Source organism: Bufo gargarizans, chromosome 2 (assembly GCF_014858855.1).
Source record: "Bufo gargarizans isolate SCDJY-AF-19 chromosome 2, ASM1485885v1, whole genome shotgun sequence".
NCBI lineage: Eukaryota > Metazoa > Chordata > Amphibia > Anura > Bufonidae > Bufo > Bufo gargarizans.
In genome coordinates, this window is record NC_058081.1 from 726,413,358 (window position 1) to 726,485,446 (window position 72,089).

Here is a 72,089-nt window from a genome sequence, read left to right on the forward strand (position 1 = left end):
CTCCTCTCCACTATGGCTCCTAGGGGGGATCCTGAGCCTAAAAGGGCGCTGATTATATGGAGGCTTTGTACTACAGAACCCATCAGGTCCCATTGCTGCCGGATGACTGGATGAATTCTACTGCAGAACCTCCATCCTGCACAGAAAAAGACTAAATCGCTGTTCTTTTACCTTCGGTGGTTTCCTCTGTGTAAAAAACACAGCGCGTTGCGTTTCCGGTGCAGGCGATGTGATCTCTGGCTACGCAGCTATCCTGCTCTTTAATATAACAGTTTTCACAGATGTGTCCATTGGTTTCATTGCTTTCTGAGGGCACTAGAGAGAAAAATACAGAGTCATCCCAAATGTTATGAAAGGGGTCCCCAATCTGGACTCACCCCTTCCTCCCTCCCCACTTGCCATATCAAGGTCCATTTTATTCTGTCTGTGTATACTATTATTTTTTTGCTTGGATTCCATGTAATGCCGCGCTTCTCCTGAGTGGGCGCTGCTGGGTAGTGTTGATTGCGAATATTCTAATTGCAAATTTTTATTGCGAAGATCGGCACTTCGAGAATTCGCGAAGATATAGAATATAGCGCTATATCTTGGTATTCGCGAAAATTCAAGATTTTTTTTCATCAGTAACCTTCCTTCTTGCTTGTGGGCCAATGAGAAGGCTGCAGTATCTTTGTCTGAGCTTAGCAACATCCCTAGCAACCAATAGGAAAGCTGCCCCTCCCCTTACTATATAAGAACCTCCCCGGCAGTCGTTTCTTTTGCAGTGACATTGCTGAGCTCTGTGCTTCCACTCATTACACTAGTTAGTTAGCTCATATATATAATGCAGATAGTGGGTTAGATAGTGATATAGTGGAGCTGACAGGTTCCAGTGCAGGGTGTTAGGTAGTGTGATAGGGATTACTGTTTCTCTGCTGTCCATACATGCTACAGACACAGTGCTGTGATGTCACAACAATACTTAGTGCACCAATCAGTAATATCTACTCAGACCTGATAAAATGTGAAGTTGCCCGTATTGCGCCAAAAATATGCGCATCATTAGTGCCGAATTTCCAATCTCAAATATATTGGAGCACAGTGCTGTAATGTAAAATTACTTCCAGTGATCAGGAGTCACGAAAGTTGCTGCCGACCATTTTCTCCAGTCTCAGGAAACTTCTAGCAGCTTGAAAAATTTAGCAAAAGTGAGCCGCGCGCAATATGCGCTTTTTACATTGCTGATTTTCTCAATCAAGAATATATTGACTGGAGATCACAAATTTGCGAATTTATGGCAAAATATTGAGAATTCGAATATTGCCGATGCTGTTCATCACTGCTGATGCAACTTGAGCTCATCACGGGAGGTTACAAAACAAAGTTAAATTTAGAAATCCAGGTGGGATAATTTCCCATAAAATAAGAAAAGGCAATAATCTAGTAGCGGTATGTGATATGACTCCGCCTCTTCATGTCCATTTATTAGTGAAACTTTTGCTCTACATTTTGATTGATTTCTGTTGAAACATCATTTTCCCCTTTCAAAAAGTTAAAGGGAGTCTGTCACCACATTTTAGCATGTTAGACCGTTAAAATAGGGTTATGTGATCCAGCCAGAACATAAAAACGGTACCTTTGTGGTAGAAAACTGACTTTTCAATTTGCCGAAAACGAAGTTATAAGATTATCTTCTGAGCCCTCTCAAGTGCCCAGGGCGGTCTCTCAATCCTCGGAGCCCCAGGCAGGCACCTCCTAAACGGCTGATAACTCTGCCCTCTGTGCGCCTCTGCCCGCCCGTTTACTCCCCTCCCCTGTCCCTTTCCACTGCGGCTGTGCGGTCCAAATCGTAGCGGGCGCATGCGCAGTAGGTATTGCGATGCCCTGCCAGGAGAGGGCATCGCATTGCGCATGCGCCCTGCTACGATTTGTACCGCACAGCCGCAGTGGAAAGGGACAGGGGAGGGGAGTAAACGGGCGGGCAGAGGCGCACGGAGGGCGGAGTTATCAGCCGTTTAGGAGGTGCCTGCCTGGGGCTCCGAGGATTGAGAGACCGCCCTGGGCACTTGAGAGGGCTCAGAAGATAATCTTATAACTTCGTTTTCGGCAAATTGAAAAGTCCTGTTTTCTACCACAAAGGTACCGTTTTTCTGTTCTGGCTGGATCACATAACCCTATTTTAACGGTCTAACATGCTAAAATGTGGTGACAGACTCCCTTTAAGTAATAAAATTCTGTCTGCTGCAGCCACCACTAGGGGGAGCTCACTGCATAAGGGGTATACAGAAGGCACCAGAGCTCCCTCTAGTGGCGGCAGGTGGTTATCATTTAACTGTGAGGTTTAAAACTTGGTATTTGTATTCAGGGGATTTGGAACTTTCTGCCAAACACGAGGACACGGGTCCATATTGAGGTAAGTGGTTTTCAGACAGCGCAGATACTTACAAGTTGGTAATGGAGGAATACAGTTGTCATAATAACAGCAGGTGGTGCTTCTGGAAATGGTCTTCTGGGCGGTGGTGATGATCCCGGCGGTGTCACACTCTGCGGAGGATCCACATCTTCTTGTGCGCTGTATATTCCTCTTGTATCCTCCTGTTACATAAATGAATGTTTCTAATCAGTAGAAATAAAGAAACATTGTAACCAAGTATCACAATGAGACTTTACTCAGGAATAGCCTTTCAATCGGACACTAAAAGGGCGGCCATGTTTGCTCTGTTCCAGTATACGTGATGGCAGTGAAGCCCCCGCTACCCCAGTATCAGTGTGTAAACTCACAGCCCGGGTATCATCAGTGTCCATAGGATACAAGATGGTGGTGGTCAGGAGAATGTAACCGCTTCTTCAGGCTTCAGCACTGGCATTGAACGCAAAGGGGACATGTCCGGCGCATGCACAGACACAGCATCTGCGTATGCTCCACATGTGTCCACTTAACCATTTACCTCCAAAACCAAAGTACTGGAAGCTAGGACCAGCCAGAGGAAGGGGACACAGGAACAGATCAACTCATCACCGACAACTTGCATCATGTGGACAAGGAACATGTCTGGTCTTCATGTTTACACTGCCGAGGGCCGTCACTATAACGGCTGGGGGGGGGGGCAGAACAATGTCATGTACGCTCGCATTGAGCAAACAAGACTGTCTATGGCATTTAATTGGTCACCCCTTTAACCTACACCGGGCTTTTTAAAGAACATAAAAAAATGTGAAAACCTTTTACTAATTAATTATTTCTAGCTAGAGATATAATCACTTGAAGTGGAAGGGCCACAGTCTGAGGCTGCACTACTGAGACCTTCTGATGATAACACGTTTGCTTCTAATTCCTATCAGCTGCAGTGTTAAAGCAGAGACGAAGGGTGAACAAGGCCCGCTACAGTAGGTGCCGGTGTAAGCTACAGTAGGTGCCGGTGTAAGCTACAGTAGGTGCCGGTGTAAGCTACAGTAGGTGCCGGTGTAAGCTATAGTAGGTGCCGGTGTAAGCTACAGTAGGTGGCGGTGTAAGCTAAAGTAGGTGCCGGTGTAAGCTACAGTAGGTGCCGGTGTAAGCTACAGTAGGTGCCGGTGTAAGCTACAGTAGGTGCCGGTGTAAGCTACAGTAGGTGCCGGTGTAGGCTACAGTAGGTGCCGGTGTAAGCTACAGTAGGTGCCGGTGTAGGCTACAGTAGGTGCCGGTGTAAGCTACAGTAGGTGCCGGTGTAAGCTACAGTAGGTGCAGGTGTAAGCTACAGTAGGTGCCGGTGTAAGCTACAATGGAAGGTACAAGAGGAAGACGAGTGGAGAAAGTGGCCACCGCTTCAGCAGGATGTGGTCAGAGCTCGCGGCAGAGCAAAAGCAGAAAAGTGCCAAATGGTTGCAGCAGGATTAGAGTAGCGGAACGGCCTCCGAGATGGCGGTCCCAGAGATGGAGATCACAGAGAGCTTGGGAGCCTGCAAGGAAGACACCGACACTTGTCAGGAAGCAGCATGGACCACAACAGGAGGCACAGGGTGCACCGACACTGTGACCGAGGAGCAAGGGGAAAAAAGAAAGCCGAGAGACAATCACAACACAACTTGATGCCACCTCCGTGTGTGCGTGACCGCGAGATCCGCATCAGCACCGGTCCCATCCAATAACAACTGTGGAAACCATCTTTAGAGGGGTTTTCCGGAATACGAATACTGACAACCTTTCCTAAAGATAGGACATCAATATCAAATCAGAGTCAAACCCCCAGCGCCCCCTCCGATCAGCTAATTACAGCAGTCGCTGGCATCGGGACTAACAGACAATATAAGGGAGGCAGACGGCGCCATTCACTGACAACTGACTGCGAAAGTTTACAGCGCCTCGGCTCCTACTCCAGTGATAAGTCATCAATAGCTGGAGACTGGAAAAATCATAATAAGCAGATGTCCCATACTACACCACACAGCAGAGCTGACAGATCCTCTATACTATACCACACAGGAGAGCTGACAGATCCTCCATACTACACCACACAGGAGAGCTGACATATCCTCTATACTACACCACACAGCAGAGCTGACAGATCCTCTATACTATACCACACAGGAGAGCTGACATATCCTCTATACTACACCACAGAGGAGAGCTGACAGATCCTCTATACTACACCACAGAGGAGAGCTGACAGATCCTCTATACTACACCACACAGGAGAGCTGACAGATCCTCTATACTACACCACACAGCAGAGCTGACAGATCCTCTATACTACACCACACAGGAGAGCTGACAGATCCTCTATACTACACCACACAGCAGAGCTGACAGATCCTCTATACTACACCACACAGCAGAGCTGACAGATCCTCTATACTACACCACACAGCAGAGCTGACAGATCCTCTATACTACACCACACAGCAGAGCTGACAGATCCTCTATACTACACCACACAGGAAAGCTGACAGATCCTCTATACTACACCACACAGCAGAGCTGACAGATCCTCTATACTACACCACACAGCAGAGCTGACAGATCCTCTATTACTACACCACACAGGAAGAGCTGACAGATCCTCTATACTACACCACACAGGAGAGCTGACAGATCCTCTATACTACACCACACAGGAGAGCTGACAGATCCTCTATACTACACCACACAGCAGAGCTGACAGATCCTCTATACTACACCACAGCAGAGAGCTGACAGATCCTCTATACTACACCACACAGGAGAGCTGACAGATCCTCTATACTACACCACACAGGAGAGCTGACAGATCCTCTATACTACACCACACAGGAGAGCTGACAGATCCTCTATACTACACCACACAGGAGAGCTGACAGATCCTCTATACTACACCACACAGGAGAGCTGACAGATCCTCTATACTACACCACACAGGAGAGCTGACAGATCCTCTATACTACACCACACAGGAGAGCTGACAGATCCTCTATACTACACCACACAGGAGAGCTGACAGATCCTCTATACTACACCACACAGGAGAGCTGACAGATCCTCTATACTAAAACACACAGCAGAGCGGACAGATCCTCTATACTACACCACACAGCAGAGCTGACAGATCCTCTATACTACACCACACAGCAGAGCTGACAGATCCTCTATACTACACCACACAGCAGAGCTGACAGATCCTCTATACTACACCACACAGGCAGAGCTGACAGATCCTCTATACTACACCACACAGGAGAGCTGACAGATCCTCTATACTACACCACACAGCAGAGCTGACAGATCCTCTATACTACACCACACAGCAGAGCTGACAGATCCTCTATACTACACCACACAGCAGAGCTGACAGATCCTCTATACTACACCACACAGCAGAGCTGACAGATCCTCTATACTACACCACACAGCAGAGCTGACAGATCCTCTATACTACACCACACAGCAGAGCTGACAGATCCTCTATACTACACCACACAGGAGAGCTGACAGATCCTCTATACTACACCACACAGGAGAGCTGACAGATCCTCTATACTACACCACACAGCAGAGCTGACAGATCCTCTATACTACACCACACAGGAGAGCTGACAGATCCTCTATACTACACCACACAGGAGAGCTGACAGATCCTCTATACTACACCACACAGGAGAGCTGACAGATCCTCTATACTACACCACACAGCAGAGCTGACAGATCCTCTATACTACACCACACAGGAGAGCTGACAGATCCTCTATACTACACCACACAGGAGAGCTGACAGATCCTCTATACTACACCACACAGGAGAGCTGACAGATCCTCTATACTACACCACACAGGAGAGCTGACAGATCCTCTATACTACACCACACAGGAGAGCTGACAGATCCTCTATACTACACCACACAGGAGAGCTGACAGATCCTCTATACTACACCACACAGGAGAGCTGACAGATCCTCTATACTACACCACACAGGAGAGCTGACAGATCCTCTATACTACACCACACATGAGAGCTGACAGATCCTCTATACTACACCACACAGGAAGAGCTGACAGATCCTCTATACTACACCACACAGGAGAGCTGACAGATCCTCTATACTACACCACACAGGAGAGCTGACAGATCCTCTATACTACACCACACAGGAGAGCTGACAGATCCTCTATACTACACCACACAGGAGAGCTGACAGATCCTCTATACTACACCACACAGCAGAGCTGACAGATCCTCTATACTACACCACACAGGAGAGCTGACAGATCCTCTATACTACACCACACAGGAGAGCTGACAGATCCTCTATACTACACCACACAGGAGAGCTGACAGATCCTCTATACTACACCACACAGGAGAGCTGACAGATCCTCTATACTACACCACACAGGAGAGCGACAGATCCTCTATACTACACCACACAGGAGAGCTGACAGATCCTCTATACTACCACACAGGAGAGCTGACAGATCCTCTATACTACACCACACAGCAGAGCTGACAGATCCTCTATACTACACCACACAGCAGAGCTGACAGATCCTCTATACTACACCACACAGGAGAGCTGACAGATCCTCTATACTACACCACACAGCAGAGCTGACAGATCCTCTATACTACACCACACAGGAGAGCTGACAGATCCTCTATACTACACCACACAGCAGAGCTGACAGATCCTCTATACTACACCACACAGGAGAGCTGACAGATCCTCTATACTACACCACACAGGCAGAGCTGACAGATCCTCTATACTACACCACACAGGCAGAGCTGACAGATCCTCTATACTACACCACACAGATCCTCTATACTACACCACACAGCAGAGCTGACAGATCCTCTATACTACACCACACAGGAGAGCTGACAGATCCTCTATACTACACCACACAGGAGAGCTGACAGATCCTCTATACTACACCACACAGGAGAGCTGACAGATCCTCTATACTACACCACACAGAGAGCTGACAGATCCTCTATACTACACACACAGCAGAGCTGACAGATCCTCTATACTACACCACACAGGAGAGCTGACAGATCCTCTATACTACACCACACAGGAGAGCTGACAGATCCTCTATACTACACCACACAGGAGAGCTGACAGATCCTCTATACTACACCACACAGGAGAGCTGACAGATCCTCTATACTACACCACACAGGAGAGCTGACAGATCCTCTATACTACACCACACAGGAGAGCTGACAGATCCTCTATACTACACCACACAGGAGAGCTGACAGATCCTCTATACTACACCACACAGGAGAGCTGACAGATCCTCTATACTAACACCACACAGGAGAGCTGACAGATCCTCTATACTACACCACACAGGAGAGCTGACAGATCCTCTATACTACACCACACAGGAGAGCTGACAGATCCTCTATACTACACCACACAGGAGAGCTGACAGATCCTCTATACTACACCACACAGGAGAGCTGACAGATCCTCTATACTACACCACACAGGAGAGCTGACAGATCCTCTATACTACACCACACAGGAGAGCTGACAGATCCTCTATACTACACCACACAGGAGAGCTGACAGATCCTCTATACTACACCACACAGGAGAGCTGACAGATCCTCTATACTACACCACACAGGAGAGCTGACAGATCCTCTATACTACACCACACAGGAGAGCTGACAGATCCTCTATACTACACCACACAGGAGAGCTGACAGATCCTCTATACTACACCACACAGGAGAGCTGACAGATCCTCTATACTACACCACACAGGAGAGCTGACAGATCCTCTATAACTACACCACACAGGAGAGCTGACAGATCCTCTATACTACACCACACAGGAGAGCTGACAGATCCTCTATACTACACCACACAGGAGAGCTGACAGATCCTCTATACTACACCACACAGGAGAGCTGACAGATCCTCTATACTACACCACACAGGAGAGCTGACAGATCCTCTATACTACACCACACAGGAGAGCTGACAGATCCTCTATACTACACCACACAGGAGAGCTGACAGATCCTCTATACTACACCACACAGGAGAGCTGACAGATCCTTCTATACTACACCACACAGGAGAGCTGACAGATCCTCTATACTACACCACACAGGAGAGCTGACAGATCCTCTATACTACACCACACAGGAGAGCTGACAGATCCTCTATACTACACCACACAGGAGAGCTGACAGATCCTCTATACTACACCACACAGCAGAGCTGACAGATCCTCTATACTACACCACAGGAGAGCTGACAGATCCTCTATACTACACCACACAGGCAGAGCTGACAGATCCTCTATACTACACCACACAGGAGAGCTGACAGATCCTCTATACTACACCACACAGGAGAGCTGACAGATCCTCTATACTATACTACACCGCACAGGAGAGCTGACAGATCCTCTATACTACACCACACAGGAGAGCTGACAGATCCTCTATACTACACCGCACAGGAGAGCTGACAGATCCTCTATACTACACCACACAGGAGAGCTGACAGATCCTCTATACTACACCACACAGGAGAGCTGACAGATCCTCTATACTACCCAGGAGAGCTGACAGATCCTCTATACTCACACACAGGAGAGCTGACAGATCCTCTATACTACACCACACAGGAGAGCTGACAGATCCTCTATACTACACCACACAGGAGAGCTGACAGAACCTCTATACTACACCACACAGGAGAGCTGACGATCCTCTATACTACACCGCACAGCATGAGCTGACAGATCCTCTATACTACACCACACAGGAGAGCTGACAGATCCTCTATACTGCACCGCACAGCAGAGCTGACAGATCCTCTATACTACACCACACAGCAGAGCTGACAGATCCTCTATTACTACACCACACAGGAGAGCTGACAGATCCTCTATACTACACCACACAGGAGAGCTGACAGATCCTCTATACTACACCACACAGGAGAGCTGACAGATCCTCTATACTACACCGCACAGGAGAGCTGACAGATCCTCTATACTACACCACACAGCAGAGCTGACAGATCCTCTATACTACACCACACAGGAGAGCTGACAGATCCTCTATACTGCACCGGACAGCAGAGCTGACAGATCCTCTATACTACACCACACAGCAGAGCTGACAGATCCTCTATACTACACCACACAGCAGAGCTGACAGATCCTCTATGTCCAATCATATATATTTTAACTTTACCTACCGTATATGGTCTGTGAAATTGTGGTCACGCAGGCATCATGCTCTGGAGCACATTTAGCATAATTTTCACATTTGTCGTCTAGATCGCCTCGACATTGCTTGCATAGCAAATAATTTTCTGAATTTAAAAGAAATTAATGTATAAGACATTTTTTTGTCACCACATCCTAGTAACTAAACTCAACCGCATGTTCTGATGTTTGCATCCTTATCTGAGCTTCTAATTATGAGAAAAAATGCTTTTCAATGTATTCAACTTAACCCCTTGGTGCAAACACAGCGTTGCTGCCCTTGCTTCTGAAGCTCCAATCATTGTCTTTGCTGTCTGACCGCACTCCTACCTGGCCCTGAAGACTTGCGGTAACACGTTCAGTGCATGCACAGTTCACGTATTGGGATGATATTTGTCTGTGCATCTGCCCAGCAATTTCCAGCCATGTGCAACGTGCCACCCCTCAGAGCCGATCGTGTCCGAGGCTAATAGGAATGCCGAGTGGTGTGGTGCCGCCTTAATACTCTTGTGTGTGTGTGTCACGGTGCTCCTACCTGAATACAGCCGACCCCCAGTGTTAGGCTCCAAAGCAGTAAAGGGGAGGGTTGTATGTGATGTAGACTAAGTCGAGACCAGAACTGGTGAAATTCCAGAATAAATTTGCATCCAGAAAATATTTGGTCTTTCTCTTGGTTTCAGCAGGTTTTGGCATAAGCTGGCAGGCACGCTTGAATATTCTCTCTGCTGTGCTAAACTCAGGCTTCAGTCTGATTACTGTACTCAGTTGCGGTTCTGGTATCTTTGGAATGTGGTGCTTTGACTTTTAACCACCTCACAATGCTCTGTCTCTTAATCTGTTAGGAATCAGGGGGCTCTATGAGCTGCTTTCCTGGTGAGTCTCCTCAATGCTCCATCTTTCTTGTCTTCTTAGCTCCACAATCAAATCTCAACTGGAATAGACTAGAACTAAACTATAGCTTCCAGCAACCCTTGCCTTTCTAGGAAGCAGAACTAGCCTACTTCTGCTCCAAGGGGGTGGAGGGGGAGAGAATGGAATGGTAAGTTCCATTCTATGTACAGATGTCTCTCTGCCAGATACACTGCCACCTTACACAGTACATGAGCATAATAACAGTTTCATAGCAATATTATCAATGCACAGTGTAGGAGGAACTGGAATAAATACACAGATTACATTATTGTTAGCCATTAGAGACAGTCGCAGGGTGTAGGAATGTTAGTGCCACTCTAGGGTACTACATACCCCCTTACTTAAAACCAAGCCACCCTCAGCTTGTGCTTAGGGTATACTCCAGTGTTCCCTTTTATACATTGTGCTGCTTTATACTACTTCCTATTACCATATACATAAACTGAAATAGCAAGTAGGGTGTCTTCTTTTCTGTTTCCCTCTCGGTATAACCAGAGAACCAAAAGACTACACAAGGCGATCATTTATTCCCCTAAAATCTGTAAGACATGATCAAAGTCGTATATGGAGCGGGTGGAGGGGGGATTTATTCTGCAATCCCACCCTTTAAATAGGGTGGCTTCATCCTGTAATCCCTTCCAGCACCAAGGTCTAATCATGCTTCATGCTTCTTCACCTTGATGACTAAGGCCTCTTTCACACGGGCGTCATTGATTTTGTCCAGATGCGTTGCGGGTGCATTGCGGCAAACCCGCAATTTCAGTCAGTTTTGTCTGCGATTGTGTTCCATTGTTCAGTTTTCTCTGCGCGAGTGAAAAGCGTTTTGCACACGCGTGATAAAAAACTGAATGTGGTACCCAGACCCGAACACTGACTTCTTCACTGGGTTAGGGGTTCTGTTGATTTTATTATTTTCCCTTCTAACATTGTTATAAGGGAAATAATAGCATTCTTAATACAGAACGCTAACTAAAATGTCCATTGAGGGGTTAAAACATAAAAAAACTAAACTCACCTAATCCACTTGATCTCACAGCCGGTATCGTCTTCTTTCTTCTTCCTGCAGGACCTGCAAAAGGACCTTCGATGACGTCATCGCGCTCACCACGTGGTTACACGCTTCCGTTACAATAATACAACCACATGCATCCACCATAAACAGATCCAGTTGTATTATGTCTTTTAGAGCCAAGACAGATCCGTAATGAACACCACTGAAAGTCAATGGGGGATGGATCCATTTTCTATTGTGTCAGAGAAAACGGATCGGTCTTGCTCTGCACCACACTGCGGACAGAAAAACGCTGCTTGCAGCGTTATTCTGTCCGCGATGGGAGCGCAACCAAACGGAACGGAATGCATTTTGTTGCACTCCGTTTCGTTCCGTTCAGTTTTGTCCCCATTGACAATGAATGGGGACAAAAATGAAGCGTTTTCATCCGCTATTGAGATCCTATGACGGATTTCAATAGCGGAACTGAAAACGCTAGCGAGAAAGTAGCCTAAACTGGTAGCTTTTCATATACTTTCCTTGAGGTAATGCACAGTGCTTTAAATCACCTAGAACTAGGAGGAAGAACCAGCCCCCCTTCCATAGTTCCAGGGAGGGTTGAATGCCTCACACAATATTGGCAGAAGGGTTACTCTTTAAGATAGTGGGACTTCTTGTGACTTTACCACTTGGTCCTCCCTGTGTAGCAACAACACATGATCCCAAAGACACAGGACATACTGGCTCCTTTGCCTCCCAAGTATGTGGAAAAAAAAGGTTAAGGGCATATGCAAATCATACAATACAATTTCTAGGCTTTCCACGCTGAAACAAGGCGAAGTGGAACCATTAGTACTTTCGAGCCCTCAGAGGCAGTCCATATGAGCAAAGAAGCAAGGATGCTAACTATCTAGCTAACCGTATTAGTTTAACCAAAGTACTGGGCTCATGAGGTAGTTCGGGGTCATAGATTAATACAGTGTCATTTTAATTTTAGTGAGAAGCTTTAAGGCTGGTAGAGTTTCCACTTAACCTGAGAAGGGGGGAGGGCATTTGGTGCTGATAGGCGCAACTTGGAGACAGTTTGTGACAAAACATGACCCTCTGGGTGAGGACCAACAAGGGCAACAAAAACAAAGCAGAAAACGGGCCAACAAGTTCTCACCCTTCAAGCGCAGTCCATGTAGTGGCTCCGATTGTACATGTTTTTTTATGATGTCAGACCAGGAATTTCTTAGAGGAGGAACCTGAAGTCCTCCTTGCTGCTTGAGCTGCTGAAAAACATAAGGGGTCTCTCCTGCCCCTTGCCAGCAACAGGTGGTTGCATTTTCCACAGCAACTGGTACTGGACAATCGTGGGCTGATATAAAAGGGCTGTATTCACCTGGGAGCCTAGGTGGAACGTAGGTGGTGGAGGCAGGCCTGGGATCAAGACCTCTGGCTGTAGCTGCCACTTTTCTTGAAATCAAAAGACTCCCTCTGCAGCCTCTTGCGAACAGCGACCCCAGAACGATGCTCCTGTATACTCCTGAGAGACCTTGGGTACCGGCGCTGGAACCATGGGCTTAGATATTAGAGTCCGGCAGCAAAGCGGCCCATAGCAGAGCCCATGGGGGTGTACTCCACTTGGTCTCCTGAATGTAGACTACCCGCTTGACTGACCTGCGGCCTAAAAACTTCTCCACCTTGGTCTCAGTGATGGCGAGAAAGCCGCTTCCCCGCTCCTCAGTGGACCAGATGACAGTCCCCATGCATTGCTCCAGTTGTGGATTGCCCGCCTCGGATTCTCCATGAACTGCATCACCCATTCTTCAATTGCTTTCTTATATTCCTAGCTGTCTTTGGCGTGGGCAACAACGTAGGCTGGGACTTCGGGATTCAGGCAGGTAGGGGGTACTGCAACTCTGGGCTGCGGAGTGGACGCTCCTGTCGCCTCCACCTCACCGGCTGGTATGGTGGACACTTCTAGGCCTCCAGGTGCCCGCTTCTCCAGGGCAGCCTGGATCTCAGTTAGGGCCTCTTTTATCTCGGGCTCATCACCCCACATCATGGAGCCCCAGTCAGGTTGCTGCTGGCGCGCCATCTTACTCCTCTAGATCTGGCTGGTTAGGGAAGAGGATCCTGGTGTGCAGAGTCTTTGCTTCCTGCGTTTAGGCTGGGTAGATCCCTCTTTTCCCGCACTGGCTGGGTTAAAAGAACATACGCCAGACATGGCCAAGATGGCTGATTAACCCCTCTTGTGCCGGCGTGCACCGTGTGGTGCAGTTTCACCGGGCCTAACAGCAATAAAGTTATGTTTCAGGGGGTATGCAAGTACTGTAGGCCTTCAATAGCAACAAGGCACAAAAGTAACATCCTGTTCGTGACGGCAAATATTGCAACTTGCTGACCCCAGGGCCGATCGAGTCCCAGGTTTATAGGAATTCCAAGTGGTGTGATGCAGCTTTAACAGTCTCTGTGTGTGTGTCAAGGTGCTCCTACCTGGTTACCGTTGCTTCCCAGGGCTAGCAATAAAGGGGATAGTTGTAGGAGGTAGAGAATAAGTTAAGTCAGGACCTAGTGAAAGTTCAACAGCTTTACTTGAATAAAATTGCACCCAGACACTCTGGGATACTACACATGTACTGTGCGTGCTCCGAACACGATACTGCAGTATTTCAGGGCGAGGTCTTAGAATGTCTACACTGCCGGGCCCTATCAGTCAAAGGATCGGGGGCAAAGCCAGCAAGGAAAATGATCGGAGCCTTTGGTGCAACTGCAATGCCCTTATTGCAACAAGGGGTAATTTGCATACACAGAAAAGCCTTATAGACCTGATTACATGTTATTGGAAGTCTCCTATAGCACGATTTTATATATATATGCAAATCCCCTGTGAAAGAGCCCAAGGGGAGTCCTAGCTGTCAGTGGAGCCCAGCACCTCCCATCATCCGCAGGTCCCCTCCAAGCTCCTCTGACGTCATTCTGAGGCCGCACTGTAATCTTGTGCATGTGTGTTTACTTTTCACGTAACCGTCCTCGCGATCTCCTGTCCCTGTGCTGCCATCAGCCGCATGGAAAGAACTGCGCATGCGCCGATTCGTTCCATGATTGCAGTGCGGCCTCAGAATGACGTCAAAGGGGTTAATAGGAGACTTGAGGATGAGGGGAGGTGCTGGGCTCCACTGACGGTTAGGACCGCCCCTTTGGCTCTTTTCACAGGTGATTTGCATTTGTATAAAATCATTTTTTTAAGCAAAACTACAGCAATCATAAGTTACATACCGCTATATTTCATATGGGAGACCGCCAATCATAAATGTGTCAGGCCACACCCTTCCTCCCTCGCCCCACCCACTTTTTGTACATAAGTAGTAAAAAGTCACACATTTTCGACACTGCTGTGGGCAACATTAGTCTGGAATGGTATTACACTCTGGACATGGGTTGGGACTTTTTTGGGGGGACTTTTTACACTTTATGCCCGTCCCAGTGAATTGATGACTTTTACAAAGGCAAAGAATGGAACAGTTTAAGGGCACTTGTCAGCTGGATCAATCCTATTAAACCTGGCACACTGGCTGTTAGGGTTGATCCTGCTGAATAAAAGGTAACCTATCTTGTGAAAATAGGTAACATTCCCGAGATTAAAAAAAATAAAATAAAGGCTTTTATTTCTGTGTGCAAATGAGGGCTTTAGTGCAGTGAAGGGCTTGGCCAGCGCTGGAAGGCTGAAGAGCTCAGATGCACCTCAGCTCCTCAGAGTCCAGTGCTGGCACTAAAGCCCTCATTTGCATTTACCTTTTTTAGGGGGGAAAAGCCGCAACCAAGTTTCACAAGACAGGCATCAGCCTTACCATGCAGTATTCTTGGTTTTATAGGGTTGATCCTGCTGATGGGTGTTCTTTAGTGACACTTTCTTTTTCGTTAATGTCAAAGGAACCACTGTATGATATAATATGGTCAATCATGGGCACCAGCTTGGCGCACAATAAATTATTTGGCCAATTATATAATGGGTTGCATTAAAAGGGACACAGATGGCTGTGATGAGAACATAGTCCTGCCACTTTACACATCACTAGTCAGACCACACATGGAGGACTGTGTACAGTTCTGGGCTCCTGTGAACAAGGCAGACATAGCAGAGCTGGAGAGGGTCCAGAGGAGGGCAACTAAAGTAATACATGGAATGGGGCAACTACAGTACCCTGAAAAATTATCAACATTAGGGTTATTCACTTTAGAAAAATGACGACTGAGGGGAGATCTAATTACTATGTATAAGTATATCAGGGGTCAGTACAGAGATCACTCCCATCATCTATTTATCCCCAGGACGGTGACTGTGACGAGGGGACATCCTCTGCTTCTGGAGGAAAGAAGGTTTGTACACAAACATAGAAGAGGATTCTTTACGGTAAGAGCAGTGAGACTATGGACTCTTTACTGTAAGAGCAGTGAGACTATGGACTCTTTACTGTAAGAGCAGTGAGACTATGGACTCTATACTGTAAGAGCGGTGAGACTATGGACTCTTTACGGTAAGAGCAGTGAGACTATGGACTCTATACTGTAAGAGCAGTGAGACTATGGACTCTTTACAGTAAGAGCAGTGAGACTATGGACTCTATACTGTAAGAGCAGTGAGACTATGGACTCTTTACTGTAAGAGCAGCGAGACTATGGGCTCTTTACGGTAAGAGCAGTGACACTATGGACTCTTTACTGTAAGAGCAGTGAGAATATGGACTCTTTACTGTAAGAGCAGTGAGACTATGGACTCTTTGCGGTAAGAGCAGTGAGACTATGGACTCTTTACAGTAAGAGCAGTGAGACTATGGACTCTATACTGTAAGAGCAGTGAAACTAAGGACTCTTTACTGTAAGAGCAGTGAGACTATGGACTCTTTACTGTAAGAGCAGTGAGACTATGGAACTCTACTGTAAGAGCGGTGAGACTATGGACTCTTTACTGTAAGAGTAGTGAGACTATGGACTCTATACTGTAAGAGCAGTGAGACTATGGACTCTTTACTGTAAGAGCAGTGAGACTATGGACTCTTTACTGTAAGAGCAGTGAGACTATGGACTCTATGGTAAGAGCAGTGAGACTGTGGATTCTTTACTGTAAGAGCAGTGAGACTATGGACTCTATACTGTAAGAGCAGTGAGACTATGGACTCTTTACTGTAAGAGCAGTGAGACTATGGACTCTTTACTGTAAGAGCAGTGAGACTATGGACTCTATACTGTAAGAGCGGTGAGACTATGGACTCTATACTGTAAGAGCAGTGAGACTATGGACTCTATACTGTAAGAGCGGTGAGACTATGGACTCTTTACTGTAAGAGCAGTGAGACTATGGACTCTTTACTGTAAGAGCAGTGAGACTATGGACTCTTTACTGTAAGAGCAGTGAGACTATGGACTCTATACTGTAAGAGCAGTGAGACTATGGACTCTATACTGTAAGAGCAGTGAGACTATGGACTCTGTACTGTAAGAGCAGTGAGACTATGGACTCTTCACTGTAAGAGCAGTGAGACTATGGACTCTTTACGGTAAGAGCAGTGAGACTATGGACTCTTTACTGCAAGAGCAGTGAGACTATGGAGTCTTTACGGTAAGAGCAGTGAGACTATGGATTCTACTGTAAGAGCAGTGAGACTATGGACTCTATACTGTAAGAGCAGTGAGACTATGGACTCTTTACTGTAAGAGCAGTGAGACTATGGACTCTTTACTGTAAGAGCAGTGAGACTATGGACTCTTTACTGTAAGAGCAGTGAGACTATGGACTCTATACTGTAAGAGCGGTGAGACTATGGACTCTATACTGTAAGAGCAGTGAGACTATGGACTCTATACTGTAAGAGCGGTGAGACTATGGACTCTTTACTGTAAGAGCAGTGAGAATATGGACTCTTTACTGTAGCAGTGAGACTATGGACTCTTTACTGTAAGAGCAGTGAGACTATGGACTCTATACTGTAAGAGCAGTGAGACTATGGACTCTATACTGTAAGAGCAGTGAGACTATGGACTCTATACTGTAAGAGCAGTGAGACTATGGACTCTGTACTGTAAGAGCAGTGAGACTATGGACTCTTCACTGTAAGAGCAGTGAGACTATGGACTCTTTACGGTAAGAGCAGTGAGACTATGGACTCTTTACTACAAGAGCAGTGAGACTATGGAGTCTTTACGGTAAGAGCAGTGAGACTATGGATTCTACTGTAAGAGCAGTGAGACTATGGACTCTTTACTGTAAATGCAGTGAGACTATGGACTCTTTACTGTAAGAGCAGTGAGACTATGGACTCTTTACTGTAAGAGCAGTGAGACTATGGACTCTATACTGTAAGAGCGGTGAGACTATGGACTCTTTACTGTAAGAGCAGTGAGACTATGGACTCTTTACTGTAAGAGCAGTGAGACTATGGACTCTATACTGTAAGAGCAGTGAGACTATGGACTCTATACTGTAAGAGCAGTGAGACTATGGACTCTGTACTGTAAGAGCAGTGAGACTATGGACTCTTCACTGTAAGAGCAGTGAGACTATGGACTCTTTACGGTAAGAGCAGTGAGACTATGGACTCTTTACTACAAGAGCAGTGAGACTATGGAGTCTTTACGGTAAGAGCAGTGAGACTATGGATTCTACTGTAAGAGCAGTGAGACTATGGACTCTTTACTGTAAATGCAGTGAGACTATGGACTCTTTACTGTAAGAGCAGTGAGACTATGGACTCTTTACTGTAAGAGCAGTGAGACTATGGACTCTATACTGTAAGAGCAGTGAGACTATGGACTCTATACTGTAAGAGCAGTGAGACTATGGACTCTGTACTGTAAGAGCAGTGAGACTATGGACTCTTCACTGTAAGAGCAGTGAGACTATGGACTCTTTACGGTAAGAGCAGTGAGACTATGGACTCTTTACTGCAAGAGCAGTGAGACTATGGAGTCTTTACGGTAAGAGCAGTGAGACTATGGATTCTACTGTAAGAGCAGTGAGACTATGGACTCTATACTGTAAGAGCAGTGAGACTATGGACTCTTTACTGTAAGAGCAGTGAGACTATGGACTATTTACTGTAAGAGCAGTGAGACTATGGACTCTATACTGTAAGAGCAGTGAGACTATGGACTCTTTACAGTAAGAGCAGTGAGACTATGGGCTCTTTACAGTAAGAGCAGTGAGACTATGGACTCTTTACTGTAAGAGCAGTGAGACTATGGACTCTTTACGGTAAGAGCAGTGAGACTATGGGCTCTTTACTGTAAGAGCAGTGAGACTATGGAACTCTCTGCCTGAGGAGGTGGTGATGGTGAGTACAATAAAGGAGTTCAGGAGGGGCCTGGATGTATTTCTGGAGCGTAATAATATTACAGGCTATAGCTACTAGAGAGGGGTCGTTGATCCAGGGAGTTATTCTGATTAGAGTCGGGAAGGATTTTTCCCCCCTAAAGTGAGGAAAATTGGCTTCTACCTCACAGTTTTTTTTTGCCTTCCTCTGGACCAACTTGCAGGATAAGAGGCCGAACTGGATGGACAAATGTCTTTTTTCATCCTTATAAACTATGTTACTATGTTACTATGTATGTTACTGCCTGCAGTATCATGGTGCTGTATGACAGCACACTGCGTTCTTTGAGTATTGCAGTAGTATTTATCCGGGTGCTTTATTGCACCATAGAAGTACATGTGTGCGGATAGGTCTCTGTGAATCTCCCTTTTACAAAATCCTGCGTGTGCCCCTAAACGACATAACCAGTTATTACGACAAATACAATAAAGCAAACTCACCCACTGGCAGAGAACTTGTGCTGCTCGCCTTTGTGCAGTTTTTAATTATCACTGGTTCGGGTTTAGCGCGATATATTTCACCAATTAAGAGACGTAAAGCACAATACCAAGGAGACGCGCAGCCGGTTATGGACTCCTTTCGATTCAAAACTGATAGAAAAGAAAATAGAAACTAATGTATTCATTATAATAGACGTCACCATGGAGACAAAAGGTTACAAAGTATCAATATAGTATTTACAGCGTGTGAACTTAAAGCACTGTGTCTCGTCTCCGCTGCATTTCATGGCGTGGCGCGGCTGATCTTTACACCCCGAGAAGGTGGAACAGGCCGGGCAGACCAGTCCGTTATTTGTTACATTTTCTGGTGGCACTAAAAACAAAAAGAGGAAAATTTTAGTCACAAAAGCTGTAAAAATAAATAAATAAATATTACCATACAGCACTGCACCACATACGGTAGTTCTAAAAGTAGAGAATGAAGAGAAGTAACCAGTCACAACCAGGACCTTCACTGAGTTTATAGATTCGGGCTGACGTACCAGAGAATCTCCATTAGATTACATGGGTCCATTGTCACGTAGTGATGTTGGAGGGAACACCACAACGACAACAGGAGGGAAGGGAAAAGGAAACTAGTCCTTAAAGCTAGGGAAAGAGAAACGGTGACCACCTATGGATACCCTAATCCTAGCCCTGACTGCTATCCATATGAACGGAACTTGAGGGTAGGAAGGTTCATATACTGGAACCTAAGACCCTGGAGACCCTGAATAGCCCTGGAGTAGTGTCTGGGCATGAGACGGCCTGTTCCTTCCAATATGAAAGAACCAGCGTCTCCCTGAGGCCTAGTAACAAAAGTCAGAGGGAAAACAACAAAATATAAAAGAGAAGTAACACTTAACTTCAGATGTAAATGGATGAGCAGGAACTCAGAAGAGGACCACACACCAGCACTACCAGGGGCATAGATAATGGCTCACGGGCCCTGGTGCAAGAGTTCAGCTTGGGGCCCCCCTTCCCTCAGTGCTTTGTGGCCAGGGGCAGGAAGCACAAGGCATTCAAAAATTGAAACGGCACCCCCTTGAGCCAGAGGTGTAACTAGCATGCACTTTCTATAATACCGGTGTCTTCGTATGCACCACAAGGGTCTTTGGGCCCCCTAAGTCTCCTGGGCCCGGTAGCGACTGCTACCTCTGCACCCCCTATAGCTACGCCCCTGAGCACTACCAATACCAAACTGAAGCTATCAACCGCATAGCTGGATGGGTGAAGCCAGACTAAATAGAGGAGTTGTAATGACCACTAAGCTACACCTGAGACAAGAGGTGGGGTCATACCAGCAACAACACTGAAAACAAGTGATACCAAAGAGGCTGTCAGATCACGTCACGTGCAGCCAGTCTCTTAGACTTTCTGACACCTGTCACGTTAGAAACCGTGACAACCATGTTCTGACATTTTTAAAATGGAACGCACACAGAGAAGAAAAACAATAGTGTGAATAATCCCCAAATTATAAGCTCCATACAGTATCACGCTACTGGAAACCATACCACCCTGCTAGCAGGATGCAATACTACCACCCCCATACAGTGCACAGGTAATATACCGTACAATGTCTGCCTAGCAGTGCCGGCCCTGTCCTCAAGCCTTGCTTTGCTTTTCTCCCACTTCTTATTTGCTTTATGGCTAGAGAAGGACGGTTCCTAGTATAATCTTCAAATGTTTTCTGATGCCTGAGTGGAAGCGACCTGGTCTGTAGAATAGTTTATCTGGGATATCAGTCCTTATCCAGAGTCTGTTTGCCCCTGAGGGGTGTATGTGGTTCCCCACCCAAGGATGGTGAAAGGAAACAGGCGTCCACATTCTGGCTGCTGTCTCTTTTAGCTGGACATCAAGGAAGACAGATGTTGCGTCTTTATCGGCTGCGGCACTGCCTCTCACAATCTGCAGAGGTTTTACGGGTATCTCCTACCTCACAATACACTACTCACACTTCGCACTGGCGTTTACAGGCTCATCAGGAAGCACAATAAGTGCACTCTTTACACATCTCTCACTAGTGGTCTTTTCTATACAGAATGGACTTCTCGACAAGTCTTAGGCCCCTTTCACACAAGCGAGTTTTCCGCGTGTGTACAATGCGTGACGTGAACGCATAGCACCCGCACTGAATCCTGACCCATTCATTTCAATGTGTTTTTTTCACACATCAGTTCTGCGTTACGTATAAAACGTAGCATGTTCTATATTCTGCGTTTTTCACGCAGCCCTGGTCCCTTAGGCCCCTTGCAGACGAGCATGTCCGGATTAGGTCCGAATGCGTTGCATCTGCGATCATGGATAATCGTGCAAGGGTTAAAAAAAATAATAATTAACTCACCTTATCCACTTCACGCAGCCGGCATCGTCTTCTTTCTTCTTCTTCTTCTATCAGGACCTGTCAAAGGACCTTTGATGACATCAGCGCAGGTCCTGCACAATTAAGATAGAATCTTCTATTTTCATTCACCAGGACCTGCTCTGACGTCACTGCGCTCACCACGTGGTGAGCGCGATTATGTCATCAATGGTCCTTTGGCAGGTCCTGAAAGAAGAAGAAAGAAGACATGCCGGCTGCGCGAACAAGCGGATGAGGTGAGGTTTTTTTTTGTTTTTTTTACCCCTCATGCCACATCTTAGTAAGTATTCTGTATTAAGAATGCTATTATTTTCCCTTATAATATTTTCCCTTATTTTCCCTTATAACCATGTTATAAGGGAAAATAATACAGTACATTGATTTTAATGGGGTTGCTCATCCCTATCATCTCCTAGCAACCATGTGTGAAAATCGCACCTCATCCGCAATAGCTTGCGGATGCTTGCTATTTTCACGCATCCCCATTTATTTCTGTGAGGCATGCGTTGCGTGAAAAACACAGAATATATAGAGCATGCTGTGATTTTCACACAACGCACAAGTTATGCGCGAAAATCAACGCTCATCCGAACAGCCCCATTGATGTGAATGGGTCCGGATTCACCCGCACGGAATTCTCGAAGGGGCCATAGAAGTGAATGGTGCTTCAGTGAAAAATGCAAGTGCGTTTTTTACTGATGGTTGCTAAGAGATGTTGTCTGTAAACCCTCAGTTTTTTATCGCGCGGGTGAAAAACGCATCAAAATGCATTTCACCCACGTGGAAAAAAACGGAACAACTGAACGCAATCGCAGACAAAACTAACTGAACCTGCTTGCAAAATGGTGCGATTTTCATTGAATGCACCCTGAACGCATCCGGAGCCAATCCGTCACGCTCGTGTGAAAGGGGCCTAAGGGTGCCTCAGGGCACAGTGGCTAAGGGTGGGTTCATATCATGTTTTTCCCATCCTCTTAACGCATACAAATAAAGTATACGTTAAAGGGATGCCTCAGACTGATGCCATACAGTGCCATCCGTTCCGTTGTAAAAAAAACATTTAAGTTTTTTTTTTACTGGACTCTGCAGGATACAAGAATGCGGTGTGCTATGTTTTTTGCATCCTTTTTTTTTTTTAATGTATACGTCAAACGGATGTTTCTTCTTATAAGGAGCGGTTACATAGTTACATAGTTAATACGGTTGAAAAAAGACATAAGTCCTTCAAGTTCCACCAAGGGATAGGAGAGGATGTGAATCCCAGAAAGGAAGAAAGACTCCGATTTCTGCACATTTTCATAAGCATTAATGTCATTTACTTTCAAAAATTCATTGAAACCCTTTCTACTGTTCCTGCTGTGACCACGTCCTGAGGTGTCTATTCCACAGAGCCACAGTTCTTACAGTAAAGAAGCTTTGATGCTTCTGGAGACTGAACTTTTTATTCTCCAGTCGGAGGCAGCGCCCCCTTGTCTTTTGAGGGCATTTTACATTAAACAGTTTTTCTCTGTATTTTTTGTATGGCCCATTTATATATTTGTACAGGTTAATCATGCCCCCCCTTAGACGTCTCTTCTCAAGACTCTCTAATAAGGCCCCTTATTAGTTTAGTCGCTCTTCTCTGTACTCTCTTCAGCTCCAGGGCATCCTTTCTATGGACTGGTGCCCAGAACTGGACTGTGTATTCCAGATGAGGCCGCACCAAAGCTTTGTAAAGTGGTGAGATTACATCCCTGCCCCGCGAGTCCATGCCTCCTTTAACTCTTTCTCTACCAGCGCCGTACATGTACGGCATTGGAGCGATAGGCAAACATGGCGCCAGCTCGCATTTGCAGCGGGCGTCATGGCCGGCAGGTCGCGGTAACAAAAGCCTTTAGATGCCATGATTAATTGAGATTATAGCATTGGAATGCGCAAAAGTGTTACCGACATCCCCTGTGGCCAATGTGGATGCCAGTAATTGGTTTAAATGCGCTCAGCCTCGATGAAGAGGCTGAGAACATTCAAACTGCAAGGTGGCCAGCCAACGTAAGAAATTAGCAATTCTCTGTAATAAGTCCAGTTCAAAAATAAAAATAAAAAAATGCATTTTATATGCTCATATTTGAGCTTCAAAATCATTGTAAAAAAAAAAAAAAGTAAAAGTTTAAATCACTTCCCTCTCCGTATAATAAAAAAAGAAATACCTAAATAACAAAAAATATAAACATCATGGGTATTATCACAATCAAAAACACCCGTACTAATTAAATATAAAAATATTTTCCAATATGGCAATTGGCATAACGGAAAAAATTGTCAAAATTGTCAATTTGCCATTTTTTCCTTACTTTTCTTACCCAATTTTTTTTTCACAAAATGTGATAAAAAAGTCAGACACTCTCCAAAATGGTATCAATAAAAACTACTGATTGTGCTGCAAATAAATGACCCCCACACAGCTCAGTAGATACAATTATAAAAAAGTTATGGGGATCAGAATATGATGATGTAAAAAAAAAAATTTTTTTTCATAGTTTACATTTATTTTTACACTATTAAGACATAAAATGCCTATACATATTGGGTATCGTAATCTGTGATGCCTCCCCCCTCCTCCTGCTATAAGATCGCTGTGACGCCACCCCCTCCTCCTGCTGTAATATCGCTGTGATGCCTCCCCCCTCCTCCTGCTGTAAGATCGCTGTGACGCCTCCCCCCTCCTCCTACTGTAACATCGCTGTGACGCCTCCCGCTCTCCCTCCCTCCCCCCTCCTCCTGCTGTAACATCGCAATGGAGGGGGGAGGCGTCACAGCGATCTTACAGCAGGAGGAGGGGGGAGGCGTCACAGAAGATTATGAGGCGGGGCTGAGGTCGGGAAAGGCGGAGCTGGGCACGAACGGCGGCGGGTGCGGGCGGCAGCTTGGAGCCATTTACATCCCCTTGGGCACCTTATTTTTATGAATGACAGATTAGTAATAGCGTATTCTAAGCAAAATGAGCCTACAGATTACATTTATAAGACCACATTAGGAATGGTTAAAGCTCCCTGAAAATAACCATATTTTTATCTGGAGGGGGTGAAACCTGGTGACAGAATCCCTTTAATAGTGGAATTAGAAAGTACAACTTGTCCCGCAAAAAATAAGCCCTCATACAGCTATGTGAACATAAAGACAGGGAAGAAAAATGAAATCTCAAAAAAAACAACAACTCCAGTATCCAGTAGGGTTTAATGCTGACTGACCACCCCTCTGTCCAGACTACTACTCACCTCACTACATCCACAGCCACCCCTCTGTCCAGACTACTACTCATCTCACTGCATCCACAGCCGCCCCTCTGTCCAGGATACTACTCATCTCACTGCATCCACAGCCACCCCTCTGTCCAGACTACTATTACCTCACTACATCCACAGCTGCCCCTCTGTCCAGGCTTCTACTCACCTCACTACATCCACAGCCACCCCTCTGTCCAGGCTACTACTCACCTCACTACATCCACAGCTGCCCCTCTGTCCAGGCTACTACTCACCTCACTACATCCACAGCCGCCCCTCTGTCCAGGCTTCTACTCACCTCACTACATCCACAGCCACCCCTCTGTCCAGGCTTCTACTCACCTCACTACATCCACAGCCACCCCTCTGTCCAGGCTACTACTCACCTCACTACATCCACAGCCACCCCTCTGTCCAGACTACTATTACCTCACTACATCCACAGCCGCCCCTCTGTCGAGGCTTCTACTCACCTCACTACATCCACAGCCGCCCCTCTGTCCAGGCTTCTACTCACCTCACTACATCCACAGCCGCCCCTCTGTCCAGGCTTCTACTCACCTCACTACATCCACAGCCGTCCCTCTGTCCAGGCTTCTACTCACCTCACTACATCCACAGCCACCCCTCTGTCCAGGCTACTAATCACCTCACTACATCCACAGCTGCCCCTCTGTCCAGGCAACTACTCACCTTACTACATCCACAGCCGCCCCTCTGTCCAGGCTTCTACTCACCTCACTACATCCACAGCTGCCCCTCTGTCCAGGCTACTACTCACCTCACTACATCCACTACATGCACAGCCACCCCTCTGTCCAGGCTACTACTTACCTCACTACATCCACAGCCGTCCCTCTGTCCAGGCTTCTACTCACCTCACTACATCCACAGCCGTCCCTCTGTCCAGGTTTCTACTCACCTCATTACATCCATTACATGTGCTGAATCACGCAGAGCAAAAGCATTTTCTGGAGTTTCGGTGACGAACCAAGCTCTCCTTAGGGTTGCCAGGCGGACGCTTCCACCTAGCAGTGAGCCTGATAACGTCCCAGCACTGATAGGCGGGCTTTAGCGCTGTTCTATCCTGTAAAACGGCTAGGGCAGCGCTAAAGCCGGCCCATCAGTGCCGGTGATGTCATCGGGCTCACTGCTGGGTGGAAGCCTCAACCTGGCAGTGTGTTATTGTAAATAAAAGATCCCTTGCCCTGTCCTATCCATCGCAGGGCAAGGGAGAGCATTGGAGCATGAAATGTTCCGATTCTCTTGACAGGGGGGCTGCCTGGGTGAAATTTTAGCTGTTTATACTTGCTACCTGCAGGAATACATTTTTTTGTGTAATTATTCAATGTTGATTTAAAGCTCTTCCATGTTAGTGTTGAGCGCGAATATTCGAATATCGATTTTTTTTCGCGAATATTTCGAATATAGTGATATAAATTCGATATTTCGAATATTCTTTTTTTTTTTTCCCACTTCCCAAAAGTTGTTCTTACCTGTCCTTAGGATTCCTGGCTTCCTGGCTGCTCCAGTCAGTGCCCGTTGCCGCTTCTGCCGACTTCCATGCTCATGGAGCGTCACCATCACCATGGGAACGTCTCCAAATACTAGAATGTACTGTCGGATTTGAGAATTACGTTGAAATCGCAATTCGATTATTTCAAGTTATAATAATCGAATTTCGATTTTAACTTAAAGGGACACTGACAGGCCCAATAACCATAATTAGCTGTACATATCCATGCACAGGTCTTCTAATGTGCATTTAAAACATATAAGTGTCCCCCCTGTCCACATTATGAATACTGCAAACTCGTGTTTTATAACCTGAAGTAATCCCTGTTCTTTCTGCCCAAGGGGCGGGGTTTCAGCTTCTCTGGGCACAAGAGAAGCTGAAACCCCGCCCCTTGGGCAGAAAGAACAGGGATTACTTCAGGTTATAAAACACGAGTTTGCAGTATTCATAATGTGGACAGGGGGGATACTTATATGTTTTAAATGCACATTAGAAGACCTGTGCATGGATATGTACAGCTAATTATGGTTATTGGGACTGTCAGTGTCCCTTTAAGTTAAAATCGAAATTCGATTATTATAACTTGAAATAATCGAATTGCGATTTCAACGTAATTCTCAAATCCGACAGTACATTCTAGTATTTGGAGACGTTCCCATGGTGATGGGGACGCTCCATGAGCATGGAAGTCAAGTTCGATTTTTATAACTTGAATTAATCGCATTGCTATTTCAATAGGAGAGTAGCCTTTAAGGTAAAATCGAAATTCGATTATTATAACTTGAATTAATCGCATTGCTATTTCAATAGGAGAGTAGCCTTTAAGTTACAATCGCAATACGAGATTATTTAAATCGCATATTAATCGCGATAACAAGAATAATGACGAATATTCGATTTCGACGAATATAAAACGAATATTCTATCGAATATGGCACCTGCCGCTCATCACTATTCCATGTATCCTCAGTATTATTATGTGACCTTTTTAAAATTCAGTGTATTTGCTCTCCCAGCCAGAGTTAGCTTTTTATATTTCAGGGGTAATACTAATATATTGTGGTCACTATTACCTAGTGTTATTCGAACAGTAACATTTCTAACAAGCTCTGCCCCATTAGAAATTACCCGATCCAACAGAGCATCGCCCCTAGTGTGATCTTCTACAAACTGTCCCATAAAGTGGTTCTGCAGCAAGTTGAGGGATCTTCTCCCCTTTGCAGTTGAGGCAGAACCATGATCCTAATAAATGTCAGGGAAGTTCACCTCTCCCATTATGACCACTGTGCCAGCCTCTGCCAGCTGCTCTATTTGGTTATACAATAGAATTTCTGTCTCCTCTGTGATGTTAGGGGGTCTATAGATTACACCAAGTATAATTTTTTCCGTGTTTATATCCCTTTGCAATTTCACCCATAAGGTTTCAACATCCACAATTGCTTCTTTCACACTCTCCTTTATATCACTCCTCACATAGAGGCACACGCCACCGCCTTTTCTATTAACCCTGTCTTTCCTAAATAATGTAAAACCCTGAATATTTACAGCCCAGTCATGTGAACAGTCCAGCCATGTGTCACCGCCAGATCTCTGAGAAGTTCTGATAGACGTTCTTCAGTACCTCCTGCATGATGTTTTGGTTTCACTTTGACATCTCTTCTCCCTCTCCCAGGTGTCATCTATTAGCAGTGATTGTCTCCCTTTATATCATCTCCCATACTGCCTCACTTTGCGGTTTATACAACTTCCTGGACGGTGCTCACTGCCAGATGCTGCAACTGCTGGCTCTTCAGATAAGTCTGTTACTCTATTTGTGGTTTCCTGTTGGCTTGATCCTGGGTGACCCTGACTCCCTCCGTATTAAGTGTAGGGAGTCAGGTGTCATACAGTCAAGGCACGATGGCATGCAATTATCTATCATAGAGATTTTTGCATGGGCTGAGAAGTCAGGGAGAGCTATAGGACTTTAATAGGGCTCACCCTTTTGTTCCTTAGTTTTGGGATCAAGTCAGTTGGATCTTTATTTGTTACTTCTTGTTTTCTGCAACACCATCCGTGACACCATGTCTCAGATACACCAACTGCATATATGTGTGCCTCTAGTACCATAGACTCCTGTAAAGTGAATATCTGGGATTTTTTGGGTACCTTGGTTGATATTGTTGGTATGTAACTGGTCCATGTTACCAGCAGCCTTATTTTTTCATTGGTGTAAAGTTCTGCCCAGTCTTCTCCCTAATTTGATTACTAACCCCAACCCCGACTAAATCCCCTCTGTCCCCTCCTATATCCCACTCTCTATCTACACTATCTACCCCCTTATTAGTATGACCTGCTTCCCTCCACCCAGATTCTAGTTTAAAAGCTCCTCCAGCCGTCTAACCATTTTTTCCCCCAGAGCAGCTGCACTCTTCCCATTAAGTTGAAGCCAGTCCCTTCTGTAGAGCCTGTAGCTGACAGAGAAGTCGGTCCAGTTCTCCATAAACCCAAACCTTTCCTTCTTGCACCAGCTTCTGAGCCACTTATTTAACTCCCTAATCTCCCGTTGTCTCTCTGGTGACACTCTTGGCACTGGTGGTATTTCTAAAAACATTTGGAGGTCCTGGACTTGAGCTTCTCTACTAGTTCCCTAAAATTATTTTCAATGACCTTCTATCTCCCCCTGACTTTGTCATTGGTACCAATATGGACCATGACAGCCGGGTCTTCCCCAGCCCCACCCAGCAATCTATCTATCTGATCTGTAATATGCAGATCCCAAACACCCGGAGGACAACACACTGCATTCATGGTTTCGGATGACCCTGTCTGTCTGCCTAATAATAGAGTCCCCTACCACCAGCATCTGTCTGATCTTTGCTGCACTCCTTTTTCCATCTTTCCTACAGCAGTCATCCTCCTGGGTTCTAGGACCAGGTCCCTGCTGCAGTGTTGCTGGCCTTGGGCTTTCGTCCCTAAAATCAGCCAAACAGGCATATTTACAAGGGCGTTCCAACTCATGACTAGCCTCCTGGCACCTCTACCCCTACTGACTCCATAGTCCTAATCTTCTCCTCCTCCACCCATCTCCATTTCACTGACCGCAGCCAGTGCCTGCACAGTTAGGTCTAAGCCTCTCTCCAGGTCAACACAATGCTCCTGCATGTTGCAAGTTGCCTATTTAGATCCAGAATTTGGGGTTGCAAATATGCAACATGCATCTAGTGCTAACGTCTTCACCCTCAAATGGTTCTTCAAGGCATGGACACACTGCAGAGGACACACACTTAGTAGCATGGTCCATGGAACGTCACCCGCGATGCTAGGGAGGCTCATCCCCATCCCAGCCTACCATTGGCTGCTTCCCCCCGACACCAGATGTTTTCATCGGCGCACGGGGAGAAGCAGGAGCAGCGCAGGGAGCGGGGTAGTATATTACCTGTGAGGGGCTCGGCACATGAGGTATTACTTTCTGTTTCAATAAAATTTGGGTGCATTTTGGATTTTTTCATAAATAAAGGTGAAATATATTGACTCAAATTTATTTCAGAAAGGCTTGGATTAGAAAAACTGTTCCAAAGTTATTACCACAAGTGACACATGTCAGATTTGCAAAAAATGGCCTGGGCAGGCGGGTGAAAACTGGCCCTGAGTAGAAGGGGTAAAACAATGCTTATACCAGACTGCAAGCACTTAACTCACAAGGACCTTTGCTGCAAACTATATGCAACTATTTTCTAACACTCAAACAGCCCACAGAATCACACTTTAAACCCCACTTAGTACAGCAAGCTCAACACTTATTTTCAACCATTTTACAAGCTGTAACCCCTTAAGGACTTTGCCACTTTTCACCTTAAGGACCAGACAATTTTTTGCAAATCGGACATGTGTCACTTTATGTGGTAATAACTTTAAAATGCTTTTACTTATCCAGGCCATTCTGAGACTGTTTTCTCATCACATATTGTACTTCATGATAGTGGTAAAAGTGAGTCAAAAAAATTCATTTTTATGTATAAAAAAAATACCAAATTCACCAAAAATTTGGAAAAGATAGTAATAATTCAAAAAATAGTTATTACTTTTCATTCCCCTTATGTCTACTTCATGTTTGGATTATTTTGTGAATGTAATTTTATTTTTTGGGGATGTTACAAGGCTTAGAAATTTAGAAGCAAATCTTAAAATTTTTCAGAAAATTTCTAAAACCCATTTTTTAAGGACCAGTTCAGGTCTGAAGTCACTTTGTGGGGCGTACATAATAGAAACCACCCAAAAATGACCCCATTTTAGAATCTACACCTCTCACGGTTTTCAAAACTGATTTTGCAAACTTTTTTAACCCTTTAGGTGTTCCACAATAATTAATGGAAACAAAGCAAGGGTTAACAGCCAAACAAAACTCAATATTTATTGCCCTGATTCTGTAGTTTACAGCCAAACAAAACTCAATATTTATTGCCCTGATTCTGTAGTTTACAGAAACACCCCATATGTGGTCGTAAACTGCTGTATGGCCACACGGCAGAGTGCAGAAGGAAAGGAACGCCATATGGTTTTTGGAAGGCAGATTTTGCTGGACTGTTTTTTTGACACCATGTCCCATTTGAATCCCCCTGATGCACCCCTAGAGTAGAAACTCCAAAAAAGTGACCCATTTTGGAAAAGAAAACCCTCAAGGTATTCAAAACCGATTTTACAAACTTTGGTAACCCTTTAGATGTTCCACAAGAGTTAATGAAATATGGAGATTTCTGAATTTCTATTTTTTTGCAATTTATTTTTATTTTAATTCATTATTTCCAGTAGCAAAGCAAGGGTTAACAGCCAAACACAACTCAATATTTATTATCCTGATTCTGTAGTTTACAGAAACACCCCATATGTGGTCGTAAACTGCTGTATGGGCACTCGGCAGGGCGCAGAAGGAAATGAACGCCATATGGTTTTTGGATTGCAGATTTCACCTGAATAATTTGAAGCTGCCGTGTCACATTTGAAGACCCCCTAAAGCACCCCTTGAGTAGAAAATCCAAAAAAGCCCCCATTTTGGAAACAAGGTGGCAGTTTTGTTGGTACTATTTTAGGGTACATATGATTTTTGGTTGCACTATATTACAGTTTTTTTGATGTAAGGTGACAAAAAATTGCTTTTGACACAGTTTTTATAAATAAAAATGACGGTGTTCACCGGAGGGGTTAGATCATGTGATATTTTTATAGAGAAGGTTGTTACGGATGCAGCGATACCTACTATGAAACCAAAAAAATCATGTTTTAGTGTCTCCATTGTATGAGAGCTATAGAATTAATTTATTTTTTGAGCGATTGTCTTAGGTAAGGGCTTATTTTTCGTGGGATGAAGTTAGATTGGTACTATTTTGGGGGGGCATACTCCTTTTTGATCGCTTGGTGTTGCACTTTTAGTGATGTAAGATGACCAAAAAATTGCTTTTTTATCACAGTTTTTATTTTATTTTTTTGACGGTGTTCACCTGAGGGGTTTGGTCATGTTATATCTTTATAGATCCGGCCAATATGGACACGGCGATACCTAATATGTCTCCTTTTTTTTTTTTACAATTTTTTTAACTTTATTTTGGGAAAAGGACGCTTTTTTTTTTTTTCCTTTTTTCCTTGAAACTTTAAAAAAAAAATCGGAAAACTTTATTTTTTATAAGCTTTTTTTTTTTTACTTTATTATTTGTCCCACTCTGGGACTTTCACATTACAGGGTCTGATACCTGTTTCAATGCAGCACAATACATCTGTATTGTGCTGTATTGAACTGTTAGTGTCTTACACTGTAAGATGCTAACAGTTGCCTAGGAGACCCAGCCTGGAGGCTGGGCCTCTTAGGCCTCTGTACATGCCAGGCCCCAAGCCTTGGAATGGCTTTGGGCTGCCATGGCAACCATAAAGTCCCCGCCAAAGCAGCGCGGGGACCCGGTGGATGAGGTCAGCGCTGACCGCGGCATATGAGGGGTTAATCAGTAACAGCCGAATCTCTGCTGCTGATTGCGGCACAGCATGTGGGGGAGAGGAAGGACCACAGGACGAGAATGCTCGTCCTGGGGCACTGAGTACCAGCCCTTTACAACGAGCAGTCTCGTCCTGGGTCCTTAACGTGTTAAAACTGTCTGACAACTGTGTGACAACTTGCTACATGTTCTCCAAAGGTGGTCACCTAAACAGAAGTTGCTTTCTAAGCAACCTAAACTTCCACATCATGCAGAATAACCTAAAAGAAAAGTGGAAAAGAAATTGCACAAACTCAAGTTCTCTAGAATGAGGTTCCATGTTTCCATGTTTCTCCCAGTGCCCATTGGTGCTTGGGAGAATTTTGCACAGAGCATACTCCATGCTATCCCAATGTCTATCGCACTGATACCGCGCCGATCCCAGGGATCAGTGCAGGTCTTAGCCATCAGACCCCACCAATTAACCACCTACACTGACTGGAATATCCCTATAAAGAGGTTTTATACCGCTAGTGAATGATGGCACATCACACAGCATCAGTGAACAAAGTCATTAAGGTTTACCCATAATACCTACATTCCGGAAGTGGCGCCCTGCAGTTATTTGAGGAGCAGCAAGAGGTGCTGAATGTCATTTTATGTGATGGTGAGGAGATTCTGCCACTCTGACCACAAGCTCGGTAATCCCAACATTGTCTTTTGGTGTAATGCTGATCAAATCGATTCTCAACTGAGAATTAGAAAAATAAGAACAAATTAATATCTGTTCCACAAATTATATGCAAAAAAAATTAGACCAGCACATCCAAAGTCACAGGTGCACATCCATAAAGCTACATACAAAAAGCAAACAAAATTTGGCAGCACACTGTTATATATGCAAATAATTGAACTAGGGATTAGGGATTATTCTGGATTACAGTGGTACTATACCGACTATACATGAAAAATGGAAGCTCTTTGCACACATTTTTGATCAAACGTGTGTCGGACCCATCTACCAACATCAAGGTGGCTTCTGCAGATGGGTACCTAATACTAATAGAACTTCCTCTCCTGGGCAGAAGCCACTTTGACGTCCGTAGATGGGTCCGACACATGTTTGATCACAAACGTGCGCAAAGAGCTTCCATTTTTCATGTATAGTAGGTATAGTACCACTGTAATCCAGAAAAATCCCTAATGCCTAGTTCTATTATTTCCAAATAATATATGTGCAGATATTAGGAAAGTAGTTTCCAAAATAAAATCGCTAAAATCGCTAATGTCAAAATATGAGAATATGTAGTTGTATGTGTTCCCTGCTTTATAGTGCACCAGTGTGCAAATAATAACATACAGTGCCTAAATAACACTGCAATATGGTGTCTGAACAACGCTTCCATTGGGTGTCCAAATAACACTGGTATACGGTGCCTGAATAACACTGCTATAAGGTGTCCAAATAACACTGGTATACGGTGCCTGAATAACACTGCTATAAGGTGTCCAAAGAACACTGGTATACAGTGCCTAAATAACACGGCTATAAATTGTCCAAAAAACACTGGCATACAGTGCCTGAATAACACTGCTATAAGGTGTCCAAATAACACTGGCATACAGTGCCTGAATAACACTGCTATAAGGTGTCCAAATAACACTGGCATACAGTGCCTGAATAATACTGCTATAAGGTGTCCAAATTACACTGGCATACAGTGCCTGAATAATACTGCTATAAGATGTCCAAATAGCACTAGCATACAGTGCCTGAATAACACTGCTATAAGATGTCCAAATAACAGTGGTATACGGTGCCTGAATAACACTGCCAATAGATGCTTAAATAACTCTGCCATTAGGTCCCTAAATAACACTGTTATAAGGTTCACATATCTCACTACCATAAGGTGCCCAAACAAAACTGCCATAAGGTGCATAAGGTGCAAAAATAGCACTGCAAGATTGTGTCTAACACTACCATACCACTGTCATAAGGTGCTCAAATAACACTGTTATAAGGTGAGTTTCCTAGATAACACTGCTATAAGGTCCAGAACTAACATTGTTTTAAGGTGCCCAAATAACACTGGTATACTGTGCCTGAATAACACTGATGATATGATGATATGTATATATTATTCACTGCCTATAGAGAAGCACCTCTTTAAAGAGTCACATATGATGTAGGCAGTATTCTTGTTAGAATAAACTCCATTACAAAATGGTGATGGTAACCAGATGTTTACATTAGTTCACATTCCAAAGTAGGACCCATTGCGCAGAAGCCAGGGTGCTATCTCCTCTCTCTTATTTCTTCTTCCTTTTTGACCAATGAAACAATGTTTTAAGCCTCAGTGAGGACTGCCCTCTTCTGAAGATGCATATACGCTTACCCCATGTAATAAAAGTTAGAGATTGCTTTGACCAACTTCTGTGTCAGTGTCCAGTCTCTCAACCACGCGTGGATATTAACCCCCTGGGGGTACATTGATTTAGAACACCAGAGTGTATCTTAAATGCCCTAATTTAGGGCGGTTTCAACAAATGGCACCCCAGATGGGACCCCAAGGTGAAGGGAGCATAAACAGCCGACACACAAGAGGCCCCAGGACTTGACGAACGGCAGAGAGGAGATGGCCGGCTTTAATAGAACGGTAAGAATACTCTTACCTGCCTTTCTGCCATTTAGTTCATCACTTCATGTTGGCCTAGTCTGCTGTGAGGTGGTACCCATGTAAGTATAGCAGTTGGCTAATATGCTGAAAGCCTGGGGTCCATAGAACCATAATCTGAATTGAAAGATCACTCTGGTGTGTATATGTTTTGTGTGTGTCTGTGATTTATGTGAGGAGTGAGTTGAGCACAGACGGTAAGACCACAGACAAAGGGAGGGGACAGTAACCTCCTGGTTGGGAAGGGGGCGCTGTAGCGCTGAGGTGTGGGACAAAGTAAACTCAGGCTGACCTGGCAGGGAGACGCGTGGAGCCGTATGATCTTCAGATCCTTGAGATAAGGAAAGACTGCGGAGATATTCTCCACCTGACCTGACCTCAGGAAGACGGTAGAGCCGTATGAGCCTTAGATCCTTTTGATAAGGGAAGACTGCGGTGATATTCTCTACCTGACCCCAGGAAGACGCGACGGAGCCCGCCTGACCCCTGGTCTTGGGGAAGACGTGCGGGGAGTCCCAGCTGACTAGTCAGACATGATAGTCAGATTTGAGCCAACCAGAGGGGAGGGTGAATCCTTTGTCTGCGGAGGAAAGGGTTAAACGTGCTGATCACTCCTCTGTTTTGTGTGTGTGTCAGTCTGAAATACTGTTGTTGATATGGATCAGTCCCAGTATTATGAAGAAGGAGAAAATACAGCCCCTAGCTAGTAGCGAGGGAAGAGGGAGATTATAGGATGTGATATTAAGAATTGAAGGTTAAAATGTGAAAAAGAATGTTAGAGAAGTATGGCCCCGGACAGAGGTCGCCCGGCTGGCAACAGGGAAGAAGATCTGTAAGAAACTGTGAAGTTAGAGCTTACAGACTGTGGATGTCAGAACTCCCGTGATGTTGAGGGGGGGGGGGGGGTTCTAATGAGTGAGAAAACAGAGCAGTGTCAGGATGTTAATTGATGGCATTAGCAAGAAAGAAAGTGCCCCAGTGTCTGCAATCAGAAAGGCGCTTGTGTTAAATGTTCCGAAATGAACTGGTTAAGTTTTGTTGCCCTAATGATATAAAATGGTCAGTAAATGGATAAGTGTATTGAAGGAAAAGAGAAGTTGGTTGAAGAATAATAATGGGCTGGTGCATACTGACTTATGGTTTAAAGTGTCCATGGAAGTAACTGTAAATATGTAGCATTTCTTATTACAAGATGGAGGATTTTGAATCCTATAGAGAACAAAGAAGTTGCCATGTGGCATCCCTCCCCCCACCTCATCTGCTGTAAATTCCAATGAGTAAAAGTTTGAGGAATATTTAGGTTGAGAGTCCTGTGATGGATTGCATTACTTCCCCTGCCTGAACATTCCTGAGATAAGAGAGGCAAGGCATCATGCAGAGTAAGTGATGTTATATGTGTAATATTATTATAGAAGTAAAATAAAAATTGTTCAATAATCTTCTTCCTTCTTTCCCAAGCAGGGTACTGTGGGAATCCAGCTTTTAACAAAATGACTGTATGATTATAACATGTATATTGTCTTACAGCGACAGACCATCAGTAATTCTGTGTGTGGTGTGGCTATCTGTTTCCAGGAAAGCTGTGTTTGTCTGTGCTGCAAGTTTTGGGATGAAACAATGTGGGTTGGAAGACATAAATGATTCAGTGGAATGTGAATGGGTGTGCCTTTGAGTTGTAATTGAGGCGAATATGTGTGAAGACTGATTATGAGCTGTTAATGAAAATGAGTACATGGAAAGATGAATGCGTGTGGAGTACGATATTTTTAAAAAATAATAATATGCGCATTGAGTATTTTATTTTAGTTTTCTTGGAAGTTTTTGGTTTTTATTGGTGCCAACTGCATTGATCAAGCTGTACATTTTTATTTATTTATTTATTTTATTTTTTAAATTGAAGTCAATGAAAAGTTTCTTATGGGCCCTTTGTGTGTTCATGTCTGTATTGTCAGATCTGTTTGTTTCAATGTTTGAAGTTACGTGTTACATGTTAAGTGTTGTTCTAAACATCAGAGCTCTGTTCTAATGGACAGCTGGCAGATTACTGACTGACAAAAGGAGGACCGCAGCATCCGACTGAAAGGGGTGGACTTAGATGACTCATAGCGGAGGGAGGAGGATAGGGGTGGACGTTACAGACAACGACAGCCCTCGTGCCCATCCCCTAGTTATAAGACACTCCCATGGAAGATGAGAAGTCCTGTTTTCCAGTCTATTAATTCTGCGATAGGAAAAGTTGGATACTTCTGTAAACCAAAATGCAGAGTAACATCAAGCGGCATTGGGTGGTTCAGTGGTGCCAACTATAGGTAGTGTTCCTTTGGCATTGCTTCAGCCCTGATGTCAAACGCCTCATTGAAGTGATGGAAAAGTAAGTCTACCACCCTATGGTGGGCCTGCAGAGTCTGTGGGACCCAGATCCCAGAAGACAGAGTGTTGTGCTGTGTGTGTGGTACTCCTGGTCCACACCACACGGGAGGATTGTAATCTATGTTGTCCATGCCCGGATCACTGTCCGTCCCCACAGACACCCATGTTTTTTTGTCATAAGGAAAACACAAAGACAGTAAAGGGGGGGAGTTAGATCAAGATTAGGAAACAGGAAATCCAGTATCGGCTCTACTTTTAAACATTTTTAGCAGATTCAGTGTGGCCCAATGATATCCCTCACTCTGGGTGATAAAGAAGTAGTCCCGTTTTTAATTGATACTGGAGCAGCCAAGACAGTTGTGCACAGCAAACATGGCCCACCCCTGATTTACTCTCCAAGGACACCAGTCTTTGGGTAGAAGCGGATGGGAAAGTAGTACGCTCCCTTTTTTCAACAGAAACCATCCATATTAGATTTGCCCCTAACCAAGATGTGCTTGCCCATTTTCTGGTCAGTGGTAACGCCCCTTGTTGCCTCCTAGATGCAGATTTGTTTGCAAAAGTACATGCTGGTATCTCACATCAGGAGGACGGCACTGTGAAGCTTACAGGTGCCCTCAACGACCAGGAACTTTGTTGGCCATTAGTGATAAAATTCCCTGGTCCATGTTTGTATCAGTACTCCCAGAAGCTGAGAAAAGCAAAACCACTCACCATTGGATGGTACATGACCTACATGCCGTTAATGAAGCCACAGTTTCTAACACCCACATCGTGCCCAATACACACACCTTGTTGGCTCAGGTTCCCATTACCCCTGCTCACTCCACTGTGATTGATTTGTCCTTTAGTCCCTACCGCTTCACAGATGAGGTGGTAGATGCTTTTTATGCCTAGAGCTGGCAATTTTGTGTTCCCCCACACTGAGCCTATCAGATTATTACATTTAGATTGTATTGTTCTGAAGTGAGTGGCCATGACTCAGCAATCCTCACCCAACTGCATGGCCAGCAATAATGCCCCGTAGCATATTATTCAGTCAGACTTGATCCCGTGGCCAGAGGTGCCTCTTACTGCATCAGAGCTGTAGTGGTTGTACTAGCTATGCTTGATGAAAGCTCTGAGATAGTTCTGAACCACAAAGTGATGGTGATATTACATCTATCCTGATGAACTTGCAATCCAAATGATTGTTTTGTTGCCCGTTATTTGAGAATGCAGTGTTCCATTTTGTTGCCTGACAATGTTGCTCTCCAAAGGTGTAATACTTTGGACCCAGCCACCCTGTTGCCTCTGGACCAAGGGGGAGGGAAGAGTTAGGGCACCGCACTTTAAAACTTTTAAACTTTTCTTCCAGATTCAAAGGAAGAGGCTCCTGACTGTTTGCAGATGATGTCACAAGAGGTAGTGGGATTTGGTAAATCAGCCATTAGGTAATCTAGATCATGTGCTCTTTGTGGGTGGATTGAGGTATGGCCAGGATGGCAGGTACTACACAGGTTGGGCAGTGGTGATTAAACGTGAACTACCACACACGTCTGCTCAAGAAGTGGAGTTAAAAGACTCTGAAGATGGCTTGCAGATATGCAGATGGAAAAACAGCCAACATTTACACTGATTCCAGGTGTGCTTTGGGATAGCCCATGACTATGGGCCAATATGGAAAGCCAGAGACTCCTTGATCGCTTCAGGTAAACCCATCGAAAATGGGGAAGCAGTGAGGTCTCTGATGGAAGCCCTCTTGTCACTAACATGAGGGGTGATGATAGCAACGAAAGGCCACTGTAAACAGATGCAGAGGAGGCAAAGGGGAAAGCCACGGCAGATCAGGCGGCAAAAATGGCTGCCAAATTAACTAAGCAGACCCCTGTCTTAAGTGGCATCAGTTCAGGTCCCTGAAATAACTCCTCCTGTCTCCTGAAAGTTCTTAAGACCTTACAGAACCAGATGGGGAAGGAGGAAAGGTACTGGTGGATGGAAAAGGGGGAACTACAAATAAGAAGGGAAACTTTACCTTCCCAGGTCCCTCTACTCCACGATGGCACAGGCAACCCATGGAGTGATGCACCAGACAAAAACTGCTATGTGTGATTTAGTACGTAGCATATGGTACGCCCCAGAGTTCAGCACTGTAACAGTCAGACATACTCAAGGATAAATGGTTTGTGCCCAGAACAACGTGGGCAAGGTGGGTAAGGTACCCAAGAAACACGTCTTGCTTTTTGTATCTGTTTCAACGTTTGCAGACTACCTTCAAATACCCAAGTTGGGCATGTATGAGTATGTATTGATATGTGATGACTTGTTTTCAGGATGGCCAAAACCGTACCCAAAGAAGTAAAGAAGATTATGGCCGAAGTTGTGTGCAAGTATGGGGTACCTTAGATCATTGAAAGTGACACAGGTGTTCACTTCACAGGTGAAGTGATGCAGGAGATGATGAAGGTTTTGGGTGTAGGACAGGCCTTACATGCTTCGTACCATCCACAAAGCAGCAGTAGAGTAGGGAAAAGGAACTGAATAGGACACTAAGTTAAAGATTAAAAGCCTTAATAGAGTGCCTGCTGGTAGCCCTCTTTTAGTAAGGTATACTCCTAACCGTGAGACAGGCCTTTGTCCCTATAAAGTCCTTTTTGGGTCAGCCCCTAGAATAGGATTTTATTTCCCACAGCAGCTTCAGATGCAACATGGTTGTCTGACAGATTATGTGATCAGTTTTGTATAAGCATTTGACTAAAGTACATTTTCGAGTTTTTGCTTCACTTCCAGGTTTTAATAAAGTACCAGGAACCCACCCATTTGGGTCTGGAGATTGGGTGGTAGAAAAAGACACGTTAGAAAAGTCCTAAAACCCTGGTTTGATGGTCCATTCCGAGTGTTGTTGACCACATGCACAGTGAAGCTCAAAGACAAGGATAATTGGATTGATTTCAAGGAAGTGTTAAGACTGGTTTTCCCTTGTGTGACTGTTGATCATGACTCAATAGAATATGGAAAAATTGTATGAAAACTTCGGTCCAGTCAAATCAGGGATTTGTTCGCTAGGAATGGCTTGTCATGGAAGCTGGTGAAGAGGAGGGGCGGAGCATTGGGACAGATGTTTAGGTTTAGGGAGAGAATGAAATTCAAGGGGGGACTGTTAAAGATGTGTGAATTTTATTCTATATTTTGTATATCTAGGATTGTAATGAGTTAACTTTTTTTACTTCCAAGTGCCCCCCCCCTCTTTGTTTCAAGATTGGAGAAGAGAGGGGGGGGCAAAGGGCTGTGCTGTGAGAGGTGTCTGTTTTCTCATCCTTGTACAGGCGTCTCAACAAAGGAGCTATAAAGAGAGTGAAGGAGTGCAAAAGCCAATTATATGGCTCGATGATATGTATATATTATTCACTGCCTATAGAGAAGCACCTCTTTGAAGTGTCACATATGATGTAGGCAGTATTCTTGTTAGAATAAACTCCATGACAAAATGGCGATGGTAACCAGATGTTTACATTAGTTCACATTCCAAAGTAGGACCCAGTGCGCAGAAGCCAGGGTGCTATCTCCTCTCTCTTATTTCTTCTTCCTTTTTGACCAATGAAACAATGTTTTAAGCCTCAGTGAGGACTGCCCTCTTCTGAAGATGTATATACGCTTACCCCATGTAATAAAAGTTAGAGATTGCTTTGACCAACTTCTGTGTCAGTGTCCAGTCTCTCAACCACGCGTGGATATTAACCCCCTGGGGGTACATTGATTTGGAACACCAAAGTGTATCTTAAATGCCCTAATTTAGGGCGGTTTCAACAACTGATTAATATTACCATAACACTGCCATAATGTGCCTTTCCCAGATAACATTGCTATAAGGCCCCTAACTAACTCTGCATTAAGGTGCCCAAAAAACACTGTCATAAGGTGCCAAAGTAAATCTGGCCTAAGGTGCCTGATAGGGATGAGCGAACTCGAACTGTATAGTTCGGGTTCGTACCGAATTTTGGGGTGTCCGTGACACGGACCCGAACCCGGACATTTTCGTAAAAAGTCCGGGTTCGGGTTCGGTGTTCGTCGCTTTCTTGGCGCTTTTGTGACGCTTTCTTGGCGCTTTTTGAAAGGCTGCAAAGCAGCCAATCAACAAGCGTCATACTACTTGCCCCAAGAGGCCATCACAGCCATGCCTACTATTGGCATGACTGTGATTGGCCAGAGCACCATGTGACCCAGCCTCTATTTAAGCTGGAGTCACATAGCGCCGCCCGTCACTCTGCTCTGATTAGCGTAGGGAGAGGTTGCGGCTGCGACAGTAGGGCGAGATTAGGCAGATTAACTCCTCCAAAGTACTTGATTATTGATCGATCTGCAGCTGTGGATCATTGAGCTGCTGATACTCAATTGCTCACTGTTTTTAGGCTGCCCAGACCGTTTGTCAGTCACATTTTTCTGGGGTGATCGGCGGCCATTTTGTGTCTTGTGGTGCGCCAGCACAAGCTGCGACCAAGTGCATTTAACCCTCAATGGTGTGGTTGTTTTTTGGCTAAAGCCTACATCAGGGTGAAGCTATCACACCAAGTGCATTTAACCAGCAATAGTCTGTTTATTTTTTGGCCATATACTACATCAGGGGCAAGCTGCGCCCGTCACCAAGTGCATTTAACCCTCAGTAGTGTGGTTGGTCAAGCTATCACACCAAGTGCATTTAACCAGCAATAGTCTGTTCATTTTTTGGCCATATACTAAATCAGGGGCAAGCTGCGCCCGTCACCAAGTGCATTTAACCCTCAGTAGTGTGGTTGGTCAAGCTGTGACACCAAGTGCATTTAACCAGCAATAGTCTGTTCATTTTTTGGCCATATACTACATCAGGGGCAAGCTGCGCCCGTCACCAAGTGCATTTAACCAGCAATAGTGTGGTTATTTTTTGGCCATATCCCAGTCTAATTCTGTCACTAAATCCATACCGGTCACCCAGCGCCTAAATACTAGGCCTCAAATTTATATCCCGCTAAATCTGTCATTACCGCTGTACTGTTGTGGCTGGGCAAGTTATTTAGTGTCCGTCAAAGCACATTTTTTGTTCAGGGTTGAAATACAATTCCCAATTTAGCAATTTCATAATTTAGTGGTTTCTGCTATATCAGAGCTATTTGAAATCTATCCCTAAAAGGGTATATAATATTCAAGGTGCACATAGGGTCATTCAGAATAACTTTACACACACCCGCTACTGTGCATTTCCAAGTCCAATTCTGTTAGTAAATCCATACCGGTCACCCAGCGCCTAAATACTAGGCCTCAAATTTATATCCCGCTGAATTTGAATACAATACATTGGGCCAAATAATATTTTTGTTGTTGTGGTGAACCATAACAATGAGAAAAACATCTAGTAAGGGACGCGGACGTGGACATGGTCGTGGTGATGTTAGTGGACCCTCTGGTGCTGGGAGAGGACGTGGCCGTTCTGCCACATCCACACGTCCTAGTGTACCAACTACCTCAGGTCCCAGTAGCCGCCAGAATTTACAGCGATATATGGTGGGGCCCAATGCCGTTCTAAGGATGGTAAGGCCTGAGCAGGTACAGGCATTAGTCAATTGGGTGGCCGACAGTGGATCCAGCACGTTCACATTATCTCCCACCCATTCTTCTGCAGAAAGCGCACAGATGGCGCCTGAAAACCAACCCCATCAGTCTGTCACATCACCCCCATGCATACCAGGGAAACTGTCTCAGCCTCAAGTTATGCAGCAGTCTCTTATGCTGTTTGAAGACTCCGCTGGCAGGGTTTCCCAAGGGCATCCACCTAGCCCTTCCCCAGCGGTGAAAGACATAGAATGCACTGACGCACAACCACTTATGTTTCCTGATGATGAGGACATGGGAATACCACCTCAGCATGTCTCTGATGATGACGAAACACAGGTGCCAACTGCTGCGTCTTTCTGCAGTGTGCAGACTGAACAGGAGGTCAGGGAGGAAGACTGCGTGGAAGACGATGCAGGGGACGATGAGGTCCTAGACCCCACATGGAATGAAGGTCGTGCCACTGACTTTCACAGTTCGGAGGAAGAGGCAGTGGTGAGACCGAGCCAACAGCGTAGCAAAAGAGGGAGCAGTGGGCAAAAGCAGAACACCCGCCGCCAAGAGACTCCGCCTGCTACTGACCGCCGCCATCTAGGACCGAGCACCCCAAAGGCAGCTTCAAGGAGTTCCCTGGCATGGCACTTCTTCAAACAATGTGCTGACGACAAGACCCGAGTGGTTTGCACGCTGTGCCATCAGAGCCTGAAGCGAGGCATTAACGTTCTGAACCTTAGCACAACCTGCATGACCAGGCACCTGCATGCAAAGCATGAACTGCAGTGGAGTAAACACCTTAAAACCAAGGAAGTCACTCAGGCTCCCCCTGCTACCTCTTCTGCTGCTGCCGCCTCGGCCTCTTCTGCTGCTGCCACCTCGGCCTCTTCTGCTGCTGCCGCCTCGGCCTCTTCCTCCGCCTCTGGAGGAACGTTGGCACCTGCCGCCCAGCAAACAGAGGATGTACCACCAACACCACCACCTCCGTCACCAAGCATCTCAACCATGTCACACGGCAGCGTTCAGCTCTCCATCTCACAAACATTTGAGAGAAAGCATAAATTCCCACCTAGCCACCCTCGATCCCTGGCCCTGAATGCCAGCATTTCTAAACTACTGGCCTATGAAATGCTGTCATTTAGGCTGGTGGACACAGACAGCTTCAAACAGCTCATGTCGCTTGCTGTCCCACAGTATGTTGTTCCCAGCCGCCACTACTTCTCCAAGAGAGCCGTGCCTTCCCTGCACAACCAAGTATCCGATAAAATCAAGTGTGCACTGCGCAACGCCATCTGTAGCAAGGTCCACCTAACCACAGATACGTGGACCAGTAAGCACGGCCAGGGACGCTATATCTCCCTAACTGCACACTGGGTAAATGTAGTGGCAGCTGGACCCCAGGCGGAGAGCTGTTTGGCGCACGTCCTTCCGCCGCCAAGGATCGCAGGGCAACATTCTTTGCCTCCTGTTGCCACCTCCTCCTTCTCGGCTTCCTCCTCCTCTTCTTCCACCTGCTCATCCAGTCAGCCACACACCTTCACCACCAACTTCAGCACAGCCCGGGGTAAACGTCAGCAGGCCATTCTGAAACTCATATGTTTGGGGGACAGGCCCCACACCGCACAGGAGTTGTGGCGGGGTATAGAACAACAGACCGACGAGTGGTTGCTGCCGGTGAGCCTCAAGCCCGGCCTGGTGGTGTGTGATAATGGGCGAAATCTCGTTGCAGCTCTGGGACTAGCCAATTTGACGCACATCCCTTGCTTGGCGCATGTGCTGAATTTGGTGGTGCAGAAGTTCATACACAACTACCCCGACATGTCAGAGCTGCTGCATAAAGTGCGGGCCGTCTGTTCGCGCTTCCGGCGTTCACATCCTGCCGCTGCTCGCCTGTCTGCGCTACAGCGTAACTTCGGCCTTCCCGCTCACCGCCTCATATGCGACGTGCCCACCAGGTGGAACTCCACCTTGCACATGCTGGACAGACTGTGCGAGCAGCAGCAGGCCATAGTGGAGTTTCAGCTGCAGCACGCACGGGTCAGTCGCACTACAGAACAGCACCACTTCACCACCAATGACTGGGCCTCCATGCGAGACCTGTGTGCCCTGTTGCGCTGTTTCGAGTACTCCACCAACATGGCCAGTGGCGATGACGCCGTTATCAGCGTTACAATACCACTTCTATGTCTCCTTGAGAAAACACTTAGGGCGATGATGGAAGAGGAGGTGGCCCAGGAGGAGGAGGATGAGGAGGAGGAAGAGGGGTCATTTTTAGCACTTTCAGGCCAGTCTCTTCGAAGTGACTCAGAGGGAGGTTTTTGGCAACAGCAGAGGCCAGGTACAAATGTGGCCAGACAGGGCCCACTACTGGAGGACGAGGAGGACGAGGATGAGGAGGAGGTGGAGGAGGATGAGGATGAAGCATGGTCACAGCGGAGTGGCACCCAACACAGCTCGGGCCCATCACTGGTGCGTGGCTGGGGGGAAAGGCAGGACGATGACGATACGCCTCCCACAGAGGACAGCTTGTCCTTACCCCTGGGCAGCCTGGCACACATGAGCGACTACATGCTGCAGTGCATGCGCAACGACAGCAGAGTTGCCCACATTTTAACCTGTGCGGACTACTGGGTTGCCACCCTGCTGGATCCACGCTACAAAGACAATGTGCCCACCTTACTTCCTGCACTGGAGCGTGATAGGAAGATGCGCGAGTACAAGCGCACGTTGGTAGACGCGCTACTGAGAGCATTCCCAAATGTCACAGGGGAACAAGTGGAAGCCCAAGGCCAAGGCAGAGGAGGAGCAGGAGGTCACCAAGGCAGCTGTGTCAATGCCAGCTCCTTTGAGGGCAGGGTTAGCATGGCAGAGATGTGGAAAACTTTTGTCAACACGCCACAGCTAACTGCACCACCACCTGATACGCAACGTGTTAGCAGGAGGCAACATTTCACTAACATGGTGGAACAGTACGTGTGCACACCCCTCCACGTACTGACTGATGGTTCGGCCCCATTCAACTTCTGGGTCTCTAAATTGTCCACGTGGCCAGAGCTAGCCTTTTATGCCTTGGAGGTGCTGGCCTGCCCGGCGGCCAGCGTTCTGTCTGAACGTGTATTCAGCACGGCAGGGGGCGTCATTACAGACAAACGCAGCCGCCTGTCTACAGCCAATGTGGACAAGCTGACGTTCATAAAAATGAACCAGGCATGGATCCCACAGGACCTGTCCGTCCCTTGTCCAGATTAGACATTAACTACCTCCCCTTAACCATATATTATTGGACTCCAGGGCACTTCCTCATTCAATCCTATTTTTATTTTCATTTTACCATTATATTGCGGGGCAACCCAAAGTTGAATGAACCTCTCCTCTGTCTGGGTGCCGGGGCCTAAATATATGCCAATGGACTGTTCCAATGTTGGGTGACATGAAGCCTGATTCTCTGCTATGACATGCAGACTGATTCTCTGCTGACATGAAGCCAGATTGTCTGTTACGGGACCTCCCTCCTCTGCCTGGGTGCTGGGCCTAAATATATGCCAATGGACTGTTGCAGTGGTGGCTGACGTGAAGCCTCATTCTCTGCTATGACATGCAGAATGATTCTCTGCTGACATGAAGCCAGATTGTCTGTTACGGGACCTCTCTCCTCTGCCTGGGTGCTGGGCCTAAATTTATGAAAATGGACTCTTACAGTGGTGGGTGACGTGAAGCCTGATTCTCTGCTATGATATGAAGACTGATTCTCTGCTGACATGAAGCCAGATTGTCTGTTACGGGACCTCTCTCCTCTGCCTGGGTGCTGGGCCTAAATATATGCCAATGGACTGTTGCAGTGGTGGGTGACGTGAAGCCTGATTCTCTGCTATGACATGCAGACTAATTCTCTGCTGACATGAAGCCAGATTCTCTGTTACGGGACCTCTCTCCTCTGCCTGGGTTCCGGGGCCTAAATATCTGAGAATGGACTGTTCCAGTGGTGGGTGACGGGAAGCCAGATTCTCTGCTATGGGACCTCTCTCCAATTGATTTTGGTTAATTTTTATTTATTTAATTTTTATTTTAATTCATTTCCCTATCCACATTTGTTTGCAGGGGATTTACCTACATGATGCTGCCTTTTGCAGCCCTCTAGCCCTTTCCTGGGCTGTTTTACAGCCTTTTTAGTGCCGAAAAGTTCGGGTCCCCATTGACTTCAATGGGGTTCGGGTTCGGGACGAAGTTCGGATCGGGTTCGGATCCCGAACCCGAACATTTTCGGGAAGTTCGGCCGAACTTCTCGAACCCGAACATCCAGGTGTTCGCTCAACTCTAGTGCCTGAATAACACTGCAAAGAGGTGTCCAAAGAACATGGAGGCACATTTATTAAGACCGGTTTTAGATGCCAGTCTTAATAAGCCCCTGCGCTAGCGGAGGATCCGCCGACGTAATGAAGCGCAAGTTCTAAATGTAAGACTGCTTCCGAACCTCCCAGGTGTCTTACATTTAGACCTTTTTCTATGCCTGGCGCGAGCGGGGCGAAATCGTAAAATGCAGGGTAACTAGCTGTTGCTCCACAATTTAGGTGCATTTCTGAATGATAAATGACCCCCGTGGAGCCCAAATGATATTTCCATGTGGTGCTAAAGAAACACTGAAAAATGATGAATAAATAAGACTGTCATAAGGTGGCTAAATAACAATGACATATACAGTACAGACAATAAAGGACCTCATGTAGCGGCATCCTGTCCTTCTGTAGGTACATGGATCAAGTGTCGGATTGTCGGTGCAAGAATCATGGCCCTTTAGGAGTGTCAAAGGTCACACCCCACTAATGTGCCCTGTGGGCGACCTCTCTAATGTTACATCATTTTACTTTTCTGAAACAGACCACCCCTGTAATGCTGAACTTTTGAAAAAGTTGTCACAGACGTATTGTCCGTACTACAATGAAATTAAAGAGACCAGTTCTGGATTAAGTCAATATGGCTTCTCATCATCAATCACCTGCAGTGTCGGGGGTGGCCCTCTGAGACATTGGCATTGTACCGTACTCACCAAATATTGTTTTCCTATGCAGAGTGAGGCACTCCTGGTCTGGAAGACACAGTAAGCTTTGCCCCTTACAGTCGGTTGGTGTCTCAGCAGACGCGTAACAGGTTTCACATGTAAGACAGTAACCTAAAGAACATGGAATAAAACTGTATAAAATTACAGACAGAACATATATATATATATATATGTAACACCCCAGAGTTGTGTTACTACATGCCTCTACCCTGCTATTATCTGTTAAAAGCCTTTACATTGTCATCTGATGTAATTTATATTATGTCTTTCACAACTGTGCATCTAAAGCCATGTTAAATATAATTGTTAGTTGTAATTTTCCAGGTTCACCAGCAGGTGGCAGCAACGCATTGGCCAGGTACTAGTTACAGTTTAGTATATCTAGGCTGGAATGGATTATTCGAGCTTACCTCCTCCTCTGTGGAGGTGTGGACCTTTCCAACATCCTGCAGCATGGGTGGAGAAGGAAGTTAGAGTCAGTGTAGCCTCCCTTCTGCTAGGGGTAGGGTGTGTGTGTGTGTGTGTGTGTAAAGATCTTGTCTCGGCTGAGACCTGATCATATCCCCAGTCTGAGCACCTTCAGTCTCAACTGGATGGAGAAGCAGAAAACTACAATCTCCAGAGTTCCAGGAAGAAAGTATCCCCTTAGAAACTATCTGTGAGTTAAGTTCAGAGACCTAGGAGAAGCCATTCCTCCTCAGCTAGTCTGTCCCCACAAAGCAGAAGTTATAGAAAAGTGAAGAAAATTAATTCCTGCCACAATGAAAGAGCTACCAAGCAGACGACTTATCCTGCAAGCTCTAAATAGAAAAGCAGGAGTATTTATTCCTGCCAATACTTGTTAAAACCTGCTGGGACCAGAGACCAAAGTGGTATACTGCTTGGATACAAGTTATATTCAGTAAATAAATGTTTGAACTTTACCTAAAGGTCTGAACATCATTTCTGCTTTAAAATCCCTCTATTACTCCTGCTATCACTACACTCAAATTTATTGCAAGTGAGCCAGGAGCCAGGAGTTCAGCTGTACCCAGGTAGGAGACACCGTTGAGACAATTACCACTACCCAATAGAGACATTATAGGATATTACACCACTCTGGCAATCCTAACCTGGGATGTGCGTTATAACACCTTGGAAGGGCCCTGGGATAGTACCCTGCACACACTGAAATTGGCGTCACGTTCATATACAGAACATTTTCCACCTGACCCAGCCACTGCATTAAAGTGGAGTCAGCGTACCCGTTCCTGGTCAATGCATATACAACATATAAAATCTAGTGCAGCTCCTCCTCTGACCCATCGGCTCATGGACTCCACAAGACCTCACAGATGTCATGTGGAATCAGATCCTTTAAATTGCTCGGTGTGGCCTCCAGAGATCCCATCGATGATGATCAGATTGAGAACTTGGAATCTCAATCTCTTTGTCATGTTCCTCATTCCTGGACAGTCTTTGCAGTGTGGACGAGGCACTTTCCTGATGAGAGAGGTCACTGCCATTAAGTGGCACTGCTGCCGTTTAGGGGGCACTTGTCTCTACAGTTGTAAGGTAGGTGGTACTTGTCACAGCCACAAGATACCAGGACCCCAGGTTTCAATTAGCATATTGCCCAGAACACCACACTCCCTCCACCAGCTTGTCTTCTTCCTATATTACACCTGATGCCATCTCTTCTCCAGATAAGTGATGTACACGCACCCAGTCATCCACATGATGTAAAGTGTGAGGGGGCATAACTGCTGTGAAGCGGCACAAAGATGGGCATAACTACTGTGAAGGGGCACAGAGGAGAGCATAATTACTGTGATGGGCACAAAGGTGGGCATAACTACTGTAATGGGGCACAAAATTGGGCATAACTACAGTGAGGGGTCCACAAGTTGGGCCTATCAACTGTGTGGTAGCACTAAGGGGAAATGCCCTAAATTACCCTTGTTATACATTGGGATGGCTCGATCTTGCAGGGCCAGCACAGAGCCCCCTTGTAGGTATTTGCCAGGTACAGTCACCATCCCTTCTTTATGTGATTAAGGGACATCACGCCGACCTCAGCGACACCCTGGATGAGGTAGGACCATTTGGTTCTTTCGTTTATTGCAAGGAGTATTGGTACCGCCGTGCACCCTATGATAGTTTGGAAAGTGTAGTTATGCATTGGGCGGAGTTAGAGAAGTGAAAAATTTGCGGCGGCGGGGTGGGGGGAGGGTTCTGGTGGGGGTGAAAATTCTGAATCCTTGCCCCCGGTGTAAGAAAGCCTAGCTACACCTCTTCAGTTGTCCTACATTTATTTCCACCCTCCTGCTCATACAGAGAATCTGTGGATCTGCTCTGTAAATATAAAAACTAGGGTTTTTATATGTACATACATAGCTTGTATTTAGAGGTTCAACCTAAATGTTCTGCACCCAACCTGTTCTAGTGCCCCCATCTACGACATGTCTTCTTCTGTAACATGGATGCACCCTCTATAGCTATATGGTGTACTGGGCAGTGTGCACTGTGGCTGCAGATTGCGCACCTCCTATAGATACAGTGGCTCCAAACAGGTACTGGATTGGTAGCAGTCATAATCCCTGCTTGCCCCATGGATAAAATACCTTGACCATAGTCCCTGAAAGGGCATGTGGAGGTCTTGCAAGGGGGCATTGAACCCACTCTACTAGCTAGGGTTTTTATGGTCTCCTACTCATGGCCAGTGAATGACTTCTTCACTCTGTAGCTTCTCCAGTGATAGCACATGGTCATCTCAGCAGCCCGATTGGAGTCGGGAAGGATTTTTTTCCCCCTATAATGAGGAAAATTGGCTTCTACCTCACAGGGTTTTTCTTTTCCCTCTGAATTAACTTGCAGGATAACCGGCTGAACTAGATGGACTGAGGGCTTTTTTCACCCTTGCAAACTGTGTCACCTGAAGTTTTTGGGATCAGCTCAGTTAGAGGAACCCCTTTATAGTCCAGACACCCCCTTAAGTCAGCCTTGAAAAAAAAAATAGGAATGGAGTAGAATTTACCTGAAGCCATCAGTACGACCGAAATGCAGAGGAGCAGTAGGAGTCTCATGGTGACTCTTCTCCTGATGAGTGTCAGCTTCTCACTGACTGCCCTGCAGTAAGACACCTGGCAGGGCTCCTTGGGGAGGCAGGAGCAGGGCACAGGTGACAAGAAGTCGGTGATGTTTGACGCCTATTAGTCTGATGTCCCCTGAGTATGAAAGAGTCGCAGCAGTGATGCAAATAATCACCTCAATCTTTTGCCACCAGCAGCACCATAAATGCATTGGGTCAGCCTGTAAGGGGGTGCCCCGATGAGAACCGTCAGAGCACTGACCTACCTCCTCCAGCACACAGAATTCTCCATTGTATGCTTTGCCATATTATGGTATGTGAAGTCTAATATACCGTACTATGCAGACATTGTATTGGATGTGTAATGTACCGCGATTCTGCCAGTATATATCTGTGTTATTGAATTCTGTTATAGGTTCCGTCAACAGGACTAATTTTTCCATCATGTATAACGGGACCAAACTGAACCATTATGTGCCGCCATGTAATAGGATGGAGCAAAACTGAATGCCTCTTAAAGGCTTTCACTTTGCATTCCTAGAATTCTGTTATATTCCAACTCTGTTATAATGGAATTTATAACGGAATTCAATAACGCCAATGCGAACCTGCTGTAACCATCCTCAATGGGAGACTATGCTCATTGCTTCAAACTGAGTAAACCACTGTCCGTGTGTCCAGTCACTGCCCCATCCTTTACAGTATAATGGTCATAAGGAACACCTGTAGGCTTTTGACCCTCTTACATCTGGCGTAGTCGGCAGGATACAAACTCATGCATAAAGTAGACTGGGGAACATGGAAAAAGACACCAACATTTCAACAATTTCACCCCTGGTTTTCTTTTAAATGAGTCTTGCTATGTTGAATGTTCCTAAATACAAGGTGCAGGACATGCTCTTTGCAGTCTGGGTGGAGAGATTGAAGGTGAAGCTCAGCTGTATTAGGTGCCCATGCTACAGAAAGCCCACCTCACCCTAAGTTTACTAGAGAGACATGTGACGAGCTGGACCAATGAGGTTCATTAGATGAGGGTTCCTCACCTCCAGTCCTCAGGGCCCACCTGACAGTCAGGTTTTCAGGATTTCCTTAGTATTGAGTAGTGTTGAGCGCAATTATTCGAAAAGCAAATTTTTATCTCGAATATCGCATTTCGAGAATTCGAGAATATTTCGAATATAGTGCTATATATTGTTTTTTTTAGAATATTCGTTATTTTTTCCAGTCTTCCTTTCTAAAGTCATGATTTCTCCCTGCTTAAATTGCTTTTGGGCCAATCATGTGTTTGGATAGAAAAAATTACAAATATTCTAAAAACAAATATATAGCGCTATATTCTATAGTGCTATATATTAGTTTTAGACCCACGCCTGTATTGATCGCATAATATTCGCATATTAAGCGATCATTACCTTGCAGATTTTCAATAAAAAAAAAGAATGTAGAATATAACGAATATTCGAATTCGCGAATATTCAATGAATATTCTACAAAATATTCGCAAAATATCGCTAATTCGAATATTGCCCCTCAAAAAACATATGTACACCAAAATAGTACCAATAAAACTGTCACCTCATCCCGTAGTTTACAAAATGGGTTAACTTTTCGGAAGTTTCTATTCTAGGGGTGATTAAGGGGGTCTTTAAATGTGCCATGGTACTTAAGAACCAGTCCAGCAAAATCTGCCCTCCAAAAACCATATGGCATTCCTTTCCCTCTGCACCCTGCCGAGGGCCCGTACAGCAGTTTACGACCACATATGGGGTGTTTCTGTAAACTTCTGTAAACGGGGTAATAAATGTTGAGTTTAGTTTGGCTGGTAAACCTTGCTAGATAAAAATGGAAAATCTACAAAAAATTTGAAATTTCACCTCCATTTTCCTTTCATTCTTGTGGAACACCTAAAGGGTTAACAAAGTTTATAAAATCAGTTTTGAATAACTTGAAGGGTTTCTAAAATGGGGTGATTTATGGGAGGTTTCTACTATGTAAGCCCCAGAAAGTGATTTCATAACTGAACTGGTCCTTAAAAGAGTGGGTTTTGGAAATTTTCTTTAAAATTTTAAGAATTGCTTCTAAAATTCTAAGCCTTCTAACGGCCTAAAAAAATAAAGTGAGGTTTACAAAATTATTCCAACAGGAAGTAGACATCTCGAAAATGTACAGTAACAACTATTTTATGAGGTATCACAATCTGCTTTAAAAGCAAAAACATTCAAATTTCAAAAATGGTGAATTTTTTCCACATTTTCTGTAAATTTGGGAATTTTTTATAAATAAAGGTGAAACATATTGACTCAAATTTACCACTAACATAAATTACAATTTGTCACGAGAAAACAATCTCAGAATCGCTTTAGTTATTTGTTTTTCCACCTTGATTTATAGATAAGTAATTCCATTAAGCCTTGATTCTCTAATTGGAGTGAAAAAGAGCTGTAATACTACAGCTATTTCATACTTACAGTTACTGATACAGTCCAGTATGTCCAACAGACAGGTGCCAGGGCCTTCAAAGGAAACGGGCGGTGGCAAAAATGCTTCTGGAGCTGGCAGAAGTAGCAGCAGAAGAAGGGGCGGTAGCAGCAGTCACAGCAACAGGCCAGAGCGGCCAGTGTCATCCAGTGGTTGTGTTTTGACCAGCAACCCAGCTGCCCTTGAATTGTTGACTCAGTCTTCAGCATCACCTGAAGTGATGTCAGGAACCCACATCCAGAAGTCAGTGGGTTCCTCAGACACCACACTTAGTTGGCATGGGCCAGGAACAAGCTCTGTGCCACCACCTGTCCTGAACCTCCCTCTTTCTTTTTCTGCTCCTTTTGCTCGGGAAGTTTTGTATGCTGCCAGTTCTGCTCTACTTTTCAGCGAGGACAAGCTTATTGAGGACAGTCAGTAGCTACTGCCCAGCCAAGATTTGGAGGAGAGATCTATTGCTTCGGCGGGAGGCGCACAAGTAGCAACTATGAGAGTCCCATGGGAGCAGTTGTTGTGAGCGGACAGGGATGCGGCCATGAGACTGATGAAGGTGACATCAGTAACATGCAGACAGTAGTGGATGATGATGTAGCAGATCACAAGTGGGAGCCAGGTGAAGAGAAGGCTTCATTATCATTATCAGGGGGTGAGGGTGCCAGCAGGGTGCAAGCGTGGCCATGAATCAGCAGGGTTGCGGCAGTGTGAGATCTGAAGACAAACATACCAGAGTAGACCGTCTGCTACTCTGGAGCCTATCTGTCCAGAAACAGCTAGTTGTATACGCAGGGCCGTCTTTACCAAGGGGCAAAAGGGGCAGCTGCCCCGGGGACCAGTTGCTCCTGGGGGGCCCAAGGCAGCTGCCTCTTGAGCCCTGCTAGCTACTGCCCCGGGTGTCAAGCTGTCAGCTACTGTGCTAAAGTGGTGATCTAGGACCTTAATGACATCATCACCATGTGACCAGTTACCTAGCAATTACTGGTCACATGGCTATGAGGTCATCACAGGTCCTATCAGGAGTGTTGCAGAAGTTAACTGTGGAGCTTTTTTGTGTGAAGATTACATCAGAAAAAGGTGACGGGGCTGTTATGCTAATATACTGTAAACTACTGTATAGTGGGGTGCTGTATACTGTGGGGGGCTGTATACTGTGTGGGACTGTATACTGTGTGGTGGGCTGTATACTGTGTGGGGCTGTATACTGTGGGGGGCCTGTATACTGTGGGGGGCCTGTATACTGTAGGGGGGCTGTATACTGTGGGGGGAGGGCTGTAAACTGTGGGGGGCCTTTATACTGTGGGGGGGCCTGGATACTCTGTGGTGGGCTGTATACTGTGTGGGACTGTATACTGTGTGGTGGGCTGTATACTGTGTGGGACTGTATACTGTGTGGTGGGCTGTATACTGTGTGTGGGGCTGTATACTGTGTGGTGGTCTGTATACTGTGTGGTGGGCTGTATACTGTGTGGGACTGTATACTGTGTGGGGGCCTGTATACTGTGTGGTGGGCTGTATACTGTGTGGGGGCCTGTATATTGTGTGGTGGCCTTATACTGTGGGGTGGGCTATATACTGTGTGGGACTGTATACTGTGTGGTGGACTGTATACTGTGTGGGACTGTATACTGTGTGGTGGGCCGTATACTGTGTGGGGGCCTGTATACTGTGGGGGCTGTATACTGTGTGGTGGGCTGTATACTGTGTGGGGCTGTATACTGTGGGGGGCTTGTATACTGTAGGGGGGTTGTATACTGTGGGGGTCTGTAAACTGTGGGGGGCCTTTATACTGTGGGGGACCTGTATACTGTGTGGTGGGCTGTATACTGTGTTGGACTGTATACTGTGTGGGGGCCTGTATACTGTGTGGGGGCTGTATAGTGTGGGGGGGGGGCTGTATAGTGTGGGGGGCCTGTATAATGTGGGGGGCTGTATATTGTGGAGTGCTATACTGCTGTATTGTATACTGTGGGTGCTGTATGCTGTGGGTGCGGTATAGTGTGAAGTGCTATACTGCTGTACTGTATAGTGTGGGGGGCTGTATCGTGTATATTTGGGGTGCTGTATACTGTGAGGTGTTGTATACTGTGGGGTGCTGTATACTGTGGGCTGCTATACTGCTCTACTATATACTGTGGGGTACTGTATAGTATGGGGTGCTATACTGCATACTGTGTGGTGCTGTATACTATAGGGTGCTATACTGCATACTGTGTGGTGCTGTATACTATAGGGTGCTATACTGCATACTGTGGGGTGCTGTATACTATAGGGTGCTATACTGCATACTGTGGGGTGCTGTATACTATAGGGTGCTATACTGCATACTGTGTGGTGCTGTATACTATAGGGTGCTGTACTGCATACGGTTGGGTGCACTGTAACACTAGGGTGAGCCGAGCCCTGGTCTCCTTCCTGCAGAGCGGTGCCCACTTCCAGCCTGAGCCCAGCTGCCCAGAGCACTGATCCTGAGCCTCTGGAGTCTTCAGAACTGGAAGTATTTACAGTCATTCACTGGACTCTACCAGGTGTGTGGATTTTTTGTGTGTGTGTTGTGGTGGAGGCGTGATTGCCTGCTAGGGTGTGGGAAGGCGGGATCCAGGGGGCCCAATCAATATTAAAGACGGCCCTGGGTATACGGCTTCATAGAGGCAGCGACAGGCAGTCAGCATGGAGTGGTGGGGGGGAAATGATATACTCGCCTGTGTGGGAATTTTTCATTATAGGGCTTCTGTCACCCCACTAAACCTTTTTTTTTTTTGGCTTACTTATAATCCCTACACTGCGATTTATGCCTAAATCTAATTAATGATTTTGGTCCTGTAGATTTTATTTAAAACTTGCTTTTAAAATATGCAAATTACCTTGCTACCAGCAAGTAGGGCGGCTACTTGCTGGTAGCAGCCGCATCCTCCGATCCTAAAGACGCCCCCTCCGAATATTGATTGACAGGGCCAGGGAACGGAATCGTTCTCTGCTGGCCCTGCCTGTTTGCATTCAAAATCTGGCGCCTGTGCTCGCTCGGCCGCTCCATCCTCAATGCGGCCGAGCGAGCGAGCTCATCAGAGCCGGTTAGGCTCATCAACGTGTACGCGCCCCCTGACAAGGGTGAGCGACTGGAGCTCTTCCAGGCCCTCCGACTGCAACTCGCCAGGCAGTCAGTGGGCAACTCTCGGGCAGTCAGGCAGTGTGGGCACTCTATGGTCCCTTGCTTCTTCTCCGATCACAGGGCCATTCAGGTCCAGTGCACCCTAGGCACCGGGTTCTCCCCCGGCCGAGGGTCATGGAAACTGAACTGTGCCCTGCTGAATCGCGAGGATGTGCTTGCGGAACTTAGGGAGGTCTACATAGCCTGGAGGAATGTCAAATGCTTGTTCAAACAGAGTAGTGACTGGAGGGAGTATGTTAAAGTCCAGTTTCATTGTTTCTTTCAGGCCAAGCAACAACACCAGGCGTATGAGAAGAAGAGGGCCTTCAGAGCGCTGCAGCGTGAGCTGCGGTCCCTGCAAGACCTTCACCGGTGCGGCTGGAGCGTTAGACAGGAGCTGGAGGGGGCCAAAAAGAGCTTGAAAAGGCACTTTGAGGAGGAATCCAAGCTAATCGTCTTCCGTTCCAAAGTGGAAAACCTGGATAGGGATGAGAAGTGTAACTCGTTCTTTTTCAGGAAACTCCACGCCGGCCACACGCCCCTGAACGAACTTCGAGACAAAGACAGCAACATGTGTTCGGGGAAGGAGGAAGTAATGGGACTCGTCACAGACTACTACAGCGACCTCTACTCCCTGAGAAACACCGACCAGAAAGCCGCCGATAAATTCCTGTCAGGTATCACTAACCATCTTGATCCGGCAGGTGCGGAGGCCATGGATGACCCTCTGACCGGGGGGGAGGTGCTCTCTGCCGCTAGATCCTTCAGACCCGGCAGGACCCCGGGCAGTGACGGCCTCTCAGCGGAGCTCTATGTAGCGCTGGGGGACCTGATCTGTCCGGACCTGTTGGAACTCTATGAGGAGATGGTGGTGGAGGGTACAATGCCCCCATCCTTGAGGGAAGGAATGATCACGATCCTGTATAAGCGGAAGGGGGAGAGATGTGACCTGAAAAACTGGCGTCCCATCTCTCTCCTGAACGTGGACTACAAGATCCTCGCCAAGGTACTGGCCAACCGGCTGAAAGTCGTCATCGGCGGAATCGTCCAACCGGACCAGACCTGCGGCATCCCAGGCCGCAGGATCGCAGACAGCCTCGCTCTTGTGAGAAACACGGTGCACTACATCCAGGACCGCCGTGTTCATGCTGCCCTGGTCAGCCTGGACCAGGAGAAGGCATTCGACCGGGTCTCTCACGAGTTTATGGGCAAGGCGCTGCGCAGGCTAGGTCTAGGCAGGAGGTTCTGTTCGTTTGTTGACCTAATGTACCTTGATATTTGCAGCACGGTGAACGGTTGGAAGACTGACCTCTTACCTGTCCTCTCTGGGGTCAGGCAAGGCTGCCCTCTTTCACCTCTCCTTTTTGTTTGTGTTATAGAATCCTTCGCGGAGGCTATCCGGCAGAATGGGGAGATCAGAGGGATCACCGCACCAGGACCTGGACACTACGAGGTCAAGTGCTCGTTGTACATGGACGACGTGACCGTCTTCTGCGCTGATTGGCGTTCGGTGACTGCACTCGTCCAGACCTGCGAGGAGTTCGGACAAGCTTCAGGGGCCAAAGTCAACTGCGGCAAGTCAGAAGCCATGCTCTTCGGGGGCTGGCAACTGGCCTCTTCTGCCCCCTTCCCATTTACCACCAAATCGGGCTTCATCAAAATTCTGGGAGTCTTGTTCGGGAAGGAAGGCGCAGCCCTCAAGTCTTGGGAAGAACGCTTGGCCAAGGTGAATCAAAGAATTGGACTGTGGAGCCTTAGACACCTCACGATCGAAGGGAAAGCACTCGTACTGCGCAATGAAGTTCTGCCCGTGCTACAGTACACCGCACAGGCATGGCCCCCTCTTGCCACCGTTTCCAGGGCCATCACCAGGACAGTGTTTCGCTTCATCTGGGCATCTAAGATGGACAGAGTGAAACGAGCCATCATGTACAAAGAGCCCCGCAAGGGCGGAAAGGGCATACCGGACCTCCCCACTTTACTGCGGATCGCCTTTGTCTGTGACAGCGTTCGTCGGACTCTGAGAACTGCTAACGGCTCTGCGGGCAAGGCTATGTCTCGCTTTTTCCTCCTGCCCTCTGGAGGGGTCTGGGCTGGGACAAGTGGGACAGCTCCATCCCTTACAACTGGCACGCACCCTGGTTCTACGGGGACGTCGTCAGATTTGTGAGGGAACACCAGCTGGAGGGCCTCAAACCCGACTTGTGGAAGCCAAAAACTATCCACAAACTCATCAGAGCAAAGGACATGGTGGAGTCAATTCCAGGGATCCAGGACGACACCGTAGAGACAGTTTGGACTAATGTGTCGTCAAACAGGTTGACCAACGGGCATAAGAACTTGTCATGGATGTCCATTCAGGGCGGACTGCCCATCCGGTCATTCATGCATGCCTGCAATCTGTGCAAAACCAGGTACTGCCCCAGGTGCCCTTTCGTGGAGGAAACATCTTTTCACCTGTTTTGGGAGTGCCCCTTTGCACAGCGCCTGTTGGACGCCCTGGAACATGAACTCAAAGACTCTGTACCCAGGAACAGCCTGCAATGCACTTCGGTGCTGTATGGACTATTTCCTGGGATTCATACTGTTGGAGCCATCCAGGAGGCCTGGCGCCTTATGAACTGTTTTAAGGACGCTATTTGGTTTGCTAAGAACCGGCTCATCCTCAGGAGGGAGAACAAGTCCGTCCTGGACTGCCGCAGACTTATCCATAGTCTGTTGTGGGACTACAACATCTCGGACGTTGACAAAGAAGAAGAGGACTAAATCCCTCTCCCCCCGTTTGTATTTGTAATCTCAATAAAGCTTTGGGCATGTGATTCCCCCTCCTTCCCACTTCCTCTTCCCTCATCACTGTCTAAATGCTTTGTTGGAAGGTTTTGTGATTGAATAGGTATGCTAGTGTAGCATTCATTGCGATGTATAGTGTAGGTTAGCCTGTACTTTACATAACAATGCCATGCTCGCAAAGACGAATACGTGTAATTTATTATGTACTGATTCGTGGCCTGTGCTGCGACACAGTACTAACGTATGTATGATGACTGATTGTAATAAAGGTGTTTCAATCAAAAAATTAGACTGTCATTGTAAGGTATGCTGCTACCGGTCTTATTTTTTGTTTCAAGACTCCTTTTATCAGCAGTGCCATGGGACCGCGATGGGATCGAACTTCGCACCGCCATACGCAAACACGTATATGGCGTACTTTGAGTGCCAGTTTGTTTACTCTAATCCATTATCTCAACCACGTTGTATATTTTGGCGTCGTTTTATCGATGATATTATTTGTGTATGGCGAGGTGACGTTCAATCCCTTACGGAATTCACCACATATTTAAATTCCATCTGGAATGAGCTGAAATTCATGGTACATCAAGATTCGGATAGGATTTCCTTTTTGGATGCATGGGTGATAAAGGGCAAAGACGGTAAAATACGGACAAGCCTACTGATAGAAATAGTTTATTGTCCTTTTCTAGTAGTCATCCAGCATCTATCAAGGAATCAATCCCGTATTCTCAATATCAGAGATTGTCAGTAACAAAGACATGGGTCAAAAAAGAAGAGACGATATGACTGATAAATTTAGAGAGCGAGGCTACCCCCTTGAATTACTGAAGGCACAGCGAGACAAAAGTGAGAACACACAGCTAGATAGAATTAGGAAAGAGACAAGGGTTCCTCTAGCGATTAAGTATCATCCATGGTCCCAACGCCTGAGAGCCATTGCTAATCACCATTGGCATATATTATCCAAGTCCTACCCACAGATAGGTGAGTTTCAGAGGCCGCCTATGATATGTTATAATTTATAAACGGGCGGATAATATTAGGGATAAAATAGCTTGGGCTGATGTGGGAAGTAATAAAATAGAAAGAGGACAGAGTACCTTGTCCGCGCCTAGACGGGGCACGTTTCCCTGTCTTAACTGTGTGAATTGTTCTAGTGTCATCAAGGGTCCATGTTTCTCCCCTCCCCACTCCGGTGAGAGGATTCCAATAAGGGGCACGTTCACCTGTGATAGTAGATTTGTGGTTTACATTCTCAAGTGTCCATGTGGATTGTTATATGTGGGGGAAACCTCGATGAGAATGAAGGACAGACTAAAGCACAAGTCTACTATCAGAAAAGGGAACCTATTGCTCCCAATACCCTTTCATTTTCACGAACAAAAACAGAATATTTCGCAGTTACGGTATCAGATCATTGAGGGAGTGTCGTTACCCCGTCGTGGGGGCGACAGAAATAAATTGTTATTGAAAAGAGAGGCCTACTGGATCCATCGTTTAGGGGCCTCAATCGTGAATACAATGTGTCCTGCTTCCTATGAGGAACACTGCCTATAGGAATTGTTACAAATGTATTTTCCCTTTTTCCCCAGCGGGATTAATTACCGAATATTGGATTGCATTTGATTATAAAAAAATCAATGATATGGTTATTATTAAGGGGGAGGAGCTTCTCTGATGACGTCAGTTTCCCTGTATTTCATTTGTGTATATAAAGTCTGTAAGCAAGATGTTTGTTTGTAGTCATTCGTGCTGAAACGCGTCACTATGCAACTATAATATGTGACCAGTAAATTGCTTCCTTGGTTAAAATTCCAGCGAAGTGGAACCTGTTACCTCAAAAACGCATATAAAACCGCCAGCATAACCTTATAGTATCCCCCAGTCTGTTCATAATTATATGTTTGATCCGGTAATCTGATGCTCAATAGCTTAAAAAAACGATATTTTAAGCGCCATCAGCGCTATCTTGACGGTCAGCTTCAAGTCAAGGTAAGCACGTCCCCTAACCATCCCCTCTCTTGTTTGATTGACAGCCAGAAGTATCGCGCATGCGCGGTGTGCTCCTTGGTAAGGCGCGAACCCGTCTCCAGCCGGCCGCTGTTAGCCGGCTTTCAACGGCGCGCCGCGCATGCATGAGACTTCTGCGATCCCGGCCGCACTTCGGCAGTCAGTCATACAAGAGAGAGGACGGTTAGGGGACGTGCTTACCTTGACTTGAAGCAAGGAAGCCGCTGCCACCTTGACTTGAAGCTGACCTTCAAGATAGCGCTGATGGCGCTTAAAATATCGTTTTTTTAAGCTATTGAGCATCAGATTACCGGATCAAACATATGATTATGAACAGACTGGGGGATACGATAAGGTTATGCTGGCGGTTTTATATGCGTTTTTGAGGTAACAGGTCCCCCTTAAACTTACCGCACTATTAGTTTCCTGGGCGCAGTTATTTTTCAGGGCCCTGTATGGCAATAATTATTGAAGGGGAGCTATCTGTGTGGTACCAGTATTTTTCAGGGGGATTATCAGTTTCTGCAGTATAGTATTGGGAAGCACAGCGGGCACAGTATTGGGGGGGGCAGGATGGGGTGTTCAGAAGGTGGGAGAAGGATGGAAAAGTAGGAAACTAAGATGTCTGTTTGTCAAACTCTGCAGCGAGAAGAGATAGCTGAAGGAAATCATCATGGTGGTCTGGTCTGAATGGAGAAGATGAGAAAAGAAGATCTACATCAAAGGTCACATCACTGGATATAAGAGGTATGGGGCGCTGCATTACCCTGCATGTTTTGTAGCGCTGTATGTAATGTTTTCCAAGTATGTCTTTAACAGTAGGGCTGGAGGGAAGAGGTTAGGTTGAGAATTTGGCACGGGGGATGCCTTTTCAATTTTTGCCTCAGGAAGGGTAAGGCCTAGGTGCACCCCTGCCCCTTGACACAGAGCACTGAAGGAAGAGGGGCCACAGCTGAACTCTTGCACAGGTCCCATGAATCTTTAGCTACGCCCCTGCTATCACTACCAAAAAAAGGATGCAAAGTTGCAGGATCTCTGAGACGAAGCAGAATTGAATTAGCTTTTTAAGCCACACTGTAAGTCCCTGACTTAAAAGGGAATTCCTATTTTATTTTCTGATTTCAAACACCAGAACATAGATTTCAGCCTCAAAATGTGTGAACCTGTCAAGAATCTCACTTCTTGTAGGTATGTCCAGTGAACCAGTCTTGTTTTAACATAATAACATCGTTTAAATGGCCGAAAAAAGACAGTTCGGCCTGTTATCCTGCAAGTTGATCCAGAGGAAGGAAAAAAATTGGGGGAAAAATTCCTTCCCGACTCTAATCAGGCATCAGAATTACTCCCTGGATCAGCGACCCCTCTCTAGTAGCTATAGCCTGTAATATTATTACGCTCCAGAAATACATCCAGGCCCCTCCTGAATTCCTGTATTGTACTCACCATCACCACCTCCCCAGGCAGAGCGTTCCATAGTCTCACTGCTCTTACCGTAAAGAGTCCAGAGTCTCACTGCTCTTACTGTAAAGAGTCCATAGTCTCACTGCTCTTACCGTAAAGAGTCCATAGTCTCACAGCTCTTACAGTACAGAGTCCATAGTCTCACTGCTCTTACAGTAAAGAGTCCATAGTCTCACTGCTCTTACAGTATAGAGTCCATAGTCTCACTGCTCTTACAGTATAGAGTCCATAGTCTCACTGCTCTTACCGTAAAGAGTCCATAGTCTCACTGCTCTCACCGTAAAGAGTCCATAGTCTCACTACTCTTACAGTAAAGAGTTTATAGTCTCACTGCTCTTACAGTAAAGAGTCCATAGCCTCACTGCTCTTACAGTAAAGAGTCCATAGTCTCATTGCTCTTACAGTAAAGAGTCCATAGGAGTCCATAGTCTCACTGCTCTTACCGTAATGAGTCCATAGTCTTACTGCTCTTATTGTAAATAGTCCATAGTCTCACTGCTCTTACCGTAAAGAGTCCAAAGTCTCACTATTCTTACCGTAAAGAGTTCATAGTCTCTCTGCTCTTACAGTAAAGAATCCATAGTCTCACTGCTCTTACAGTAGAGTCCATAGTCTCACTGCTCTTACAGTATAGAGTCCCATAGTCTCACTGTTCTTACCGTAAAGAGTTCATAGTCTCACTGCTCTTACAGTAAGAGTCTATAGTCTCACTGTCTTTACAGTAAAGAATCCATAGTCTCACTGCTCTTACAGTAAGAGTCTATAGTCTCACTGTCTTTACAGTAAAGAATCCATAGTCTCACTGGTCTTACAGTAAAGAGTCCATAGTCTCTTTGCTCTTACAGTAAAGAATCCTATAGTCTCACTGCTCTTACAGAAAAGAGTCCATAGTCTCACTGTTCTTACAGTAAAGAGTCCATAGTCTCACTGCTCTCACAGTAAAGAGTCCATAGTCTCACTGCTCTTACAGTATAGAGTCCCATAGTCTCACCGTAAAGAGTCCATAGTCTCACTGCTCTTACAGTATAGAGTCCCATAGTCTCACTGCTCTCACAGTAAAGAGTCCATAGTCTCACTGCTCTTACAGTATAGAGTCCATAGTCTCACTGCTCTTACAGTAAAGAGTCCATAGTCTCACTGCTTTTACAGTAAAGAGTCCATAGTCTCTCTACTCTTACAGTAAAGAGTTCATAGTCTCACTGCTCTCACCATAAAGAGTCCATAGTCTCACTGCTCTTACAGTGAATAGTCCATAGTCTCATTGCTCTTACAGTAAAGAGTCTATAGGAGTCCATAGTCTCACTGCTCTTACCGTAAAGAGTCCATAGTCTCACTGCTCTCACCATAAAGAGTCCATAGTCTCACTGCTCTTACAGTGAATAGTCCATAGTCTCATTGCTCTTACAGTAAAGAGTCTATAGGAGTCCATAGTCTCACTGCTCTTACCGTAAAGAGTCCATAGTCTCACTGCTCTTACCGTAAAGAGTCCATAGTCTCACTGCTCTTACTGTAAATAATCCATAGTCTCACTGCTCTTACCGTAAAGAGTCCATAGTCTCACTGCTCTTACAGTAAATAGTCCATAGTCTTACTGCTCTTACCGTAAAGAGTCCATTGTCTCACTGCTCTTACCGTAAAGAGTCCATAGTCTCACTGCTCTTACAGTAAAGAGTCCATAGTCTCACTGCTCTTACCGTAAAGAATCCTCTTCTATGTTTGTGTACAAACCTTCTTTCCTTTAGCCGCAGAGGATGTCCCCTTGTCACAGTCACAGTCCTGGGGGTAAATAGATGATGGGAGTGATCCTTGTACTGACCCCTGATATAGTTATACATAGTAATTAGATCTCCCCTCAGTCATCTTTTTTCTAAAGTGAATAACCCTAATTTTGATAATCTTTCTGGGTATTGTAGTTCCCCCATTCCAGTTATTACTTTAGTTGCCCTCCTCTGAACCCTCTCCAGCTCTGCTATGTCTGCCTTGTTCACAGGAGCCCAGAACTGTACACAGTCCTCCATGTGTGGTCTGACTAGCGATTTGTAAAGTGGTAGGACTATGTTCTCATCACCAGAATATATGCCTCTATGCCCCTTGTGATGCAACCCATTATCTTATTGGCCTTGGCAGCAGCTGCCTGACACTGGTTTCTACAGCTTAGTTTGCTGTTCACCAAAATTCCTAGGTCCTTTTCCATGTCAGTGTTACCCAGTGTTTTACCATTTAGTATGTACGGGTGACTTGCATTATTCCTTCCCATGTGCATAACCTTACATTTGTCAGTGTTAAACCTCATCTGCCACTTATCTGCCCAAGCCTGCAATCTATCCAGATCCCTCTGTAGCAGCATACTGTCCTCTGTAATATATATACAGTATACTGTCCTCTGTAGTATATATATATATATATACATATATACAGTATACTGTCCTCTGTAGAATATATACAGTATATTGTCTTCTGTAGTATATACACAGTGTACTGTCCTCTGTAGTATGTATATATATATACACACAGTGTACTGTCCTCTGTAGTATATACACAGTATACTGTCCTCTGTAGTATATATACAGTATGCTGTCCTCTGTAGTATATACACAGTATACTGTCCTCTGTAGTATATATACAGCATACTGTCCTCTGTAGTATATATACAGTATATTGTCTTCTGTAGTATATACACAGTGTACTGTCCTCTGTAGTATGTCTATATATATATACACACAGTGTACTGTCCTCTGTAGTATATACACAGTATACTGTCCTCTGTAGTATATATAAAGTATACTGTCCTCTGTAGTATATACACAGTATACTGTGTACAAATATATTTGCTCTACATTTGCCATGCGCCAATCCTGTGGAACACTCCCTGTCATTATAGAGTCCTTAAATATCAGAAATAAGGGTCTGGCTATGACATTACTTAATTATCTTAGGATACAGGGGCGTATGCCATCTGGTCCTGGCGATTTGTCTATTTTAATCTTTTTAAGACGCCGCTGTACTTCTTCCTTGGTCAGACAGGGCACTTTTAGTTTTTTTTTCACATGTCCGCAAAATGGGTCCTCATCCGTTCCACAATTTTGCGGAACAGGTACGGACCTATTCATTTTCAATGGGGCTGAAATGTGCTGTCCACATCTGCATTTGCAGATCCGCACTTCCGTTCTGCAAAAAAATAGAACATTTCCTATTCTTGTCTACAATTGCGGGCAAGAAAAGGCATTTTCTATGAGAGTGCCGGCGATGTGCAGTCCGCAAAATGCGGAACGCACATTGCCGGTGTCCGTGTTTTGCGGCTCCGCAAAACACATATGGACGTGGGAATGGACCCTTAATGGGGAATTTACTTTTACATTCTGCATGTCATCTGACAGTTTATTTTCTTCAGTGAATACAGTATACATATATACAGTATACTGTCCTCTGTAGAATATATACAGTATATTGTCTTCTGTAGTATATACACAGTGTACTGTCCTCTGTAGTATGTATATATATATATATATATATATATATATACACACAGTGTACTGTCCTCTGTAGTATATACACAGTATACTGTCCTCTGTAGTATATATACAGTATGCTGTCCTCTGTAGTATATACACAGTATACTGTCCTCTGTAGTATATATACAGCATACTGTCCTCTGTAGTATATATACAGTATATTGTCTTCTGTAGTATATACACAGTGTACTGTCCTCTGTAGTATGTCTATATATATATACACACAGTGTACTGTCCTCTGTAGTATATACACAGTATACTGTCCTCTGTAGTATATATAAAGTATACTGTCCTCTGTAGTATATACACAGTATACTGTGCTCTTCAGTATTAATTACTTTACACAGTTTAGTGTCATCTGCAAAAATTTATATTTTACTATGCAAGCCTTCTACAAGATTATTCATAAGTATATTGAAGAGAATAGGGCCCAATACTGACCCCTGAGGTGCTCCACTAGTGACAGTGACCCAATCTGAGTGTGTACCACTAATAACCACCCTCTGTTTTCTATCCCTCAGCCAGTTACTTACCCACATACAGATGTTTTCACCCAGTCCGAGCATTCTCATTTTATATACTAACCTTTTATGTGGTACAGTGTCAGATGCTTTGGAGAAGTCCAGATACACGACATCCATTGATTCGCCGCTGTCAAGACTAGGACTTACCTCCTCATAGAAACTGATTAAATTTACCCACGACAGATGTTAAACTTACCGGCCTATAGTTTCCAGGCTCTGTTTTTGGACCCTTTTTAAATATTTGCTCTACATTTGCCATGCGCCAATCCTGTGGAACACTCCCTGTCATTATAGAGTCCTTAAATATCAGAAATAAGGGTCTGGCTATGACATTACTTAATTATCTTAGGATACAGGGGTGTATGCCATCTGGTCCTGGCGATTTGTCTATTTTAATCTTTTTAAGACGCCGCTGTACTTCTTCCTTGGTCAGACAGGGCACTTTTAGTTTTTTTTTCACATGTCCGCAAAATGGGTCCTCATCCGTTCCACAATTTTGCGGAACAGGTACGGACCTATTCATTTTCAATGGGGCTGGAATGTGCTGTCCACATCTGCATTTGCAGATCCGCACTTCCGTTCTGCAAAAAAATAGAACATTTCCTATTCTTGTCTACAATTGCGGGCAAGAAAAGGCATTTTCTATGAGAGTGCCGGCGATGTGCAGTCCGCAAAATGCGGAACGCACATTGCCGGTGTCCGTGTTTTGCGGCTCCGCAAAACACATATGGACGTGGGAATGGACCCTTAATGGGGAATTTACTTTTACATTCTGCATGTCATCTGACAGTTTATTTTCTTCAGTGAATACAGTGAAGAAAAAATATTTAATAGCTTTGCTTTCTCCCCGTCGCTCTCTGCGACTCAGCCCTCATCACTCTGTAGAGGCCGACACCTTCAGATTTATACTTTTTACCATTTACTGTATATAATTGAAGAACATTTTATGGTTAGTTTTGCGGTCTATAGTTTGGTGGCTTTTGTTTTTTACATGTTCTATTTTTTTCCTTATAGTTTTTCAGTGCTTCCGTGCTACCCTCCTGTTTTAGTGATTTAAATGCTTTCTTTTTGTCATTTATTGCTTTCTTTACAGTTCTGTTTATCCACATTGGTTTCTTTTTGTTCCTTAACCTTTTATTCCCATACGGTATGTACCTCTCACAATGAGATTTTAGGATGCTTTTAAAAATATTTCATTTTGTGGCTGTATTTTTATTTGTGAGGACTTTGTCCCATTTAGTTTGGCCTATGGCCTCTCTTCGCTAAATTTAGCTTTTTTGAAGTTTGGTATTTTTGTTCCTCCCTGTAGAAACGCTCTTTTGAATGATAATTGGAAGGTTATTACTTTCTGGTCACTATTTCCCAGGTGTCCCCCGACCTGCACGTCTGTTGTTCTGTCAGGTCTATTGGTTAGTACTAAGTCCAGTATGGCCGTCCCTCTAGTCGGGCCCTGAACCAGTTGGGAAAGGTAATTGTCTTTGGTTATTGCTAAGAACCTGTTTCCTTTATGAGATGTACAGCTCTCAGTTTCCCAGTCTATATCTGCGGAGTTCCCCCATAATAACCACCTCATTATGATTTGCCGCCTCGTCTATCTCGTTCAGTAGTAGATTTTCTGTGGACTCCGGTATATTAGGTGGTTTATAGTAAACTCCTATTAGTAATGTATTGTTGTTTTTAGCTCCATGTATCTCTACCCACTGTGACTCCACATGTCCATGTCCCTCACTTATATCTTCTCGGACTGTGGGCTTTAGACAGGACTTTACATAAAGGAGAACCCCTCCTCCCTCTCCGGTTTTGAAGATCCTTTCTAAACAGACTGTAACCCTGTATATTAACCGCCCAGTCATAGCTATCACCCAGCCGTGTCTCAGTTATTCCCACTGTCATAGCTATCATCCAGCCGTGTCTCAGTTATTACCACTGTCATAGCTATCATCCAGCCGTGTCTCAGTTATTCCCCCTGTCATAGCTATCATCCAGCCGTGTCTCAGTTATTCCCACTGTCATAGCTATCATCCAGCCATGTCTCAGTTATTCCCACTGTCATAGCTATCATCCAGCCGTGTCTCAGTTATTCCCACTGTCATAGCCATCATCCAGCCGTGTCTCAGTTATTCCCACTGTCATAGCCATCATCCAGCCGTGTCTCAGTTATTCCCACTGTCATAGCTATCATCCAGCCATGTCTCAGTTATTCCCGCTGTCATAGCTATCATCCAGCCATGTCTCAGTTATTCCCACTGTCATAGCCATCACCCAGCCGTGCCTCAGTTATTCCCACTGTCATAGCCATCATCCAGCCGTGTCTCAGTTATTCCCACTGTCATAGCTATCATCCAGCCATGTCTCAGTTATTCCCACTGTCATAGCTATCATCCAGTCGTGTCTCAGTTATTACCACTTTCATAGCTATCATCCAGCCGTGTCTCAGTTATTACCACTGTCATAGCTATCATCCAGCCATGTCTCAGTTATTCCCACTGTCATAGCTATCATCCAGCCGTGTCTCAGTTATTCCCACTGTCATAGCTATCATCCAGCCATGTCTCAGTTATTCCCACTGTCATAGCTATCATCCAGCCGTGTCTCAGTTATTCCCACTGTCATAGCCATCATCCAGCCGTGTCTCAGTTATTCCCACTGTCATAGCTATCATCCAGCCATGTCTCAGTTATTCCCACTGTCATAGCTATCATCCAGCCGTGTCTCAGTTATTCCCACTGTCATAGCTATCATCCAGCCATGTCTCAGTTATTCCCACTGTCATAGCTATCATCCAGCCGTGTCTCAGTTATTCCCACTGTCATAGCTATCATCCAGCCATGTCTCAGTTATTCCCACTGTCATAGCTATCATCCAGCCGTGTCTCAGTTATTCCCACTGTCATAGACTATCATCCAGCCATGTCTCAGTTATTCCCACTGTCATAGCTATCATCCAGCCAGTTCTCAGTTATTCCCACTGTCATAGCTATCATCCAGCCATGTCCTCAGTTATTCCCATGTCATAGCTATCATCCAGCCATGTCTCAGTTATTCCCACTGTCATAGCTATCATCCAGCCGTGCCTCAGTTATTCCCACTGTCATAGCCATCATCCAGCCGTGTCTCAGTTATTCCCACTGTCATAGCTATCATCCAGCCGTGTCTCAGTTATTACCACTGTCATAGCTATCATCCAGCCGTGTCTCAGTTATTCCCACTGTCATAGCTATCATCCAGCCATGTCTCAGTTATTCCCACTGTCATAGCTATCATCCAGCCGGTCTCAGTTATTCCCACTGTCATAGCTATCATCCAGCCATGTCTCAGTTATTCCCACTGTCATAGCTATCATCCAGCCATGTCTCAGTTATTCCCACGCATAGCTATCCCACCTGTCTCAGGTATGCCACTGTCAAGCTATCATCCGCCATGTCTCAGTTATTCCCACTGTCATAGCTATCATCCAGCCATGTCTCCGTTATTCCCACTGTCATAGCTATCATCCAGCCATGTCTTAGTTATTCCCACTGACATAGCTATCATCCAGCCATGTCTCAGTTATTCCCACTGGTCATAGCTATCATCCAGCCGTGTCTCAGTTATTCCCACTGATCATAGCTATCATCCAGCCATGTCTCAGTTATTCCACACTGCATAGCTATCATCCAGCGTGTCTCAGTTATTCCCACTGTCATAGCTATCATCCAGCCGTGTCTCAGTTATTCCCACTGACATAGATATCATCCAGCCCGTGTCTCAGTTATTCCCACTGTCATAGCTATCGTCCGCCAGTGTCTCAGTTATTCCCACGTCATAGCTATCATCCAGCCACGTCTCAGTTATTCCCACTGTCATAGCTATCAATCCAGCCATGTCTCAGTTATTCCCACTGACATAGCTATCATCCAGCCGTGTCTCAGTTATTCCCACTGTCATAGCTATCATCCAGCCATGTCTCAGTTATTCCCACTGTCATAGTTATCATCCAGCCGTGTCTCAGTTATTCCCACTGACATAGCTATCATCCAGCCATGTCTCAGTTATTCCCACTGTCATAGCTATCATCCAGCCGTGTCTCAGTTATTCCCACTGTCATAGCTATCATCCAGCCGTGTCTCAGTTATTCCCACTGTCATAGCTATCATCCAGCCGTGTCTCGGTTATTCCCACTGTCATAGCTATCATCCAGCCATGTCTCAGTTATTCCCACTGTCATAGCTATCATCCAGCCATTTCTCAGTTATTCCCACTGTCATAGCTATCATCCAGCCACGTCTCAGTTATTCCCACTATGTCATAGCTATCATCCAGCCGTGTCTCAGTTATTCCCACTGTCATAGCTATCATCCAGCCGTGTCTCAGTTATTCCCACTGTCATAGCTGTCATCCAGCCATGTCTCAGTTATTCCCACTGTCATAGTCCTCCTCACACATCACTAATTCCAGTTCCCCGGTTTATTAGTCAGGCTTCTGGCATTAGTATACATACATTTGAGAGGTTTATGTATATTTTTTACCCTACACCTTTCCTTCTGAGCTGTTCTGGTCCCTCCTTCCATTCCTCCCCCAGTCCCACTACCTCGCCCCCGGTCTCTATCTGCACTATCTTCCCCTCCTATAATGTAGTTCCCCTCCCCCAGTCCCTAGTGTAAACACTCCTCCAACCTTCTAGCCATCTTCTCCCCAGCACAGCTGCCTAGGGTGACCACATTTCCTAACTGCCATTCAGGGACACTTACATTCACAAGTGCATTTCATCAAACTTATACTTGAGACTGGCAAAAACATATCTGCCTGTGCATTTTTCAGTATTTCTGCACATTAACTGGCTACTTTGCTGCCCTAAACCCAAAGAAGAGGCAGACATCATTATTCATTGCAAAGTTAAACTTACATTTCGCCCTCTTTAATGCCGATAACGGCCGCACAGTTACAGGCACAGTAGAGATCCCG

At 45.6% G+C, this 72,089-nt stretch overlaps 1 protein-coding gene across 1 annotated transcript; it reads right to left on the bottom strand.

The window, feature by feature from the left end:
• Positions 1 to 2,224: 2,224 nt before the first annotated feature.
• Positions 2,225 to 50,174, bottom strand: LOC122926387. Its single transcript, XM_044277762.1, has 5 exons — positions 50,093 to 50,174; positions 19,613 to 19,744; positions 19,372 to 19,521; positions 9,664 to 9,780; positions 2,225 to 2,574 (listed from the first exon to the last, which is right to left on the bottom strand). The coding sequence occupies exons 1-5, from the start codon at positions 50,172 to 50,174 to the stop codon at positions 2,321 to 2,323; spliced, it is 735 nt and encodes a 244-aa protein (XP_044133697.1). The 3' UTR covers positions 2,225 to 2,320.
• Positions 50,175 to 72,089: the final 21,915 nt, after the last annotated feature.

Coding starts and splice junctions, on each gene's coding strand:
- LOC122926387 (XM_044277762.1), bottom strand. CDS start 50,174: ATGGTGACTGTACCTGGCAAATACCTACAAGGGGGCTCTGTGCTGGCC. Junction 19,745..50,092: donor CATCCCAATGTATAACAAGG/GTAATTTAGGGC, acceptor TTTTGTTTTTAG/TGCCACCAGAAAATGTAACA. Junction 2,575..9,663: donor AATTTCACAGACCATATACG/GTAGGTAAAGTT, acceptor TTTATGTAACAG/GAGGATACAAGAGGAATATA.